This window comes from Epinephelus moara, chromosome 4 (genome assembly GCF_006386435.1).
Source record: "Epinephelus moara isolate mb chromosome 4, YSFRI_EMoa_1.0, whole genome shotgun sequence".
Taxonomy (NCBI): Eukaryota; Metazoa; Chordata; class Actinopteri; order Perciformes; family Serranidae; genus Epinephelus; species Epinephelus moara.
In genome coordinates this window covers 37,708,935-37,781,023 of record NC_065509.1, presented here as the reverse complement: position 1 = coordinate 37,781,023, position 72,089 = coordinate 37,708,935, and the positions used below count along the sequence as shown (strand labels likewise).

The following is a 72,089-nucleotide window of genomic DNA, read 5'->3' as shown; positions in this document are numbered from 1 at the left end:
CAAAAGCTTACTTAGGGCAATAGGGAAGGGAGATGGATAGGCCCAACAAGCACAGGACTGACCCAAGAAATCGGTGTTTGTGTCCTCTGTGAAATTGAAATTTTAAGTCATCATTGAGTTTTCTTGTCACGCTAGTAGACCGGTGTGACTATTGTCAACTATGATCTTTTCGTAACCCAAACCAAGTAGCTTTGTTGACTAAACTCAGTTGCTGACTGCATCAAGATACGATGCAAAAGACTGCCCTCAGCATCATTTTAATAACACTTGGGCCGTCTGTCCAAGTGTCAATATGACAAATAGGGATGACATCATGTTGGTAGACTCATGGTTTGTTGTTTTGGAACCATTCAGATAACAATACATGGGCTTTGTGCAGACAGGTCTATTATATATAATTTATTATCATGCTGAATGTTTCTGACCTATTTGGTATTGAGTATTGAATCAATGTCGTTTCAGTTCCAAGTATCGTTTATCATGATACTAAGCTTGGTATTGGTATCGAAGTCAATTTTGGTGTTGTGACAGCACTATGCTAAAGGCACACCATCTCACACACACCCAGCGCACTTAAGAAAACTGCCATTTCTTGTCTGACGTCTTGATTGAAAGCTCCGTAATTTCTATCATGTTAAACACTGAGTGGCAGGATTGCTGAATTCCTGAGGCGAGAAAGCGATTCCCCCCCAGGCCAGGGTTCTTGGTGTGTGGGAGAGTGCAGCTAATTCTGTAGTGGCCGTTGTCCAGACATAACACAGTGGCTCTTGAAATGCTCTGGGGGATTAGCCGATGGGCAGCTGAGCCTCCAAAATCATCCCGCCAGTTTAACTTTCTGGCCTCTGGAAGCTTCAACTGCCCCCATCCCCTCTCCACTTCTACACAACAACTGTTCCCTCTCTACAACCTCTTCACACCCCTCACTTCCTGGACACACCTTCTCCCAATTGCTCTCATTACCAGCGTTTGATGTCTGGTGCAGCTTGCGCTTCCAGATGCCCCTGAGGAGCGAGGAAGCGGGCGTGGATGTCTGTTTTTTCTTTACTAAATGCAGGTGACTGGTCATTAGATTGGCTTGTCAGATCTGTTGCCAGTACCACAGTTCTCACCTCTCGCGGCCCAGCATGTAGCTGCACCTTCTTGCGTAACAGGCTTGACATGAGAACCAGCTAACTCGAGTTGTGCTGATCTGAAGTAACTTTATCTTGCAGCTGGTGTCTTTTGATTGATGGGTTTGGAGAAGTTGATGCCTTCAAGCACACGTCACAGTCGTAAAGTATATACCACTTCACTCAGGCTTATCCCAAAAGGGTGTGAGTCATTGTTTTAGCGACTGATTGACATGTGTTTCAGCAGGTGCCTATCTATTTAGTGCTTATTTACTTTTCCTGTGAGGATGTTGCCTTCTAACTATGACTCAAGACCCGTTGTGCATGATGTCCTCCTTTACTTACACATACAAGTAACAGGATTAAAGTCACAGTCCCCAGTGACCTGACTTTTTCCCAGACACGGGCCTCAAAGCTCTCATTCCTACAAAATGACAATTACCATCCCCGGACAGACCCGATGAGCAAAGGTGTCACACCATGTGTTTGCACCGGATTGAAGACAAGACACTGCATCAAATGATAGTGTGCTTGTGATTAAGTTCCATGTCTTGTGGCATCTGTAATCAGTGTCTGGCCCAGATGAAAAAGCTTGCTGGCGTAGTGTGTTTATCAGCTGTTTCAGGTCCGCAGCTGTCCCTTGGAAGTAGAGAGCTTCCCATAAATAATAAATACGTAGTACATTTGTCTGGCCAGGAGCCAGCAGCATATGTGCTCTTTTTTTTGTAGTGTGGTATGTGTGCGTCAAGGTTTTCTTCATTTTATACCTTTTGATCTGCGCTATAAAGTGCAGATCTCTTGGGGACAGGGACAGATGATTGCATTTTTCAAACGAGAGAGAGTATTTATTTTCTCCATATTGTTCCACCTGTTTTTAACCGTTTCAAGTCTTACCCTGGAACCTTTCAAAGCCTGAAGTTGCTAAAGGTGATTAAAGTATGAAGTAGTGATATTTGTCGATTGCTTTTGATCTAAAAGTTTAGATTAGTAGAAGTGGGAGATTGTTAAGAAAGCAGCTTTGGCATTTCACTCATCTATTCCTGACTGCAAAATTTTGATCCACTGCACTTCCGCCTCCATCTTACTTTTAAAACAAATTGTTTTTTATGGCAGCCTGAATCTACCAGACATAAACTGTTTTGTCATTTGTTTCTGTCTCAGTTTTTGGAACTAGTGTGTAGAAATTGGAATAAAAATTTCTAAAAATTGACCCAAAAAAATTACATCAAAACCTGCTTATTAGGGATGATATTGGTTAATTGTTAATCAGTTAGCTTTTCAGAATGTTTATGAATGGTTACACATGTTAGTTTATAGGTTAATTTTGCCACTCTTCAGTTTACTGCACTGCACACCAACCAGGTCTGGTGAGAGCTGGCTAGCAACGCCACTCATTCGGCGATTACCACTAGTAATGCCGTCCCGACCCAACAGAGTTGCTGTGGAAACTTTGTGCCCACCCTTCGGTGTCCCGTTAAGCATTGTTGACTGTGTTATCATTGTTAGCTGTGTTAGCACCGGTAGCAGTGTCAGCACAGGTAGTGATGCTAACATAGTTAAAAAAATTTTTTTTAAATATATGAAAATAAAATAATATAAATATTTGAATTACTCAAAATTAAAAGGGGTTTTGTGGCTCAAATTGAAGCCGCTTACTCACTGGGGCTACCTGGGGGAAACTGAAGTGTGGCTGCCATGTTTCCACAGCAACAGGACTACCAGAGGTAATCACCAAATAAGCGGTGTCACTAGCTAACTCGCACCAGACCCAGGTGACTCGCAGTGCAATGCAGCCAAAGCTAGCTAACCAGTGCAGACCAGATGGTGCGCAGTGGGCACCATCTTTCCACACGTTTATGTCACTAGCTGACTGTTGATCAGCAAGCCAACAGAAAATCAAATAATAGACAAGACTTTCACAACACAAAACAATCAAATGTCACCACCTCTAAATGGATGGCGCTTTGGAGTCAATGGAGTGCTGGACTGAAAGTAAAGGCATCTTGTACTTCACGTCATTGTAGCAAGTTACTAGTTAACAGGTTTCGGGCTGTGTGAAGCAAAATTAACCGAAACTCACATCCCTACTACTCACACTCCCTGCTATTTCCAGTAGGAATAGACACCTTTACCCTAAAATTATCTGCACCATGCTCCACCCTTTGAGCTGCTTAACAGCAGTGTAGAATAATATAGTGTTTTGAAGTTGAAACAATCAGCCACCAAAAAGAAAATCAATTACAAGACATTTTGCTGTTTTTTGGCTCGCAGGCTAAAGAGTTGCATTGTACATGGCTCCTTTCTTCTTTCAAATGTGTCTCTGGCTATCAATGAAACCCTGCAATTTCACTGGATTCCACAGTGGCTTTACATGTAGGGACAAGCTCTGTGGCTTGTGTAACATGCAGTCATGGCGTATGGCGTGTGTGTGTGTGTGTGTGTGTGTGTTGTTGTTGTGTCACATTCAGACACTTCCTAATTGAGGACTTCTGGGGCCTCGGCTGCCCAGGTCTGAACACACCTGCGGGCCCGCTGGTTCTGTGCTCTCCTCTTCGCAAACATAGGGGACTCTTTGTATGTCGAGACAGCACCTTTAATGTCACCAAGGATTATAAAGAAGGGTTGCGTGTGACCATATTGTTTTAGTCTTGACCATCTATAAATGTGTTAAGTGTGTAAGTGTAATCTTTTCTTGTGGAAGTCATTAATTTGATGTCAGCATAACTTTAATTGAAAAACAAGCACATTAGTTGCACTTTGACTTTTGTTCTTTAGTTCAGTCGTTAAGATTTGACATCAAGGGAAAAACACATTTGACAATCTATTACTCATTGGAGAGTCAGGGCTTGCCCTCTCCTGCTTGCAAACAATAAAAACATAATTTGTACCTGATGTATTTGTATAAAAGATGGTGTAATTAGGCTAGAATTTGTTGTCCTTTCTAGTGCTTTTATCTTCTTCCAGCTGGTTGCCCATGCCAAGTCTGTAAACACAGACCCAGACAAAATGGGTCATGATAGGGCTGTAATCCAGACTGGCCTTTTGGTCAGCAAATGGATTCATCACCAATATGTTAGCAATGTTGTGTTGAGTTCAAACAAGAGAAAGAGCTGAACAAAAAGAGAAGCATTGTGGCCTAATATGAAGTTATCTTTTTATCTACAACTCTATAAATCTCTCCTTTCGACATATCAATCAGTGTTTCTTATCTAGTTGATGTATTTTTTAAGACACCTGCCCCAGGAAAAGACAAACCCCAGGCTGGCCCGTCTAAATCTCCCTCTCTGACTGAGATTAAGAGCAAGTTGTCAACGGCAGCCAAGGAGGTAAGGCTGTCATCCTCTTTTGCAAATTACCGTTCTTAATTGAATGTCTGACGCACAGTTAAGCTGATGATTTAATGGTGTTTTTCATCAGGGAAAACCACTACCGAAGACGGAGCAGAAGTTTGAGAATTTCGTGAAGAGTTCTTTTAAAATCTCAGACAAAAAAGTAAGTAATCATGTGAGTCATTTGATATATTATGTGTATATTTATTGATTGCACGTGGTTTTGAGAGCCCTGATTAAGAGGCATCTAAGGTCGGTCTTTGTTATTTCTAAGTCTTTTACATGGTTTGCTTTACATGACGTGCAATTTCTTTCTTTTTTTTTTTTTCCTGTCATGCAATCTATGCATGTAGTGACATAAACACTAAGTCATGGGGAGTTGTTTGGTTTGTAGCCACAGGCACATCTACATCAACCTTCATTTCAAGTTTTAAGAGCTTTTGCCATGATAGATACCCAGGAATGCATTATTGTTCCACACACTGTCCTTTTACCATACACTGTCCATTACGCCTCAAACGTCTCTCCAGCACAGCGTGTTCTCTTTGAATTATATTCATTTTGTGTCAGCGGGCTCTTTCGAGATGGAATGGGAGTACACCTGCCAAGGCAAACTCTTTCTCAGTGATTTACTGGAGTGTGTGTCTTTTGTAGCCTTAATGAAGGGACTGGTGGTATGTGGATGGTACCAGTCTCTTTCACATTCAAGGCCTTTGACCAACCCAAAAGAGGGTTTTTCTAAAAGCAGCACTTAAATCTTTTCTAATGCTGCTTGTCATTTCAGGAGAAAAACAACAGCCCCTGCACATTGTTTTACAGAGCATGAATTAATCAGCCTAAACCCTTTAGATTATCACAACCCATTCTCAAGACAAAATGTTGGCATTGTACTTTACTGCAAACCCCGGATACGTTACAACTTTGCATTACATTTGCACGTTATGATGTAGCATATACATTGAAACTTTATGTTACTTTACGCACAATCTGAGCAGGAAAATCAGCGATGGCTGGTAGAATACAATCGCTTTTCGTGGCACTTTCCTCACTGGAAAAACACCAACGGGTCACTATAAAACACCCTTGTTTGAAACCTAAAAAGCTGATGAAAACACACTGACAGGTCACTGCAAAACACTCACATTTGGAGCCTAATAAGTAGAAGGGTTGCTACAAAACACCCTTGTTTGGAGCCTAAAAAGCCAATGAAAACACACTGACAGGCAGCTACAAAAAGGCCTTGTTTGGAGCTAAAAACCAATGAAAACACACCAACAAGTAGCCACAAAACACCCACATTTGGAGCCTAAAAAACTACTGGAAAAATGCAGACGGGTCGCTACAAAACACCCTCGTTTGGAGCCTAAAAAGCCGATGAAAATACAGTGACAGGTCGATACAAAACACCCATACTAGGAGCCTAAAAAGACGCTGGAAAAACACAGACAAGTCGCTACAAAACACCTGCGTTTGAGCCTAAAAAGCTGATGAAAACACAGCGCGACTCACAAAATCACAACCGGATTTGTTGTTTTTTGATCTCGAACAGTGGTCTGCAGTTTGGCAGGCGTTTTGCCAAGATGACCATTTAATGTCCACCTCCACCTCCAGATGACAAATTCAGCTTATATATTATGTCACTTGAGAAACATTGATATGATGAAACATACAAATGTAACATATATCCATGGTTCACAGAAACATACATTGCCAACATTTCTTTCTGATGATTGGGCTGATTATCAACACGACTCAAAGATACTAGGCTGTGTTAGATTGTAAAGGTGTGTTTTCTGTAGCACAGCATCTGTTAGAAGGCTAACACTTGAAAGGGGCTATTTTAACATTCATTTGTGATCACATTGCAGTGTTAAAATGTTAACTGTACAGTTATGGGAGCAGGTGAAAGCTCTTTAGTCCGGCACGAGGGCTGGGTGGACAGGGAAAAAAGTGGGGGTGGAGTTGGGTCGGGGAGAGCTTGTTGATCCCAGTGTGTAGAAACATCTGTGGAAGTGCTTTGGTTTCATCAGCCAAGGCTGAGATCTGTCAGACCTGGAGCACCTAGTCATATACTCTGGTATGTGCTGTTGCCCCCACCCAACCCCTCGTCGTTCCCCCAACAGCCCCATCTAAACTCAGTGTTCCCACAGGCGAGACGCACAAAAGCATGTTGTAGTAAAAGTGAGTCATATGTCTAATGCTGTATAGCACTTCATTTGGAAGACTTCTAATTTCTGTCTCTTTCTTTTTTCTTTTTTGTTGTTATCCCTCTCTCCCCTCTCCGGACCTTTCTCAGGTGGTCAAGGACCTTTGGAGTTTTGTACAAACACTGAAGATTGAGAAGAAGTAACAAACCTTGTATGCTTTGAAGCATTTGTATGTTTTGCATCATGAAAGACATTTAAAGGCACAGTCAGCGAGATTTCCTACTTGGCCTTATTATGTCATCATTGCTAATGACTCGTAGTGAACAGAAGGACTGAGTGCAGAAAAAAAAGGCATTAAAGCCATTAATGATTCAGGTGTCATCATTTTTTAGATGCGAAGCACCTCCTGGAACTCGCTTATTTACTTTTAGTAGATAAGCTGTCCACTTCACTGCATGCCAATCTGCACCACCTACAGGGAAGGAAAGTAATAGCACCAGCAATTAGGACATGCAGATGTCTTTGTTGCTTTTCTGCAGGAAAGAAATAGCTGGTGGAGTTTTAACACTTGCGCCACCTGCAGGCAATAAATGTTGCACCTGCGGATTTTTATAGCTGCAATAAAATAACAGATATGTAAATTGGCAACAACATAATCCAAGTATTCAGAGCCAAAGACAAGACAGACAGAACCTAGTCAAGTTAGTCATTGCTAATATTTTTATATGGTCCCTCTGTCCTACTCCTTTTTTTTTTTTTGTTATTACCACAAGAAGTTGCCAAAGACTGAAAATTTAAATCTTACTCACGAGGTTAAATATAAATCCTTGAACAGCATCTATAAAAGTGAAAGCAACTGCAGGTGGTGCAACTGTCAAATTACAGAAGCAGTTCCTTTCCTTGCCTGAAGGTGAGATCGCCCTACATCTTAATTTCTTCATGTATAGTCAACGCAATTTTGTTTTATTGGCCGAGCCTGGTTCCAGGTGCTTCTCATCTATGGCACTGTGTGTCCTCCTTACGTCAACAATGCAATAGGAAATATTGCAGAATGTGCCTTTAAATATCTCTACTGTAAACTGAGATAAATCAGAGTCTCATTTTGTGTGAATTTGAGCAGTATAAACAAGGATGGCAAAGACAAGTGAAACGGGGACAATGACAATATATTTTTCCTCCGAAGTGTTTTGTTATTTTACGTTCTGTCTGGCTTTACGAAGCGTTTTTAGCTTACGAACATGCTTATAGATTGACTTTGTCCGGCATAATTGCTCTATACATATTGTACAGGAATTTGTTAGAGTGAGTCGAGATAACCGTTTTTTTTAATTGTGTCATTCAGTTTTGGTCATAGTAACTCCTGCAGCAGAGCCTGCACCGACTTTATTTTTCTTAAAACCTTGGTCAACAACACCAAGAGAGAAAGATTCAACTGTTTATGAAACATTTCACTTAAGAAAAATAATGCAATTAAGAAACAGTGAGATCCATACATGTTCACAGATGTGTGCAGTTGTAACCTTGCTACTGTTACATATCTTCTCCCGTCAGTCTGTTGAGTAAATATGTAATGTTTCATCCCGTCTTTTTTACCAGGAACACCTCAGACATTTCTGGATGAGAGCAGTGTCATTCTTAGAGGCCATATCCACAAAAGTGTTTTTTTCCTGAGGCCAGATTATTATTAAAATCTTTGCATTGGGAGTGCCGCGTATTTATGCTATGCTACAAACACCAGCAGTGTGACGAGGCGCTAAGCATCTATTCTGCGCTGAGTGCTGCCTGGTATGAGTGCAGAGTCAAAAAAATTTCAACTTTGGGTAGAACGCTGTGCTCATTACTTTACCCAGCCGTTCAGTCACAGTGGAGGAGGGACAAATACCAGGAAAACCAACTGTCACATCTTACATGTAGCCTACGTTTGCTAACATTCATTCATCCATTCATTTTCTGTAACTGCTTATCCTGTTATGGGTCGCGATGGGGCTGGAGCCTATCCCAGCTGACATTGGGCGAGAGGCAGGGTACACCCTAAACAGGTCGCAGGGCTAACACTTAATAACAGACAACCATTCACGCTCACATTCTCCCAACAACTAACAAGAGAGGAGAAATATGTCAATATACTCTATACATATATATATATATATATACATGTTTCCTCTCATGAACCCAAGTAGACTGGTGGGTTCGTCCTCTCTCCCTGCTTGCTGAAGCCTTCCCTTCATCCAGGGCAAGTTCTCTTCCTTGCACCAGCATTTTAGCTTCTGTGAATATTTCGTGTCATAGCAACCAGACACAACCAATGTGCCTCAGCTGATAAAACGCTGTGGCTCTCAAGCACTCCCAGCTCGGCGTTTCCTGAGGAGCACTTGGTGTTTTCAGCTGGAAAAGAAACACTTTTGTGGACATGGGGCCATTATTTCAATACTTTCAATACAAATGTCTTTAAGTTTATATAAAGGTGAGCTAAACTTATTGCAAACCTGCCAACTGGACTGAATTCACATGGCATTTTTCTTGGAGTGTGAATTCATATCAAGCTTGTTAACATCAGTCATAACCTGAGAGGGCTTTCATTACAGCGATTACAACCAAAAATCATCTGTAACAAAAGTGATCATAACAGCAGTATGCAAAACATTCTCAAGAGTATTATGAGCCTTGTAAAACCAACACAGCTGCCCCGACTAAAATGTTTTTCTTTAAAGAAATATACATACAAAAAGTAAAAATAAAAACCATGATAAATACATCGTTAACTTGCTCCAGGGGTGTATTTACAATGTGGCATTAAGACTGTGCATTTCAATACACTCTGATGCACTAAAAAACAGTTACAAGCCTATGAACATAGATTATCTTATTTATTACAACATAATCATAAGGTATATATCAGAAAATGACATCAGAGTCGCATCACGTCACCTTTACAGAAACCCAATAAAGAACTCAACCCCATAATTGTTTGCACTCTTGTATATCAGTGCTCAGATGGCAATAAGCATACAATCACTTGGTGCTTATGTGTTTACGATCCTGTGTGTCTTTTATGAGCCAAATGTTGGCAGTTGGACACCATCTTTAACCAATCACATTGCTTGGTTCAACCCTCCTGTTATCTGTGAAGGATATTTCAGATTCCTTAGCTGCAAACTTCTTCAACTAATTTAGGTAATTAAAGTCGCCCTGATAATTTACCTTCATATTAAATTTAGACGTCTGTATTGTCCTCTTTGTAGCGAGGTTTCAGTTGAAGCAGTTTACCATTCCTAGGATTTATTTTTTGGCTTGTGTATGAGTTCATGACAGAGTCCTTCATTCATGTTTTTTAATACTTCCCACCTATCAAACTCGATAAACTTATTTTCTGTAAATAACTCTTGCTTTTATTTCCAGATACGGCAGCTGAACAAATATATTTTTAAGTGTAGGCTTAATCCGCCCTTGCTCATAGGTGTTGCAGCCTGGATTTGTTGTCATGATCTTTATTTGAAATGTCATCTTCTAGTGTGTTGTAGAAGTGTTTTATGTTGAGTGTAGAACCCCTTTTTATAATGTTTGAAATAATGTCCTGATTTTGTTGACGCTTCATTTTGGCCCTGCTGTTTGTCATCTTTAGGTTGTTCTTGTGATTCTGTAATTTGAAGCCAGTACCTAAATATGCCCAAGCGAAAAAGAGAATGTGATCTATGTTGATGACCTGATGCGCAACTGTTCTTAACAGTGCTGCCAGCGTGAGAAAACACTGAGTGTAGAACAACAGTTTTCCAGGTTTTCTGAATCATGGCTAGAAGTATCTACCATTCTATCAGACGAAAGTAGTTCCGAGATTGATCTTTGATTTATACTGTTTCAATCCAATAACCCCCATCTGTACTTTCTTTACCCATCATATTGCCTTGTGTCTGTGACCTGACATACCTACTGTAAACCACCAGCATGTGGTGAGAGGCATCTGCAGTTTGAATCAACAAGAAACAAGGCTTGTGCATATTAACTGCATATGTCATTGCAAATTAAATTGTTAAACACTGTACTCTTGCTGCAAGTAGGTGATGGTTGGGCTGACTCAACATGTGTTGAAAGAAAGCGCATTTTGTCCATTTAGTCGAACTTAATTGATGAGTTTATGCATGACTGCTGATGGTGGATATTCATACATTCATGGTTTGTTGAGATGAACATATCCATCCATTTTTTAAATTCTACCTGTAACATTTACCTGAATAAAGTGAATCCCATTTGTTTTTGAGTCCCACATTTCGAAGTTTTGTTTTTTTACTGGGAAACTAGGGCAAAATATTGACTCAGAATAATTTGACTCCTCCACACTGATGGAAAACATTACATGAGAATTCGACATTAACAATATTTACAGAACAAAGCGATCAGTGAAACGATAAGAGATGACTAAGTATTGTTTCAGTTATGTTGTCTGACATTTAACCAAAACACTCACCAGCCACCTCATTAGCTACACCTGTTTAACTGCTCGTTAACGCTAATAGCTAATCAGCAAGTCACATGGCAGCCAACTCAATGCATTCAGACATGTAGACATGGTGAAGACGACCTGCTGAAGTTCAAACTGAGCATCAGAAAGGGGAAGAAAGTGATTTAAGTGACTTTGAACGTGGCATGGTTGTTGGTGCCAGACGGGCTGGTCTGAGTATTTACTGGGATTTTCAGCACAACCATCTCTAGGGTTTACAGAGGATGGTCCCAAAAAGAGAAAATATCCAGTGAGCCAAAATGCCTTGTTGATGCCAGAGGTCAGAGGAGAATGGCCAGACTGGTTCAAGATGATAGAAAGGCAACAGGAAGTCAAATAACCACTGGTTACAACCAAGGTCTGCAGAAGACCATCTCTGAAGCAACAATACGTCCAACCTTGAAGCAGATGGGCTACAGCAGCAGAAGACCACACCAGGTGCCACTCCTGTCAGCTAACAACAGGAAACTGAGGCTACAATTCACACAGGTTCACCAAAACTGGACAATAGAAGATTGGAAAAACGTTGCCTGGTCTGATGAGTCTGGATTTCTGCTGCCACATTCAGATGGTAGGGTCAGAATTTGGTGTAAACAACATGAAAGCATGGATCCATCCTGCCTTTTATTAGATTTGTTTGTCAAACAAGAGCTTTTATAGAAACTGTCCTCTCTGTTAGTTATAAGTCATCAGATCCGATTTGTAGGTCTAGACATCAACCTATCCGTATGTGATGCTGTGGTAATGATGTAGGCGTCAGTTGCAGTATAATACACTGGTAACACAGTTTTCCAGTGCAGAATATGAGAAATGGAGGTCCATCATTCTGCCCTCAAAAACAATTGCACTGTCAAATATAACTTCTCTGCCGCTCTCCATGTTGTCCTCAGCATGGCTTTATGAATGTATAAAGAAAAGTGGGTATAGCATTGGAAGTGGTGCCCCGTTCATTCCTATGAACGTTGCCCAGTGAGACATGAAGTAAAAAGTTTGACTTCCTGGATCAAAAAATAACCTGGATCATCCGCATCGTGTGGCCCATAGAGCAAGAGCACCGGAGACTTCCACTGGCCGAGAAGCTAACTTCCGAATTAGCCCTCCAGTAACTTAAATGAGGATCATGTGGCTCTTCTCGACTTTTGAAATGTGATGGAACTGAGTGGATCAAAGTCTGATAGTGAAACGAGTCATTTTGTGTGAGTTGTGATGCTCAAAAAAATATATATACTGATTTATCGATGTGTCTTACAATGCACTGTAAGTCTATGGGAAAATGATGGACCGGAAGTTGGTTTGGCTGCTGTGTAGAATTGGCTTCATGGATTCTGCTTAGCACTTTGGTCACCCTGGATTTGATGTTGTTGCATGTCGCATTGTGAGCAGGGTTGGAAATTAGCACCAGCCACCAGCTAAATGCTTGTAAAATATGCAAGTGGCTGCTAGATTCATTCATTCACCAGCCAAAAAACTATGGTAAGCAATTGAGTGGCTGGTAGGTTTTGGAATCCAGCAGCCACAGTGGTAGGTTGACTACAAGATTAATTTCCAACCCTGGTTGTGAGTAACAGAAAAGACTCTTTGAAATCCGAATTGAGCATCCAGAGCGTCCAGACTAACAGGCATCTGTAGATATCTGATTGGAATCGCATTTCACACCACCTTCAAATGTGGTTTGGATCCGATTTTTGCTGTCCAGACTTTCTAAAATCAACCTGGATGCAATCTGGAAATGCCAAACATGGATTCATCCCGGCAGTGTGAACATGGCTTTAGTTTCCTGAGTTGATTACTGGTGTTTAGCAGTTTGTCAGCTGACTGAATCTTTCTTGTGGTTAAACTCTCCAGGTTTAAACTTGATGAGGACGGGGTGACTAAGGCATAAGGCTAGGAAGCATCCTGAGCCACATTGCTTTCTGATATTGCCCAAAGTTGCCGGAACATTGTCGGATAAGTTGTGAGAAAAATCTTGGACATGGCCATTTAACTTCAACACATCTGCAACAGAGAATACTGTTTTCATTATGTCCCACAGCATTATCAGCTGACATCTGGTTATTGAAGAAGACATAAAAAAAAACAGGATGCTGGATCTTTTTTTTCTCTTTATTAAAACCCCAAAACATCCTTTTCCTCCTGAAAGGATTAGTTCAGTATTTTCAAGCTTGTCGTAAAACAAATACTTGCAAAACCAAATGCCAATTGGAAACATTAATGTTCCTTTTTAAAGCAAGTTCAGTGTAGGTGATGGGGGACGTCATCCACCTTTAAAGGTCAGCTAAAGATATGAAGGCAGACAAATCATGTGGGTGTCTTCCAAAGTGTTAAACCAAATTCCCTTCTACAGACTGCTTGCTTGATGAGCTGTGACAGAGGTAACACAAAATTTTTATCGTACACAAAAAGACAAACTTTAGAAAGTACCTACTTGATTTGACTGACTCAAACTGCTGAAACCTCATATTAGCTTCAGCTGAATGTAGCTTTTGCACTGAAATAGTACCGTGGATTTTGCGTGTCCATTGTCACTAACATTGCCATTGCTTTAAGGAGAATCTTTTCGCAGCTGTAATGGACCTGAGGAACAATTAAAGCAACCAGCAGTGCTTTCAGGGCACATATGGGCTTGTGACTGTTGTCTTTAGACATTCCAAAAATGTGAACCTTCTAATTGCAATAACCGCCCATCTTTGATGTCACCACTGGATGGCACTGACGTTCAGGTGTTAACTTCAAAGCCAGACTTTATAATGATATATATTGATTAAGCTTTTACCTGAAGTGTGAGTCAGGCATTACTTCACTGCCAGCTGAACAGTTTTTGCCCCGTAGCCACGAGGAAGTGAGGCGGATGCAGCCGCGGGATGACGCACGATTTTATGTTCCAAACAAGACGACTGAGAGGCACGTGGAAATCCCCCCTTTGTGGTTGACTTGAATTCCAGTCCAGGGTTTGACTGAACCAGCCTGGAGGTATTGACACACACACACACACACACACCAAAATCTCAAAGTGCATTCACATATATATGGAGAATGGTAGGCCTACAAGCTGCTCTGTGTACCTCGGAACAGAAATTGAATAGTAGCATTGACACTTGCGGTGTTTAATTCCAATTGGGGAATTAAACTGTCTGCATGGCTACAACCACCTGAGGTGTGTGAGAATATATGTTTCTTTTTTAACTTGGGTGCACTGACCTTTTAAAGAAACACTTCAACCCCCAAACTGTAATTTGTACAGTTTGGGGATTACATTGAATTTGGGGGGAAAAATGTTATTCTCGCATGCCTCCAAGGTGAAAGACAAATCCGAAAAAGGCAGGAATAATAAATTGAAGTCAAAGGGGTCCATGTTTAACAACAGCAAAACTACATCAAAGCATCTGGTTACAAACTCTAGCACAACTCGTTCGGTGTAAACCAGTGGTGTGTCTCAAATCACATACCTCCGTTAGTACACTTCTATGTAGTACACTATGTGCACTATGTACTCATTGGCGTAGTGTGCAAATTTCGACAGGGTAGTGTTGTCTCAAACCAAACACGGCCGTTGTGCACTCACCAGAAATGACAACCGCAAATTAGCTAGTTAGCAAGCTAGCATTAACATTCGCGTTATCGTTCGCGGTACCAAATCATTACAGACTGCTAAATTAACCCAATAAATATGCTGCTGGCTTATACCCGACAACAGTATAGTGGTGCTTAGTGCAAAAAACAGCGACATTCACGGTCACACAATCCTCGGCCGCTATTTTCAGTTTGAAAAGTGGCCCCTCCCCTTCCGCTACGTAGCCAAGATGGCGACCATTGAGGGTGAGAAGTGTCCATAGTTCCACACTCAACTTCTTGACCGTTTTGAGTGCACCATCCGGGTACTCATAGTGCACTGCATTTTTCCATACTTCTCAGTGTGAACGCACTTATGCACTCAAAATATTAAGAGTAAGTACAGAAGTACGCGATTTGAGACACAGCTCAGGTCTCATTTATCCAGTTTTACGCTCAGTTATTCCCAAACTCATGTTTCATACATGCATGAGACTGTTAACGTGAAAGTTTTTTAATAGTTTTAGTGAAAATGCCTGTGTTTGTTAAGTGCTGAGCATACGACTGGATAAATGAGACTTGGATAATAGTGCACAAGTTGTGTGAGTTTTTTAACCAGATGTTTTGATGTAGTGTTGCTGTTGTTCAAGGCCCTGTGACTTCCAATGCAGCGCAACCTGGAGTGAGTAATAGACATACAAATGACCATTTGGGGGGTAAAGTATTCCTTTAATGGTGCTCATTTTCTGTTAGTGCCTTACTGTAAAAGTAAAACCACACAGGGACAAGGCAGGTGTGCTGTACATGTGACACCGCGGGTATCATTACCCCTACGTGTGGCAGCCAAACACGACATTAGGCCATTAGGGAAATATCGCCCTTTTCTCTAATCCAGCGGTCACACGATATGGGACAGGACAGTCACGACAGTCTGTTCTCAGTCATAGATACCTCTAACTGTGTGTGTGTGTGTGTGTGTGTGTGTGTGTGCTCTTACGAGAACAGGTGTGTTTTGTTTGTGAATGTGTTTATGCCCCCTATGAAGAATGTGCAAGTGGAGAACAAGACGGGCAGTTTGTGCTTTATAAAACCACCTTGTTCAGCCATCTGCCTTATTAAAAGCCTGGAGCCTGTGTGTGTGTGTGTGTGTGTGTGTGTGTGTGTGTGTGCGCGCAGGGGGTGGATTAAATAGTCTTTCATCCATAGTGAATCATCTGTACTGTTCAGGGGCATTTTAGCACAAACAAACCATAATTTGCCAGCAATTTCTTTTCTCACCAAAACATAAAAACTTCCAGGGATGCTGTGGTCACTGCAACGTATAAGAGACAAACAACTAAACACACAAATAGTCATTTTCACAGCATAAAGTTAAATGCAAGCTGGGGAGAAGAGGTATGTTAATGACATGTAAACGTTGTTTTTGTACATTAAAACAATTCCTTGTAAAAGCAGCAAAAACCACCCAAAGAACCTTTCTGTTGTTCTTAAAACACTTGCTATCACTTTCCAAGGAATTTAAAGCTCATGTTATGCAAACCAGCACGTCATGTTTTACAAGTGACTGATTGTGGAGGCTCATCTGAAAAATATCTAGTTAGACTGAAATACAAAATGAGAACAAAACCTGACAACCAGCCTTTAGGGAAATCATACTTAAAATGTTATCCGGAGATGTTTGCGATGCAGAATGGATTAGAGAGCATGTTTTTAAACAGTCCTTCCCTCTTCATCACAAGCTTTTTTCTTCCCTTCCCTTCCCTTGCCAGCTAAACTCCGCTTGCAGCCTGTCTTACACTGTCTGTTTCTCCTGGCGCACACTCTTCCTCTCTGCTCAGTCTCCTCTGTGTGACTGTTGTAGTGGATTTAATTGATGAAAGTAATAACGTGTTCCAGCCTTCACCTGGATTTACCTGTTCAATGAGCCGTGACAGAATTCCTAAAACACTGAGACATATGCATACATACTGCAAATACCAGCTTTAGGCAGATGAAATGCAAATATATGTGCCACGGTGTTTTTGGGTCTTGCATGACGTGTCCGATTAATCAGCGATAGCTTTAGAAATGTTATGAAATCCTAATAGATGTTTAGTTTTCTTTTCAATCACATACTTTAAGTCTTGAACTAATCATCACCTTTACGCAGTATCTGGCCCAAGAATTACAAAAAAGTTCTTGAGGTATTCTTTGTGGTATTTTAAAGTTTGTCCTTTCCTGGATCGATATAAAATGTTGACAACTTAACTTGCACTGTGGGGCATATAGTAATTTTGTGTCCTATGAAACACTCTTGAAATGTTTTGTCCCTCCCCCATGGCTAGAAATTCTGCCAGTAACTGACCGACATACGGACTTGGGAGCTATAGCTTGCAGTTCTGGGCCGTCACTGTTTCTTGTTTTGCTAACTCCCAGGATTACTCCTAATAACACCCCCTACAAGTCACTACTGTTAGCTCTGTCAGCACTGTTGCCGTGTTTGCATCATTAGCATGGCTAGCACTAGCTCCTGCCATTGTGGTTTTGCTACCTTTATGTAACATCAGATTGGCTACTACATTTTTGTTGGCTATGGCGACAAGTTCCTCCGTAGCTTCCTGTTTTGACAGGTCACATAAATATGCAGAATCATATACACTATGTGGCCGTTTCATGGGGACTTTTCACACAGAGTCATGAGAGGGAAGTCAAATGCAAAGCACTAGCTGTGGCATTTATTGTCTTCCATACAGGCACAATGAGACACACAAGCCCTTTTTAGATAGGAATTCTGCAAATTTGCAGGAAAGCCCAATCAGTCTTTTTTCAGCATTGGCAGTATAAAAACAAAATCGGGGAGTGCAGCAAAATGCCGCCTGCCTACTTTTGTTTATACAGAATGCTCCTTTTTCGGGGCAATGAAGGGCGTGAGCAAGTAACAAAACGTGTAGCTCAGCGTTGGACGTAAACAGTGACGTACTCCGAGGGAAGCCACGGCTGGTCAGTCCTTCGGCAAGTCTCTCAAAAGTTGGCCTGTTCTTCACCGTCCCTGTCATCTGACGGTTAATGGCCTCTTCGTTTGTGAGGACAAGGAGGGCGCACAATTCCTTGTCTCCCAAGTTGCTCATCTTTACAGTGTCTGTTGCGTTTCCCTCTTGCTACTAGTTGCTCATTCCTGCTATCAGCTGTTTCCTGTTTATCCACCGCCAGTGGGTCGCAGGTACGGTGTCATCAACAGCTCCTCCCACAAGTCATCAACAGCCCCTCCCGTGGCGGAAGGCCACCTCGGTCTTTTTAAACCAAAAAGGTTCCGCCAATATGTCTACCCTACGAGGCGGAAAATTGGGCACCTCGGATCAACTCGCCAATCTGGCTCTGTGTGTCTAAACGCTCGCAGCTTGCCGGCAAAACGGCCCAACATTCACTGAAAATCTAGCAGTGTAAAAGGAGCTACTGACAACAGCTTGCACTAAAAGCTACTAGCTGGCTCATATTCCCTCCCTGCTGCAGGTAATTAGGTGGACAAGACCACACACACATCGGCGGGACCACCACCATTTTAAATAAATATGTACGTGATAAATATTTACATAAAATAAAACAACGTACAAAAAGGGAATGCAAAGAATGAATTTTTACATAAATACAAATTCTTGTCACATAAGTCAGCAATAGTTTTAATCGTGCATCTTTTACATTCACGTTTGCTGGTCTGTCTTTGTTGTCATATTGCTACATTGGCAGCTGCAGCCACCAACTGTTGATTAAAAGAATAGTGTGAAACCAATGACAACAAAATGCAGATCCACTCATAAAAACATTGCCATAGCATGTGGTCTCTTCATACCTTGCGGCTCATTTAAGGATTGAATCCTAACATGTTGACATTTATTAAAGAATGTGTTTGCATCAAAGTCAAAGGCCAATGTGTTTAGTCATATATTGGGAAATCTTGAAAATCTGTTCACATGTGCTTGAAGAAACAAACTCTCAGATTCACATTAAAACTCAGACGCATGTCACCACTTCATCCCCTCCTTTTGTTAGAACGGCTTGTAGCAACTAGTATCAATTAAGCTACAAATTTCTATTTGATACAATCACCTGCATTGCTGCCAAGAGTATTACTCCACATGCTTCTCTCCAGACGTCTTGGAAGTGTCAGTATATCTTTCTCAAAGGCCAGGCACTCTTTTCCATGAATCTGAGGCACAGATTATGCAACCTCATCCTACACTGTTCTTTAAACTGCCTTCAGGGAATGCTAACACTACTGTCAGACTGACTATATCGCTCCACTCACTACGCCTCAGCCTGCATTCTTACAACTCCAGTTTTGATAGCTGAAAGCAGTGGTGGATGACAGCTAAATGCACTCTTCTTATTGTAGCATTAATGTAATGTCACTTAATGTATTTCTCTGTTGTTATAAATCTCTTCTAGTGTGGCCTCTTTTTGTTAGGTGCTGTTTTACTACACAAGGAGTTCTGCAAAAGCTCAGCGAAATCATGTATCATCAGTCAAATTGTCTTTCTAGGGTTTACCTGCAGGACATCTAATCGAAGACAATATTTTCATACTCATCCCTGGTGGAAAGAAATGTAAGGTCATGTCTCTGCAGGCATGTACATTTCCGCCCTCTTTTTTCTCACGACCCAAAGGGATGTGTGATTTTAAAGACATCTGTGCGTCTAGTTTGAAAAAAATCCGCTTCACGACAACAGGTGTTGTTAACACGTGCTAATACTATATAATAATTCTGTGGCTGAGACATGTGGTCAGTACTGTAACTGGTGATGAGTTGTTATTAAGAAAGAGTGAAGTTGGAAAGCAGCTCAGGATTTGTCCTCCAAAATGGGACATGCAGATGTGTTGAGAAGGAGGCATTCTTTTTTTAAAGCTGCACTGTCAGATTTGCACTTTGGCGGCCTCAAGTGGCAGTGAAAGATAACTCGGTTCTTTGGACTTGATTACCCTTTATCAGCCTGTAGTGTGACATAATGTGATTTGTACAGATGGACGAAGTTAAAGTCAAACAAACCAGATGAATATGATTTAATACACAGCAAAAAAGGAATCAAATTATTTTTGGTGCAGCCGCAGTTTGTGATTTAAACTGGTAGTTTACTATTTTCATTCAAAAATCATGGATCTCTCAAAACCTCCGATAGAGGCGCGTTCAAATGAGCATATTGTTAACAATGTCTGTTTCCTCGGGTAGTTTGTTACACGTCAGACTAAAACTACTGAGTGTGATCTATCAACCCCCCCCACCACCACCACCACCACCACCACCCAACCCCGCTACACTCACACACACACGCCCATCCCTCCCATGACAATTGTTTTGACCTTTGCTCTGAGGAAATAAGGCCGTCTGTGCTTGATGTGACAGGTTGGCACATCACCTGGATACAAGCAAATAAACGAGCAGAGGGAAAAAATATCAAGGGAACATTTCAAGCATTCACAGAGAGCTTTCAAAATGGAACAATGACTTTGCCCTGGGGGGAAAAAGTGATCATGCTGGTATGTTTATATTAGACGGAAAGGAAGCCATCATTGTCATCACCAGTGATTTTCTCTTTCAGGGCAAGATTTTGACAGTTGACTGTATCTTAATAACAATTCCTTCTATGTATAAGTCAATTGTCACGGATGATGCGCTTATGTAAACATTTTTCTTCACAAAAAAAAAAAAAAAGAGCAGGCAACTCTTTTCCTGTCAGGATTTGTGAACTCTGTGGCATTATCTTGAATAGTGTGAATACTAAGCAGGGCTATTTTTAACTATTTCAGTCGTAAATGAAGCCCTTGAGCTCTATTGTTTCATTTTTATGGCGTATTCACATTTTTTTTAGCTGCTCTTGGCATTGGGGAATGACAGGGTGGGGATGTTCATTCAGGGATTGGGAACACTTCAGCGAAACAGACATCGGGGGAAGTAATTGTGTAAATTAGAGGAAGAGGTGGGGGAGTTCATCATCTATCTTCCCGTAAGCAAAAACCCTGGCCCAGTAAAACACAGCCCAGTTGGTACAGCAATAGGACATGCGGTTATTAATACAGAAGAGGGAGGTGCGCTCACCTCGACAAGCGCCAACATGCGAGCGCATTACCTCTACGGCTGCTATGGCAAAGATGTGAGCTGCATTCCTCTGCCCACAAACTCAGAGCTTTTTTCCCCTAACAGAGGAGAGGCTCCTGAGAGTTAGGCTCAGATCTGGGAGAGAGTTTGAGGGCTCAGGCTTTGCTATGGAGAGCCCACCTTCACTTTGTTCTTTGGCCTCAATTCCAACATTTTCTTCCCTTTGAGATTAAACTTGCATTATTTTAGAAAAGTACCTTTGTTTCCATTTTACTAGTGGCTAAGACGACAACTGTCTTTATATATATGTCCAGAAAAAATATGTTGGATTTCCTGTTATTTGTTCAGCAAAGATTGAACAAGATATAAAGGTATCATACAGATAAGACTTCTCAGAAGATAATCTGGGATTCCTGAAATTTCCAGAGAGATGCCAAATTCTATATGACTCAGTGTTCTGTTTGGTTTGGTAACCATCACAATGACTTGGTGCGCTGTCTTAATGTCCCATGCTCTGTTGATCTACAGCGTACTGAACAAACCTATTGGAGAAATAATTCAATTCAAACCCTCAAACAAGACTTTAGAAAGGTAAATGGAAATCTTTTAACGTCTAGTCTGATTGCTTGAAGCTAAAAGAACTCACGTTCAAAAAGTTTAAGATATGAGAGCCTCTCTGGATTCTGAGGATATTACTGCTAATTGGTTCTTATAAATCCAGCCCCAACCCCATAGAAGACTGCAATATTTTTGGGGCTGTGGCTCAGCCTTTTGAGGCTTTGGAGAGCCTGGCTACATTTGGCCCAAAGAAACAACAAGGAGCTGCTGCTCTGTAGGCTCACTAACTACAGGGTCAGGTGTTGGTGTCGGATGGGTCACAAATCTGGTAGCAGGCACAACTGGAGACATTGGTGTGCCACTGTGACAATTGGCTCTTGAGCTGTCGTGTGCCATTTTTCTGTTGTGAAAGGTTGAGCAACAACACCAGTTCTGTAACCGAAGTCCTGATTACTTCAAGAAGGACTTTTGGTTGGCTTCATTTGAGTTCTTGCAAACATGACTGCTGATATCCTTGGAGTACTGAGATAGGGTTCCCTGCACATCATCCAATGACGTGGCCAAATCAGGTGCCTCTCAGGTCAAGGACAGAGACTTTGATTGTTGTGCACAGGTGTGGTATTAACAATGGCAACTCCCACTTGTGGATTCCTATTCAATGAATTTGAAAACCTGTTCAACCAATTATCCAATGAGAACTGTTGCACACACCTGTTGCAGGTTGAATAAATATGTGTGTGCCTGTGTCTTTGCTCTCTTTGACTCTGATGAAGACACAGTGGTCTGTTTGCTCTAGTTGTTCAGTGTGCTCCAGTCCTTCCTTCTGCGTGGTCTTCTACTGGTCTTCTACATGGAGGGGCAGAGCCAGAAGACTTGTCTATCTCTTAGACAGAGGTCACTGAAGCAGTCAAAAAAGCTCTGCAGTGACAAGCTGGTAGTGGGGTGGATGAGAATCTCCCTGAGTTGGTGAAGACTCTCTGGATATGATTAGGCCATCTTGGTTGACGCACTCTTCCAGTGTTGTGTTGAGGTCAGGACAGAGCTTGTGGCCTATGTCATTTTGAGCATTTATACTTGTGTGCTGGTATGACTGCTTCACTCTGCAACTACACCTCCACGAGGCTAGTTGGCGCTGTGGTTTCTTTGACATTGCATTGAGTTTCCTCATGCATTTCAAACAATGGCAACTGAAACTGATCATGTTAGAGTTGGAGCAAATAAATGTTGACCATCTCTTTGTACATGCTGTGATGTCCACACTGATGTGTCTTTTCATTAATTTGCTGCCATCTGGAGTCTCTGTAATGTGAAGATGAGGAGTCATACAAATGTACATATTTATGGACTTCCTCAGGTAACCTCTCATTGATTTGGTCCATGTTTACAGAGAAGGAGCAGCAGTAGTAACACTGTGTAGTAACACTTCTGGAAGAGGCTACAGCATTGGGTTTGCATCAACGGCATACCTACGGCATGGATTCAACACAGACGTATAAATCGACCTCAAGGTGGTGATTCTTATTTTTCTTCAAGGACCACATGCTCCATTTATTGGGCTGTCAGATTGCTCAGCCTCCCAAGGAAAGCTTATAGCAGGGCGTATCCAAATTTACCTTTTGCCAGTGATGAAGTTCTGCTGGCTTTATCACACTTGACCATGGTAGATTGCCTCTCAAGACTGACATGCAGGTAGTGACTGGGCTACCCTGCTGAGCCTGCTACCACTATGACTTTGACAAAGATAAGCAGTTGCAAGCAGATGAATAGATGGACGCTCTGTTCAGTTTCTCCCAAAATAACATTATCAGTTTTAGGTAAGTAACATTTCACATGAATTATGAATCACTGATGTGTAACAGACATTGTTGATGTGCAGGGTTTATCAATCGTCAACCGCTCCTGTTGCTGCCATCCATTAAACTCCATTAAAACAGATGTCACCACATCCCCAGCTGCCTGCAATTAAGTGGTGAGTAACGTGATCTGCTTGGTAGAAATGAGCTCCAAAACTATGACGATAAAGCTCCAAATAAATGTATTTACCTATAAAGGAGACATTGTGGTGATTACAGGTAGGAGTTAAAATGTATCTCAGTTTTTTGCTACAACACAAGTTTACTCCACTGAACGCACGTTTGGCTGCTTCACACTTATCTGCTCACGATCAGCAGCAGCCTTAGGCGCCACTTTTATCATATATTTGACAGACATGCCTCACTCAAACCAGTGTGGTTCAACAAGGTAATTTGTCAGTCCCCAAACTTCAAAAAGCTGATATCTTGTAATGACTTTAGCCCCCGAGCTCTGAGTGAGGCTGCTATGCACCTTGCATCCCGTCTCACTTGAGAACTTTTCCAGCTTGTCTTATTCTCTACAAGGTTTTACCAAGGTGAAGGCTTGCATTTTAACTAAGCTTAACTACATTGATTGGGTTTCTCTTTCTGCAAATGCACACAGGACACAGAATAGAAAGTGAGTGTTTAGTCAGGTGACAGACATCTTCACTGTGTCCTCACCCACAAAGGTAGGAGGAAATCCAGGAATAGGATACAACCACAATAAAAGTGTTTGAATCTATAGAAGTTTTAAGTGCCCCTCTAAACCTTGAAAACACAAACACACATTAACTCAACCATTGTTTTCCTCCCCTGCACAGGAAGGCAATGCTGCAGGCGTATAGACAATTATTATTTACATTTAAAGATGGACTTCACAAGAGGAGTATAGAGGAGGGAATGCAAAACATGGCACACTTCATTTGGGTTGAGCTGATGCATTTCTTGACCTACAGCACACTAGCCAACACTGCGCCGGGCTTTAACCTGATTTACAGGTTTAGCTGCTTTTATTTATGCTCCACTGCTCCTTTTTATTTTCTGAATGTATTTATTTATCCCTCCAGTCAAGACACAGAGAAACTAATTGCATTTGCTTTCTTGCTCTTTGACAGCTCAGTACATCAACACTATCAGGGCTGAGAGTTTGTTCGCAGTAGTCTGACTCACAGGATGTTGACTGAGTGTATGAGCCTACCATTGATTGCCTATTTCAGATGGAATTCACCTCTGCTATCTGCATGTTACCATTTTTTAAATCCCTGTCGCTACATGAAACTCACATAGCCAGACCTATCTCAACACTTGAAGCATTAACTGTTAAATAACAACCTCCAAGCTAGAAACCTACACGCTTAAACGTCTTTTAATGTTTTCTGTAGTGTTTTCTTATGTGAGGATTTTGCAGTTTTAATGCCAGGGCTCACCGCTCCGTGTGCAAATGTTCCACCAAAACAGGTTCTTTCTCTACATTATTTTGCAAGGGCACCGTTGCTGCATCCTGGATGTACTGCTGCCCAAGACGACTGTGATTGTTCTAAAGAAATACAAACAACCCAGACTGATTTTTTCACTTGAAGCGGAATTATGATGGGTTCAGCCAGACCTTTTTCTAGCACTGGCAAAGTGCTAAAACAAAGTGTGGAAATCTGGCTATGTGAAATTGAATTGATTTTGTCAGTTTAAGCGTTGCTTCAGTCTGAGACAGAGGTCATCCAGTAACTAGTAAGATAGATGTAAACTGTCATCTGTCCAGCACAGAAGTACCACAAAACTGTCAGATAACTAACAATGAGTCTGAGCACCCAGCACTAAATCACACTAGTTGAAATGATAGTATTGTGATTAAAATAAAAACCTGTTTGTTTGCAGACGACAGCACCCTATTACCTAACAGGTTACCAAACCGCTGTACAATAAACATCCTACATGAGTGACCCATGTGGCCTCTGGCTTGTGTATTGTTGTGCAGGGTGAAACTAATTGAACCAAATACACAAATACAATGAAGCAAGACCTGGCTTTCTTCTTTGTCTAGGTGTTGCATCGTAATCCATACTTGAAGCTTGTTCTACTGTTGCACTTGAAGGGACAGTTTACCCCAAAATCCAAAATACACATTTTTCCTCTTACCTGCAGTGCTACTTGTCAATCTAGATTGTTTTGTTGTGAGTTGCTGAGTGTTGGCGGTATCGGCCATAGAGATGTTTGCCTTCTCCTCAATATAATGGAGCTAGATGGCACTTGGCTTGTGGTGCTCGAAGCACCAAAAAATACATTTGAAACACTCAACAGCAATGTCTCTTTGCAGAAATCATGACAAGATAATCCACAGGTGTTGTTGTGAGCAGTTTCATGTAGGAGCTATTTTCTTTTGACTGAGCTACAGCCGTCAATTAACAGCAATCTAGGTCCATCTCTACGGCCATTATCTCCAACACTCAGCAACTCACACCAAAACAATTTAGATTGATAAAAAGCACCACAGGCAATAAGATAAATGTGCTTTTTTTTTTTTTTTTTTTAAATGTTGGGGTAAACTGTCACTTTAATTTCAGTAGCTTTAGATGAGAGCAGCAGCTCAAGGCTTTAGACAAAGCGCACATAAACAATATACAGGAAGTCTATATGTGTTCGTAAGACCTCTGATCCAAATAGGAAGCAATATTTATAAACTAAAAGACATCACCCTGAATTTAAAAAAAAAAAAACCTTTTTAAACTGTCCTTTATTTTTCAGATACCCACAATAAACCCATTCAGAAGAATAATTATATCCTTTATTTACCTGAATAAATGATCCAGAAACATTCCAAGGTGAAGTTCAGAGTCCAGTAAGATCTCAGCATGCTTTGACAGTGAGACTGCATCAATCATATTTTATTTTATCTCTCATGCTGTCTAAATTTAGTGTGAGGTGACGCAATGCATCACATATTTCTTTGAAGGAAATGGCGTAGGCAAGAGCAAAAACATCAGCCATATCAAAAGCTGGGTGGGTGTGGAAGGGTCCAGCCTTTTTCTCGGTGGGTGGAGGTACCAGCCTGCCTTCCCTTTGTACATCTTACATCTGGAACGGGCACATTTTTTCCCCTCTTTCCCAAATAACATCTGCAGCTAAAAAGCCAGACAGGTAGTTAGAGTTGATTGGTCATGGATGGATTTTCTCTCTCCCTCTTCTCTTTCTATGTTGCTCCCTCTTTCTCTCTCCCTCCCTTTTTTTTCTATGCTACAAAGCCCAGAGGCTAGTATTTCACTGATTACAGAGTCCCTCCATTTGAATGGTCGTTTGTGTATTGTCAGAACAAAGGGGCGAGCGGCCTCTGAAGAGGTGCTAGACAGGGGAATGGATTGGGCTCAGCGATTAGGATGAGTGGAACTGCAGGTTCAGGCTAGCTTACCAGAGCAGAGACAGCTCAAGGAGGGACTCCACTCCAACTGCTGAGGGACCTTTCGTGACTGGGGAAAGAGGACTTGTGTGCAGCAGCTGCACTCCAGTGCGACTTATTGTTGAACTTTAAATTGTAAGAGGACTAACTGACCCCTTGTAGAGCTCTGGATTGGGGTTGTCACTCTGTCCAGATGCTGAAAAACTGAATTTGACTGAACTCAATTCCATGTAAAATGTTTGTTATAACCTAAAAGCAACCGTAAGGTATCAGTTAGCCTTAAACACAAAGTGGTAGCACTAAAGTAAAACACCTTACTCTTCCTAAGTGAGATGCCTTATGTTTGTTCTATAAATGAGGCTCTGTTCTCAGCTTTGGGCACTTTTTGGCAAACAGGAAGTGATTAATTGAGAGCAAAATCAAACTGTCTCTTTACTTGCCTCACGCAGCACAGCTTTAGCCTGAAATATGGGTACAAGCAGAATTAATTTCAAAATTAAGACGAAAAATGGTTATCATGGACCTTTTTCCATAACTAAGACAAGACGCTGACAAGCTAAATACATCTTTGATGATAACTTGTTGACGAGATGAGACTAGACTAAAATGTTAGCGGTGGGCTATCTGACATTCAAAATGAGAGGAGAGGACAGTAGAACAATTAACTAGGGTGTGATAACAGCAGTGCAATTATTTTTTTATGCTGTAAAAGTGATATGAGATCAGTGTGGCAGCAGGTGGTAAAAGCCAGGATGTTTCACTAGCCTGCAAAACAGTCACACCCGGGCCTGGTCAGCTTTTAGCACGAGTTTTGGTTATAATTTGGCAGTAAATAATCAGCTGTGTGTGTCTGACTGTGGATGGTGGAGCTGAATGGAAATGTGGAGTTTGTTTGTAGCAGTGGTGGTTTAAAGCAACTAGCTCTGCTTGTTAGCTGCTGAACCGCAGCAGAGCCAACAGCCTCTGGACTTGGCAGGTAGAAGGCTCAGTTATCTGTGAGTGTAGCTGTGCTCTTAAGTAAACAGTCTGAGTTTTCTCTGTAGGAGCTGAAAGTGCAGTTTTGATCAACAACTCTGAGAGGACACGAGTTTAAACCTCTAGACTAAACGTAAAAGTTGACCGTGAGATCAATAAGTCAGACTTTACAGTAAACCTGGGTACAAGTCATATCCTGTATAAAATAATGGACATAGCTAGGCTACCTTGACGTCACCCATTGGTACGTTTTGAGAACTTGAGTTTAGCATTTTGGCCGTTGCCATCACCATTTTTTGTACCAGGCTGTTTATCAGTGTTGTAAAGTTGTGCATTTTAACATGGAGGTCAATGGGGATTGACTCACTTCTGCAGCCAGCCTCAAGTTGCCATTCAAGGAACTGCAGTTTTTGGCACTTCCATGTTGGCATCATTTTTTGAGCCCTGAAGGTTACCAACTTGGTACAAATAAGTTGCCTAGCCTAGTTCAGTGGTTCTCAACCTTTTTCCTGTCAAGGACTTGTAAATTGATACAGATGAGGTAACGGATCCCTATTTGAAAATATTTCGCTTCAGGGACCTCCGTCTGAGAAGATGTTGGTTGTGTGATATGGTTAGAACCAGAAGTTTGTAGTTGTCAACTCCAATTGAAGAGATGGTGGAAACCTTTGATCAGAATAATCACTCTTACGACTCCTATTCACTTCTTTAGTGAATTTAATAGTACGAGTAAACTATTCCCAATTTTTCTAAGGACAAGGTGGAACTCCCTCAAGGCCCCCTGGGGGTTCCCGGACCCCTGCGTGAGAACTACCTGGTCTAGTTGCCTCAAAATAGTTATTTATGGTCTGAAAGTTGGAGATTTTTAGCTTTTCAAATGATCGTAAATCATCCTTAAAACCTGTCATAAGCTGTGCTGGATAAATGCCAGTTTGTAAATGTGTAGGAATTATTTGTAGTTGTAGAAAAACATGTCTAAATGAAACTTCAACACTTGATATAACCCATCACCTTGATTCCAGTTATACCTGTATCAGCCTTTTGAATTAGTTAAATTTAAAGTAATGACTAAAAGTTGAGTAAAACGTTGTGACTTTTCAGTGACTAAAACCAGACTAAAACTATGAAGAAAAATGTGACTAAAACTAATGAGCATTTTCCTCTAGGCTTAGACTAACTCTAAAACAGTTGCCAAATTTTAACACTGGGTACAATAAAGTTTATTTTTCCGAATGCAAAGCAAGTTTTTACAAACAAAAAGTGAGATTTATGGGATTTATTCCAAAAAGTTGTAATTAATAGGAAGAATGGTGTTTTTGGCTTCCCACCGTTTTTGAAGTTACATTGTTATCATTAAAATGTTCCTGAATTTGAGTTACACAAGACTAGACCAATCTGGTGTGTTGCCACAACAAGCGCACAACAGACCAGTTGCACCTGAGGAAGTGCTTTTCAGACAGCACAGTAATCAGATAAACATTAGCCTGACAGGTTTCGGCTTTGAACACTCACTTAGTACTTCTCACCCCTAACATGAAGGTAATGACTTGGAATCAAAGTTGTCCTCATCAAATTATGTAGGTGAGTCTCGGTCACACTCTTGGTGGGCTTCGACATCCTTTTGATTCTAAAGCATCACCTTTTCAAAGCTGTTTCAAAGCTGATTTTTAATTTACCGTTGGCCCTTTGTGCCATTAATGAGATCTATAAACTGCCATTCATTAAGGGGTTGAGGATGCTTTTAAAACACAGCAGGGCAGCGAGGTGTTTGCAATAATTGTCAAATGATCACACATTTTGTGTGAATGAGTCAAAGCGTCTGGCCAGTTTGTGAGTCTCATAGCAATTTAATGCCACATTACAAACAAGCAGAGCCTTAATTTGGTAATTATGGCAATCCAAGAAAACAATTATGGGGTCGTTCAATTCAGGGAGGAAAAAAAAATTAAAGACCTGACAAAAAACACTTACATCATTTTACTTCCCAAACTTTCACCACCAGTCCACCCAGCTCTGAAGGCCTATTATGTCATTAAGGCACTCATATTGTAAAACAAAAGTCTGAGAAACGAGACTCTTTGATTACCTCTGCTCGTCCAAGGGACTTGACATTTATCTGTCAAGCCGGGGCCAAAAACTTAGAACACATGGGGTCTGTCGGCACACTGTTATTCAATTGTAGCACTGTGACACATTTTGGCAGTATCTCTGCACTGAGCAACAGCCAAAGAATTCGTCCAGGCAAGAATAGTTTAGTGATGTCTTCAAAATGCATGTAGTCACATAAAGTTATTTCACGTGTTAGCAACTAGCAACAAGAGAGCAACAACTCTCGACTCCCCGCCGGACGAGATGGAGCAAATCATCATTAACGTCAAACAGGCGACTGAAGTCAATGGAAACATTAATATGTTCTGCGTGTACTGGGGTGCTTAGAGATGATTTGTTGAAGAGCGACGCTTTAATTTTCACCCTTCACTCCCACGGCCTCTCCCCCAAAGAGCGCCCGCACCCAAATTCTCTGGCCTCTTCCCTTCAAGGCAAAACCTAAATGGCCCTTAATGACTCCATGCAAACAACGTGTGACGGGGGACAAATTACTAAAACACTTCCCGCTTTTTTTCCCCCCCTCCTCCCTCTCCTTCAGGTGATAACTTGAAAGGTCTCTGAGGTAGCTGGCTTTAGCTGCGCCCTCCCTCCTCTGGCTCCTCTCTCTGTCACCCTCCGCAATGTCAAGGTGTCGCGACCCCGTTACGACCTGAACCCGCGCTGGCCGTCGGACTTCAGTAGCCTGCAGAAGGGCATGGCCCACAGTGTGAAAAGGGATGTGAGTGTGTGTTTGGAGGGGCGGGGGTGGGGTCAGCATATACTAATGGGGTGAGGCTGATTTCAGTGAGATGAGAGGAAGAGGGCCGTCCCGTTTAGGTCTCACACGCTTGTCGGCCTGTGACTTCTAGTTTTTTAAAAAAAAGGGCTTCTGGGTGGCTTATATGAGTCAGTGGTCACCCCTCTGCATCAATCGCCTCACCTTGAGAATTGAATGGGGCTCATACACCCCCCCGAACTACCCACCCCTCCTTGGCGGCCCTGGCACCCCTCCTTTCCTTAAAGTCAATATGTCCGTGTCAGAGATGAAAGTGCAAAGTGGGAGGGACGCGGAGGGGGTCCTGACACTAATGTAGTACATTGGGCTTCACTTACTGATCTGCCAAGTTCTTTTGTCAAGCCCTAAATGCCTGCTAGGGCCCTTTGAACCGCTGAGCGCTCGCCCGCCTTCAGATGCCTCCTCCTTTTCCTTCAATGAGATATCCTCAGTGACATTCCCACAGTCCCGTCGCTGCGGACAGACACGCATAACTGCACGAGGTTCAAATTCAAAGGCTTGAAAGGAGTCTGGGAGTCGTCTAAATAACATCATTCGCCACTTTGCACCTCTCGACTTAAAAGTTGAAATTTGTTTTCATCAGAATTGAAATAGAATTGGCAAATGTGGCTGCAGAGGATCCTTTCAGGCAGCGTTTGAATCTGTGGTTTGAAAGCACTTTCAATGGCTGCCAAGCACAGCAAGCCAGGTAAACTAAGACCTTTAACTTGCTTGCTTGTTTTTCTCACTCCCTCGCTCTTGTCAGCTAATCTCTGTGGGTAACCTTATCCCAACTCTTGAGTGGCTGCCCCCCCTCTCCCTCGCTCCCTCCTCCGAGCCTCAGAAACTGGACTGTGAAACAGCTCTCCCCATTCATAAAGCTCACTCTTGTTATGCTCGACCAGCAGCATACTGCATTTGATTGATTCTTGCTGTTTTATCTTTTTTATTTTTTCACTTTTTCATATAGTGTCAGCAGGCAATTTGTCAGAGCACCAACTCTTTTGACTGATAGTGTGAAAATGTAGTTTTTCAATCCACATTGAAAGGCCTTCTCTTTAAAGGGTGAGTTCACCCAAATTTAACAATCAGATATTTTCTCAGATACTTCCAACAGTATCTTCACATGAGGATAGTTTTGATTTTAGATGCTCAGGTTTTGAGATTCTTGCCACCACACCATCACAGTGGAGGTGAATGGAATTTACTTTGTGGTCAAAGCATCAACAGATTACATTTAAAATAAAATCAACAGCAAAAACAGAGTCACACTTAATCTGGATAATCCACTGTCAACAAGTAAAACAGGCGAGAAAGCTAGCGTACTTGTATTTGTTTTATAAATGGTGTGAGCCAACCTTTCAAGCCTGTAATGAGTCCTACAAATGAGACATTTTGTTTTTATACACAGCACCCTGTATTAGTATGAGGGATCTCAACTGTTAATCAATCCTTAATTGGTTAACCATTGAGAATATTTTGACTGCGTATGTATGTTTGTCTAAAGGTCAATTTTGCTGCTCTTTTACAGTTTACTGCACTGGCACCATTCGGGTCTTGTGAGAGCTAGCTAGCGGCGCCACTTACTTGGCGATTGGCACTGATAACGCCGTCCCGACCCAACAGCGTAGTTGTGGAAACAGTGTGTCCATGCTTCGGCCTACCCCCAGGTCGCCCTGGTGTGTAAGTAGCTCGGTTTTGAGCCGCAAACCCTGTTTAGCATTGTTAACTCTGTTAGCACTGTTAGCTCTGTTAGCATGGCTAGCAGTGTCAGCACAGCTAGTGGTGCTAATGTAACAGACTGTATATTGTGAGTCCCCTTTTCAGTTGCCGTAGGGCGGAGAAAGTTTTAGGGGGATCATGCATGTGTGAGACTTTATGGTGTGAAGAAAACTATATGGGCAGCGGTTGCCGTCGGAGCATCCCTTTTATTGTTTTATGAATTATTCAATTAGGCGAACCCAGGACGCTCTGCTACGCTAACGTAGTTAACAATGCTAAAGGGGTTTTGAGGCCAGAAGTTGGCCACTATCTTTCTGCAACCAGCAGTAATTGTGAATGAGCAGTGCCGCTAGCTACCTCCAACTAGGGTCAGGAGGTGCACAGGGCAGAACGGCTGAGGCTAACCAGTGGAGACTGTATGGTGGGCAGTAAGCACCATGGTCCCGCACATTAATGTAGTGAGCCAGCTGTCTGCCAGCAAACAGAAAATAAAAGGCAACATATTTACATCACAAAACATAAAATTTCACCATCTCTAAATTTGTCTTTTTTTTTTTTTTTTGTTAGAAATTAACCAATTAGTAACCAGTTGATGCATGTCAGGCTATCAAAAGCAAAATTAACCAAATCTGACATCCCTAATTAGTATCACTTTATGCTCCACATGCAACAGCTGCACAGGTTGTTTCCTCTCGTGGATTTGGTGCAGAAACTTAAACAGCTTCAAAATTTCAACAGAGACAGATATGGATAAACACTGTAAAATGACAAGTGGGTCCTAAAAGGGGACCGAGCAAGACGTAGCCAATAAAGTCCTTTAATTTAGGTCATTATAAATCCCTTTAGTCAGTCAGATTATGTGTAAGTGGAGCATAAAAGTGCTTTTTAAGTCCACTTTGAATTATTTTGTGCCACATATTAGTTTATATTTCTAGAATAAATCTGTCCCTCTGACTCTTGATTGGCCAGTTTCCAAAGTGAGTGGCTGTCCAGACAAGTGCATGGCACAACCATCCTAGACTTGGCTTGCAGCCATTACTTATTTCTCCTGCTCTTAAGACTGATAAAATGATAAAAGTCCTCATGAAAAAAAAAATCTGGGATCTTCCCTTTTGCCACGAGCAGAGATACATTTCCTCCTGCCTGTGACTCACAGGTGGCCACATCAAGCCTGCTGCTGCACTCTCCTTCCTCAGTTGTGGATTTACAGTCATGCTCCGAGAAGTTTGTCACAAACATGTGCTTAAGAGGCGATGAGTGACTCCACAATGCTGGCTCTATCACAGTCGCTGTGGTAATTGCTGTTTATCAGCCTGCCTTCTCTAAATCAGTTGTCAGGTGCTTTTATTTTGAACTTTCAGAGAAATCTTGATCGGTGGCGAGCAGCAGCTAATGTAAGCCTTACCTGATCAAACAGAACCAAAGCCTTGTATTTGTAAAGAAATCATCAAATTATCTTCCTGGGTAATTACTATTTGCCCTTTTTTTTGCTGTGATTTCCCTCCCTGAGGCAGACAAGGCTAAATTAGTCATGCTTTAAATGACATTATACATCAGTTGTGTTACAGGGATGATTAAAGTGCACTGTGGTTGACAGGATCAAGCCTTCTTGTTAGACAGACAGCCATGAATCACTGAGTAAACCCACATCAACCCACTTTATCCACATTTGTACTTGCACACAACACAAATGATTTAACTTGTCATTGTAAATCACTACATAAAGTCTTTTAAAGAAAAGCCACAAATTAATATTTTTTCCAGAGAAATCATTTATTTTTGTTTATTTTCAGGTCTGTTTGCTTGTGTTGATCAGCAGCTGCAACTCTTACTCAAACACTCCCCACACAACTCACCACAGGAGGCCCTTTGTAATCCCCAACATGGGAAGTTTTGTATGTAATCATTTAGATTCATTTTGAATATCAATGGCACCGGAATGCCGAGGATCCAGTTTTAATGGGACAATAAAGACGAACCACAAAGGTTTCCTTTTTCTTTTTTTTTTTACTTCTTTTTTTTCCTCTTCTTTTTTTAATGGCAGCAGGGATGTGGGTTCGCTTTACTGCTGCCAGCTCGTAAACACATTCACACCTCTCTTTCATTTAAATGCGGGATAAGTTATAGCACATTATTGAAAAAAATCGAGGTCGACAACAACCTGCATTTGAATGCTGTCTGGGAGAGCCGAGGCCAATCCACAAACCTGCAGCACTTTAAAAGGCACGACTAATCAGTGAGGAAGAAGAAGCAGTTTCTGTCACTGTTCACTAATGCAATAATAACAATACTAATGACAATACTTGCTGATATTTATTATCATTATATAGGCCTTAAGGTGATAAAAACTGAAACTAAAAATATGATTTGACGCAAAACTTAAGATACATGTAAACTTGGTCCAATAAAACTCATATAAATAAACAAAAAAATACTTTATATCATCCCATGCTTCAAATTAGAAGTTAAAATCAGTTTGCTTTGTCTTTATCCAAACACAAATTCGATCATTTCCCAAATTTACTTTAGGAAAAGTATAAATATTAATTTTAATAAGCGGAAAAAAACCAAACCAAAAAGGAGTTCATCTCCTTGTCCTTGTTCTCCTCTGCGCAGCGCTTTGCCCACCGAGAGGAAAAAACCCTCTCCAAGCTGATGGTCTCTCCAAGATTACCCTATCAGGTGCAAACCGCTGACATGTTTCCACCCACCAACAACAAAAAAGCCTCTCTGTGCCCAAATCTCAAGCCGCAGACGCACAAACACCACTGACAGGCACTGCTGCGCCATCATCAGCCCCCAAAACCTCTCCAGGGATCCGCTGCTGCTGCCGCCGCTGCCGATTTCCACACTACGGTTTTTTTGAAAACATAACTTCTTTTTGTAAGCCTGGATAAGTTTGTTTGGCCACTCTTAGCGACTTGTTTTTGGTGGAAGGGCGTTTTGTTATTCGCCGCTTTTCCTTTTTCTCCAGCGCAGCACTTGGTAGAATAAAATGACCCATGCAAGGTGTAGAAATCCCCCGCAGGTACGGACGGAGCTGAGGAGGTTGTGATCGTTGGAGCAGCAGGATTGGGATTGTGGGGAAACTTGGCTATAGGTGCGCGAAGGATATTTTTTGAGCGAGGGGATTTTTGTTTTTGGAGAGGTTGAATTTTCTGAATCCTCTCCACGCCTGGCACCGATTTACGGAGACGTTGCGGGATTTCGGGGAGCGGAGGAGACTGAAAAATAATCTTCTGGATAATTCCCCCCCAACAAGGAAACACCTAATGTTGCACTCCGTGACTCTGTTGCAGCTCTCCAGTGATCTATCCTTACACTGGGATTCAATCTCCTACTTACCGCCGGAGTTGTGTGCGTAAAGGACGCGCAGGGGAGCGAAAGCAAGAGAGAGGGGGGCGATTTCGCCAACCTTTCCCGGGGCTCTAAATCTGTGCAAGCAGGTGTACTTCAGGTGTATTTCTGCGAGTCAAGATGTCTGTGCTGCCTTCGAGGTTCATATACCTGTAAGTGTTCCACATCTCCGTTTGCTCCTTTTCCACATTAAACCATGCATTCTTACCAATAGAAGTCGCCAAAAGCTTCATATTTGCGCATTGCTTTCATCCAGGTAGGCTGCGTGTATCCTTCATGTAATTGCCTGTGTGATTCACTCCCCTCCTCCCTTCTCTCTCCTTCTCTCTCCACATAGGTGTTTACATTTTCTGGTACTCTATTTCCAGCTACAGGTATGTTTACTCCCTCATTCAACTCATTTTTGTGTGCATGTGTTTGCATGTTACTGTGCAGCTTTTTAATGTGAATAATGCTGATGGTGGGTATAGATTATTCCCAGGGTGCTCCCTAGTATATGTAAAAGCAGGATTAACTTGCTTCTAGCCAGAAATATTTTTTGGGGTCCTGAAAAGAAAAAAACGGCCTATTATTTTAGAAGGAAAGCATGCGTCATGCGTAAAAGCGTAAAATGTTATAAAATCAAAAAGGATATTGCGAACAATGGGGAAAATAAGTGAGGTTATACCTATATTTTATTGATACACAATGATTAAAGCGTCTCAGAAATGTATGAACAAGTGACGTGACTCAATATTGAACACTTAAGACACCCTGAATTAATATTACAGCAGCGCTATAGGAGAGAAATGCGATTTTTGCATTATAGTCCCAATAAAATGACTAATGGAGAAACACTATAACTTGCTGTAATGATAAAGAAATATAATTCACCACCATGGAAACGTTTATGTGAAGCGTATCAGCTGTTTTGCACGCGGACTAATCTAATATGTCCAAACAATCTCATCAGTCTGGCAAAGATTAATTAAAAGCAGTTGTTTTTAATCTGGACTTCAAGTAGCAGTTTCGGTGTTTTACAACAGAATTGTGTAATAAATATTTTGATCCCTGGGGTTAAAAGTTGTTCTTTGAACAGATGGGCTCGTTTGGCGCTCGTTGCCTCAGTTTTTTATTAGTCGCGTCTCACTTTGAACAGTAATGATTTGCAGGCATCCACTCACCTAATTGCGCGCTGTGATTCAGATAAGATGCAGAGAGCACGCTCCTCCACTCATAAAGCTATCTGATCACTTTATTGCCATGACGTGTGCGATCATAATTTTCCACGTGCTGTTGTTTTAAATTAATCTCAGCGTTGCTGTGATCTTAAATATTAAAACAGGAAATACTGATTTTTTTTTTTTTTAGGTTTTATCTTTCATCTATTTCTGCGATGCATTTTCTTCCACACAAGCACCACACAGTTGATTATGTCTTTAACAGACTGCAAAAAATATTATATTTTAGTGAAGCATACCAAAGTAGGGAGTTAACATTTGACCTTTTGGGATGAATAAAACACTGCTCAGGGGGAAGTTTGTTCTAAACTATATAAACTACATTTTATTGGTTGCACAGTTGTGTTTTACTACCAAGTTTTTTTCATTTCAGACCCCCTTCTCCCAGTCAGGAAGCCAGTAGCTCTCAAAGACAAAAATAACAGGTCTAGCTCCTGAAATAAATTCTCTGATCCAGAACTTTATTTAATAAAATTTCTCAGAGACAAATTCTAAAACCACACAAACTAGAAACAATGTTATATAAGTCTATGTGCTCTGATTATTCCAACAGAGCTGGCACAAACAAAGCTATAGTGTTGACTGACCATGACTTCATGCAGAATGTGATCCAACGGAAGTATGAGGTGCACTGATGAATGATATTTTATGTTTTTCTTTGCTGTGGTTTGCCTGTTTGTTTTGGTTTAGAAAAAAAAAGTCAGATTAGATAAAAGCATTTATCAAACAAAGGAAATGCATCGTGAGGATAGTGATCAAGTAAAAAAAAACAAAAAACGCAGGAATAGCCCTTTAATGCCCTCCTTTCACATTGCCTCTCCATGGGTGCATCTTAGCACTGCTGCATATGTCCAACGGCTCCAACATGTCATGTTGTGGTTGAGAAACAACAGAATCAACCACAGCTGAGAGTAAACTTTAAATGCACCACCAACATGCGAGAGTGTGTCTTTCCCAATTTGTGTGTGTGACCCCGTCTGTGTGTGTCGAGCAGATAGCAAGGTGTATCTTAGATGGATGCGACAACTAAGCTTCCTGCGCGAAGATGAGTGCCAGACTTTTGAAGTTTCAACCATATCCGTTTTCATGCTGTGTCTTTGAAGAAAGGAGACAGCGTGATAAAAAACTGTTGTCGCTGGTGTTCACCTCAGCCATGTGCTTAGGCTTGCCTTTCCCTTGACGCAAAATGCAACTGTCTACCAAACACACCTTTATGTTTGTTTAGAGATGGGGAGATTTGGGATAAATCCCTCAGCAGCGGAGTTAGGCCGCATTTTGCTATGTGTTTGTTTTTTTTTGTTTTTTTTTGTACTTCCTCGTCAGCTTTGAGGTTGATTTTGAGAGAAAGCTGACAAGAGACGATGCTGATGTTTGACTTTTTAACACGTTTTGTGTGTCGCTCTGGATGAAAACTTTTGCTTTAGAGATATATTTTTTTATTTTTAACCAGCACATATCTAGATGTAATCCAACTTTTTTCTTTTTTTAGCATCATCTGTGACTCCAAACTTTGTAACAGTAGTTTGTGAAGTGCAGAGATCACTTGTCAGTCAGTTTGAATTGTGTTTTTCCTTGGTTGAAAAGTCCTGTAGGTGATGCTTTTTTCTTTGTTTGTTCAGCCGTTGTGGCTGCTGCTGCTCATGCTAACTGCTCAGCCCTTAAATGCATCATTTTCTGGAGTTTCCCTTGGGAGCACTTATGTTGAGAGCATCAAATATGAAAGCTTGAGTAGTGCTCTTTGTTTGGAGCAAAATTTAAAAAGCCCCATCGGTCTCCATAACGTTTGCCTGATATCAGACAGAATTGTAAACTTAGATTTACACATTTTGTCATTAGTCTTAAATGTCTCACGCAGGTGTACTGGAAATGACAAATGGTTGAGTCCTGGTTGTCCTGGTCCTGGTTGAGTTTAGAGGATTAAGTAGTTGGTTTAGGGTGACTATAGAGTTGGGGTTAACATTTTAGGGATCCACAAAGTTGCAAAGATTGTGTTGATTGTAGTAAAAGTATATCAATATTAGAGGACAATCTATAACGCGATTGTCGTGGCTGAGCAGTTGTTTCGTGCAGGTTATGTTGCATTGGAGTGCACTTAGAGGAAATGTAACTTGACTAAAGAAAAAGTGGCAAAGTCAGAACCTGTAAGGGGAGAAAATGTGCCAGTAGAGCCACAGCTAATTTTGATACCTCTATTTTAAAAGAAAAATATCCATGAGAGCAATGCATGACCTGCTACTCTGAAAGAGAAAATGTTTCCCCCAATAAAAATCCTACTGCATGAAGTAAAGTCATCACAATGTTTCAGTTTTGTTTCCTTCAAGTAAATATTAACACCCCAAATGAGTTGCATCAGTAGGTGATGCATTTTGATATCCAGACTCTCATTTTTTTTTTACAAGGCCTGATGCCAAAAGTAACATTATGGGCGTGTTTCTTAAATGTCAAGATACAGAAGCTGTGTCCCAGTTAAGGGGCTGGATCCTCAGAGGGCCACATTTCTAGACCGAATACGTCATAATGAGCCAACAAGTCCGTCTTATTTCAAAAGCCCAAAGTCCAAGTGTGGCCCAGAAATGCTGCCTAACGCTGATTCTGTTGGACATTTGATGGGTTATTCCTTGTGTCGACATTAGATGTTGGCATCTAAACTTAGCATCAGTTTTGTCGCTTCTGGTGTGTGGCGTAGGTCCCAACCTGAAGGACTCATCTTCGTGGACATTGTTCTTCAAAGGATTAGGCGCCTGAATTGGGGCACAGCTTGTATGACACCTGGTTCATAAGACTATGTTTGGAGCCTCAAAAACATTGCTCTCAGATTTATTTTTTCTCTCTGGATTTGTTCTTCCGAGGCCACAATTTCCCATCATGTTTCCTATGTGTCATTAATTTACCAAAGTTAGAATAACAAGGACTCGGGGTATGTAATGTGTATATAATTAGCCACCTGAGAACAGCCACATAAAAAGCCATTACTGTGCAATTACCACACCATACAGCTGGGGAAATGGGATCTTGGCGTGAACTGAGATTCCAGGGCTTCTGAAAGTATACGTTTCCGCTCGCTCTTCCACATGTTGGGTGACACAGTTGCTTTTTTTTTTGACACGCTGTTGAAGCCTGCGATTTCCTCCGTTTTTATGTCAGGTCTAAAGGTGACTCGTAAACAGCCGGCTAGTGAATTCTTAAAAGGTGGATACGGACAATTTGATCAGAAAGTCCTCCTACAAGAGTGTTTTTGTGGTTCAGGGTGCCTCCTGCCATCTCTCAGTCTTGTCTTCCGCCCGCTGCGTTTCCTAATTTATGGACCCTACTCCGCCTGCAGGCAGATATTTGTTTGATGATAGTGCAACAGGTCTGGATGCTTCAGGTGTATAATTGCTAGTGGCTTGCTTGCTTGTGGAAATGGAGTACAGGTTTCTCAATATCGCCTGGGGCGCATAGTATACTGCTGTCTCAATATGAAGCAACAGAAGGTTGCACTATGGGCTTTGCACTTGTTCTGTGGGATTTTTACTCAAACCTGTGACTTCATTAACACATCTTGTTGCGTATTTATCAGCTTGTAAATGCAATGCATATAAAATGTGCCAGTTGAAAGCAGGAAGAGAAACACTAAAATGCTGCAGCCACAATTTCCTGGTTGGTTGCTCAGTTTTTAAACCCCTGAAGCACAATTTTTTTGACACAGGGCCCATAAAAGCAACAGCACACATTACTATCAACACCTGTGCTGTGACGATCTCTCACCGTCTGTCTTTCGCTCTCTTCATCTGCTCTCTCTCTCTGTTTCCTCCTGTCTCACACCTCTGTGCAGGAATCCCAGCAGACCTCTGCTGATTTCAGGTTTTACATCGAGAACCACACGAGGAACCCGGACGACCTGAGCCGGAAGCAGGTCCGGATCTATCAGCTCTACAGCAGAACCACGGGGAAACACGTCCAGATCTTGGGGAAGAAAGTCAACGCCAACGGAGATGATGGGGGCAAGTATGGTATGGGAGAACTCCTGTGCATCTCACCTGACACTTTAGCTAGTTTGCTATAACAGGATGAGAAATCACCACCACCTACCAGCCAGATGTTGGTGCTTCTTGAGATCCTGCCTCACTCCCTCCTGCCACTTTGGCTGTTTACTACCCATTGTGTGGAGGTTGTTTTCCATGCTCTCTGTTTGGCCTGGGCGAAGAGGACAGTGACTTTCTCAAGCCACCAACTACTGGTTGGCCGGTCGGGGTGGCTGGAAACAGAATGAAATTGCTGACCTTGCAATAGATGTTTACTGCAGCCTTTGGGTATCCAGAGCAAGTCTATTTTTACCTTGATAGATTTATAGGCCAACGCTGTGAATTTTTGCCAGAATACCTCATATGGATCAAAACTGACTTGTTGGTTTCCCACTCTGCAAAATATTCTTTACTGCTGGTTGTAAGGGTTAGGTTATGAGCTTTTATGTTATTATAGGATGCAACTCTGAGGCATTACTCAACTTTATTGTCTCATAATTTATCAGAAAATGTTGGTGTTTTAATGAGTAATTGGAATCTGACTGTCCATATTGGAAAATGCAAGTCATTACATCTATGACTGTGTTGTCCTTGAACCTGAAAGGACCAAAGAAAGAAAAACTAAATGTTTGTTTGATGACCTTAGACTCAACTTGACAAAAGATTTTCTTGGACTTAAACACCAATGACTCGTGACTTCACTTGGACTAAAGCTTTTTGACCTGAAAATACTTGATACCTTCTCCCAAGCCCAAAGATGAATAAGTATGTTATTTAAAAGTGTGCCATAAAGCAATTAATTCACCCTAACTTCCTGTCTTAACAAATGTTAACGCTTTATTCCCAGCAAGTCGACACTTAATTCCTCATTCGATCCTCTTTCTTCAGACCAGTCCAGCAACATCCAATCAAGTTGCAGAAGAGAACCGTGAATAGCTGAAGTTACGTTACTGAGCGCCAGATGGAAAAAATTATGTTGAAGTAATGCGTGGTCAACAAAAAACAAAGTGCAATATCCAAAATGTCCAACTTGCAACAACCTCGTTTTAATGAATAACATCCACATTTTTAGAAGCAGTAATGATTTTGTAAATTTAAAATATTGCTCTGTTTTAAAATGGCATTACATTTGGTGAAGAGTTCTGAGTTATGACTTGTTTAGGACTCGAAACTCAAAGTTTGGGACTTGGGACTTGGGACTTGGGACTTGCCAGTCTTGACGTGGGATTTGTCAGTCTTGAATTAGGACTTGAGTGCAAAGATTTGACATTGTTTTTGTGACTTGCAACACAATGACTTGGTCCCACCTCTGGTCATTGTCACAGTTATTGCTGAATATGGGCAACCAGTTTGATTTGTCGAGCAGTGTAAAAGTACCTCACTCCAACTTGTTACGCACAACAGTGACTAAAGCCATTTGACAGATTTTGTTTTACACCTAAAGGTATGCTTCTATCAACCTTAAGGACATCTGTCTTTGTTTTCTGTGTGGACTTGTTCACAATTTCAAATCAAAACAAATGCGGCGGATGGGTAAATTGCCGGTCAGTGCAGCGCTCTTTGATGCAGCGGCAACAAACACAAGGCAACAGGACTTGTTTTGTGCTTTCCTGCAGATATTTTGCTCATAACAGCTGACTCACAGCTCGAAAATTGCTGGTCTTGAATGCCTCTGAGTGAGTGTGTTCAGTCGCAGATGCGCCGAGGCGAAGTTTCCTCACTGCTTGTTAGAGCTTGAGTGGAAGCAGATCCAATTTTTCCCATGAGGCCTTGCCAATTCTACCCTCCGCCCCTCCTTCTCCTCCTCCTCCTCCAGTCCCCCGCCCTCCTCCTCTTCCTCCTCCTCCCCATCCAGCTGCAGTACCTGGCACCTGTGAACTCCTTTGCACTCACTAATAAGAAGATACTGTGCTTGCTCTGATCCACTCTCAGTCACTGCAGCTTCACTTATATCAGTGCAGCCAGAGTGTGGCTGTTATCATTCTTCTTAGTATTAGTGTAGCATATTCATTACTTTAAAAAGACTAGAGCCATTTTTTTTACAGAACAATCTGTCATAAATGACACCTGTTGTCCTCTCAGAGCAGATGGAGGGTAACTGCAACGGCTTTTAAACTGAGAGCACTGTGGAATTAAAGCAGGAGAATCAGCTTTTTTGGAAGGTGACCCCAAGTTGAGGTCAATAAATGCCGGCTGCACCGAAGTAGAAAACATTGCACAAGTTATGAAATAACTAAAAATGGGATTATATTTAAAACTGATCAGATATTCTAAAATATCTGTCAGAATTCTTTCAGTTTCGCCCTTTTATCCGCCAGCTACGGCTGCCAGTGGAGTCTTGAGCGTGAGAATTGTTTAAAGAAATACCCGGAGTTAATATACAAAACATCACATTGACCACTCACTGACTCAAAGAGATTTGCTTGTGGATGCTGTTCAGATAAAAAGACATGACTCCACTTTTGGTGCTTTGCCATCAGGGGTCACAGACAGAGGATAACTCAGAGAGGGGAGGAAAATATTGTTTTATCTGATGTTCTGGGTCGAGGCCTCATAGCTGAGGTTGAATTTTGGGTCTCCGTGCAAAACCAGCAAAGAGCGAGAAGGCCAAAGTGTTGTCAAATGACTCCTGATTTGACTTGCAGAGCTGAAATATCTCTTGAAACATCGTTCACTTCGTTACATACCAGGATTTTTTTTCCCTTCTCACGGACCTCAAAAAGGTCCAGACTGATCTTCTCCAGTGATCAAAAAATAAAGCCACAAATATTGTTCTAGCAACCAAATAAGACATAACAGAAATCTCTCAAAACAAGAAGAGGAATCACTTCTAAAGTTTCACCTATTAGACAGGTTTCCTTCTTCCAACCTTCCTCCCAAGGTTGGATGTTAGGGTGAGGGGGGGAGTTACTTCTGCCCCCGAGCCCGTCCCATCCCCTTCGCCTATTCTTCCTCTGCTCCCTTGAGCGCTACTGAATGGCCCTGTGTGTTAAACAAATGGATCATCTTAACTTTTTGATTGAGTGAGCACAGACTAAAGGGAACTTGAAACCTAATCCTGAGGGGCACATAACCGCTCCACAAATGTTTGGCAGATCTCTTTGCTGGTTGAGGGGCGAGCAGAGACAAAGGTGACCTCGCGGGGGTTAACATTTGAGGGGTGGGAGGGGGTGAATAAAAGAGCCGCCGGGATGCGTCTCGAGAGTGGATTACTGCTGTGTCAGGCTCAAGTGGCGGTGGTATTGTTGTTCTGGTGCATATATGGTTTTGTGTAAAGAAAGATATACACTCAGTATACCTTTAGAATAATTATTCGCTCTGTAGACCATTACGTGGTCCTTATTTTCTAATTAAAAACAGGCTACAACATAATATTTTTCCACATGTACAGAAAAATGATGCTCGTGCAGTGTTTTGCAGTTTTCTTTATGAGGCTCTGATGAGGCTCAAATGTAGAGTGCTTTGGTTCCTTTACAGGACTGGAAATTAAATACGATTAAATATGTGGGCTCTCAAAAAAATAGTATTGAAAAAAGTACGGGAGCCCAGACACTGTCGACCATAAGTGAGATAAACATACCAGATATGTTTAAATGTATGGGAACTCTTAAATGTTTTGTTTATATGAGCAGAGAGACTTATACATGCTCTTAACAGAGTCTACTTCTTCTTTTCTTTTCCAGCTCTCCTTGTTGTCGAGACAGAAACCTTCGGGAGCCACATTCGAATAAAAGGAAAAGAGAGCGAACACTACATTTGCATGAACGAGAAGGGCAAAATAGTCGGAAGGGTGAGTATCTTTTGCTTTATATTTTTGGAATATCATAAAAAATGACTTCAATAGAAGCTCAATATTTTAACTGACGAGATCAAATCACCACTTTCTGATATCAAAATGAATATTTTAACTGGAGCTCTTAATCCAGGCTGAATTGAGCCTCAGATCTGCTTTCTCCTGCTGTTTTTGTACACCCTAACAAAACCCCTTTGATAACTCACAGCCCTTCTTCCATTACGTAATCGGCCTACTCCTTTGACACTCGATCAGTCAATTACGGACTGCAATCACCACAATGCATTGAGAGACTAATGGTCACTTAGGAGGAATGCCATTGCAATTATATCACTTAGTCACACCAGGTGGCCACAAGCGCGGGATGACTGCATGTGACTCTGCGGACGACCGCTTCGATATGGAAAAGAAGTTAATATTTGAAAACGTACACTGCGGAGGCACACGTGTGATTTTGTTGCATTAATAACTCATGCTGTCAGCGTCGCAGGGGCTGCAGTAATTCACACACGTTTTCACTCTCTCATCGTGGTCATCTGTTAGAAACATGCATTTTTTAGATTTAGTTGCAGGGGCCTCATTTGTTTAAAAAATGTGCTGCAACTTCCTCCTGTAAACCACCGTAGGATTATTTTAACAATCGGATAAAATGACATTTAAATTGTTGACTGCTGTTGGCTTTCAGCTTGTTTAATGATAAGAATAAGTTGTTCTGTATGTCACAGAAATTCTGGACACATTCAGTAAACTCCCCAATGTTGGCATCACGGTTTTAAAAAGGTCTTTTCACCTAAATTAAAGAAAAAAGAGAAGCAAAAAATATTTCCTGACTTATCATTTCTGCTATGAAGACATGCAGATAATCATATTTTTATGGGCCCAGCTTTGAGATATGTCTCAGATATTTACTACCACCCTGTTTTTAGAAGTCCAGCAGCACTGTGCTGTTACCTCGGATAATCCGCAGACCTCTCTGTGAATAGATTTCAGTGGAACTTCTTTCTACTTCCAAAGAAAAAGTCTGTTGTAGAGTCGCATAACATCGAAGGTATCTAATTTGTAAAAGGTGTGAGCCGTGAGCATAGTACAGGACAGTGCATCAGTTAAAAAAAAAATCATAGAAATAGGCCTATAGTTCAGTATCTTAAAGCAATAGTTTGACTTTTGGTCAAAGTTCGATGAGAAGGTTGATAGCACTCTGTCACCTCTGGTAATTATAAAGCTACACTGCCAGTTTTAATGCTAAGCTAAGCTAACCGTCTCCTGGCTCTCACTATATATTTGGCTTTCAGACATGGAATTACCCTTTCCCAATGCTGTGTTCATACGATGGGCGACAACGTAACAGTGTGACCAGCTACATTATCGCTAAACCGTCGTTGAACTGTTGCTTAAGTGCCTGTTAGCATAGTTATGTCGCCACAGGCTTGTGTGTGTCTGCTACTTGCAACTATGCACTTTGAGTGGACATCATCTAAAGTTGGTATTTAATCAATCAATTTAGTCAATCAGTTGTTTCCAGAGCCCCATTTTAACGTCACCATTTTGCATCCCCATGTGCACCATCATGCACAGTAAGCTAGCATAGCATTAGCTAACTAAGCTAACTAACACAGCACCACAGCTAGAAACAAACAATATGACTGGTTGACGCTTAACGGCATCATTGGAGCGCTGAAAAGAAGTTGAGGCCAGCTCAATTAGGATTGGTCAATCGACCCTTTGCTAAGTCCTGCCTCTTTGTGATGGTTGTCAAGCTGTTGGAGCTAGCATGGAGCCCACACTACAAAAATGGCACGACCTTAAGAAATATTATCAATTTTTTTGGGAAAAATTAAAAATCGAATTCACAGAGAAGCAGACAGAGGGGTCTACAACATGTGTTAAAGGATATATCGAGGATGTCAAACTGACTCAGCAGCAACAACAGGTTAAAAAGACAAAGATAGACAGAAGCTAAAGCCGAACTATAGGCTACAGATGACCACTACAACACATTCAGTAGGCTATACCTTAGTTAGCTAGCTAACCCTACACTTTTTGGGATTTGATTTTGGTACTGGAACGGGGAAGAAATGTGTATCTCCTTCCAACCTCTCCAGGTGATGAAAATCATTGATACACGACAACAACTCCTAACTCTTAGGAAGATCTTTTCTATAATGGCGTTTCACTTCACTAAGGAAAATTCATGTTCTTAACAAATAGCCAGCATTTTAGACTTAAAACTGTTTTACACTAAAATGAAAAATACAAACCTCCAGCAGAGAAGCAAACCAATCTGAGCCTGAACACACTGATGCAACAGAAATAAGCCAGAATGTTAAACAGAAGTCACGCTATCATGTTCATAATGAGTTAATGCTCTATTTTCTTTCCTTCTTTCAGCCCGATGGAAGGAAGCAGGAGTGCGTCTTTGTCGAGGAATTCCTGGAGAACAACTACACAGCTCTTGTGTCGGCCAAGTACAAAGGATGGTACCTGGGCTTCAACAGGAAGGGGCGGCCCAAGAAAGGCTCGCGGACCACGCAGAGGCAACAGGAAGTCCACTTCATGAAGCGCCAGCCGAAGGGCAGGCCGGACCCGCTGGAGGAGTTTCGTTTCACCACAGTGACTAAGCGGACACGAAGGGCTCGGCGATTAAAACCCAACCCCAAGAGGAACTGATGGGACCAATGGGACAGCACTAATTTTCCTCGGGGAAAAAAAAAAAAAAAAAGAAATACTGTAACTGAAAATCTCAAGCTTCTTGTCTTAAAAGAATCACCTTAAAGACTTCACTTCTGTAAAAGAGACAGACAAAAAGAACAAAAAAAAAAAAAGTCAAAGATGTTTTATTTTTGTATTTCAGGATGACTGAATATTTCCTAACTCTTGGATTCTTCTGGGTTGATGTCATTGTGCTAACGTGTCTGTCATGTTATTTATACTGGATAAACTAAAGGACCTCTGAGAGAATTCCTGTCGCCGTCGTCCTCAGCTACGTTTGAACTGCAAGCTGAAGGCCCACTTTCTTTTTGACAATGGGGGCTGAAGCAGGAGCTGACGCAATGTTATAAAAATCAGCCAACTAGAGATTTATTGGAATACCTGTCGGTTTTTGTTTGTGTTGCCCCTGACAACGCGGATCCCATACTTTCCACTGGAATCAGACACCATGGAGATGAAACGGAGAGAGGTGGCAGTCACAGGTGACACTGCCGGGATAACTGTGTAGCTTTGAGTGCAATATTTTACAGGTCTCTCTCTTTCTCTTCCTCTTTTTTTTTTTTTTTTTTTTCCATACGTCTCTCAACCTCAGCTCCACTCGTGGCTCCTGGAATGCGCTGAACCCTCCGAGTACTGTGTGTGATTTCCTTGACATTTCCATGCAGCCTGTGATTCAGCTAAAACACGACATGCTTTGACTAGTCGGGCACCAGCCGTGGCTTTAGTCTTGTTTAAACACCTAAAAAGAAAACAATACAAACAAAAAAAATTACCCCTGATGTGATTCATAATTCCACAATGTCTTCCAACTTCATCACGTTTGGGAGACGGATGTTAATCCCTCTCGTCTCTCCCCCTTGGATTTTTAACAGCTCTTTCTCACATGTGTTAAAGTTGTTCCAGAAAAGGATGCCTTGATTCTTTGAGTGTGAGCTAGCTAATATTTTGGGGCTGGTGATGAAGACTTCCTCTACCTCCTTGTTCTTTTTTGTTTATCTTCACCTAGTCTGACTGTCTGTGTTCAGTTAATCTCAAGAACCTTTCAGTTGACGCTGAGCTGAACTGAGCTCCTCTTCTTTTTTTTCTCCTCCCTTCCAAAATCATCTTTCGACTGTGAGCTCATCTTCGCTCCTTTCACTCTCACTGGATGAAAGTTTCAAAGATGCTTTTGGGAAAGCTTATCCCTGTGCTTGTTTTGTCAGATCAGTGATCCACACACAGGAATACCGGAGCTCTGAACACCCCTGATCACTTCACAAATCCACATTTGACAATTAAGACTTCTCCCGAGAAACCCAGATGACCCAACATGTCCGGGATTATGGTGACATTTCCGGCGACTTGTGGTCGAGTCTGACTCGCAAAGGGGAAAGTCTGTGCTTCTATCATTCCTTCTCTCACTGACGACAAGCCTCTTTTCACCAGTAGTATGTATTCACCTGTCTGCTGGCAGGTTTTTGTATGAGTCGCTACTAACAACATGACACATTTATGATTTTTTTTTTTTTAAACAAATGTAAGCAAAAATAATTTTATGACTATTATTAAGATATTTATTGCCTCCCTTTGTAAATAAAATGTGATGAGTTTTATTTGGCCTCTGTTAATAAAATGAGGACTATATTTTAAAAAAGACCCACTTTATGTCTTTATTGCACAGTGTGGAGAACGGCAAAAGTGCCTTTATGTCCCGGTTTAGTCTGGAGTTTGAAGATGTGCACGTTGAATATCATACTGCCTAAAAGAGAAATGCTGCAGGTAGCGTTTGGTTGGACATAGAGTACATTCCCTTCTCTGCATACTGCCAAGGTATGCATTTTTATATACAAACCCAAAGTGTGAGCACTGCTTTTAAGGTCAGCAGTTTTTAAAATTGAGAAAAAAAAGGCACATTGCAACATCTCTGAAGGCTTTTTATATCAACATGAAGGGCAATGAGTGTTCACAGTTGGTGCTTTTTTTAAACATCGACATCATTACATAATTAAAAACTATTTTTGGCAAAGAAGGTAACGTTTTATCTCTTATGTGTTCTTTTTTTCAGTCTCAAGAAATGGGATTAAATATTGCATCACAGATAAGTGTCACAGAAGTCCCATCCCCAAAAACTAAATTCAGTATTTGTCGAAAGACAATCAGCCTTTGCTAACCTAAGGAGCACTTAAAACACGACTTACTTTGATGTGAACGCTCCGTTCTTCAGAGCAGTAAACATACAATATTTTAGACATTTTTCCGTCTTTTAAAAGCGCAGGAGGAATGTGGAGTAGCATGTCTTATAATGCTGTGTGCTGGAATGATGTTTACAGTAACCGTCAGACTGAAAGATGGCGGCTTTGAGGGAGAAAAAAAATACTTTTGTTTAAATTCCTAGCGATACGATCAGCCCCCCCTCCTCCCTCCATTCCGGTAGTTACCTCCAACAGTCCCAGAAGTCCCCCCGTTCTGTCATGGGATTTTGGACGTCTGGCCTGCTTTTAAAGGTGGAAACATGGTGCTTGATGTGTGACCCAGTAATTTGCCATTAACATAATGGATCATTGCTGAAGATCCTGCTTGTCTGGGGAGGGGGGAGGGGGGAGGGGGGAGGGAGGAGGGAGCGGTGAGATGACTGCAGGATTTCAAGGAGTGTTTTATGTCCCTTCATCTTGTCATCATCTGCTTCTTATCTCCTCTGTGTACCGATGATGATTTTGTTGAGAGAAAAGATTCCCTGCAACAAACAGCAATCACAGACTGTGTATTAAATGTGTCCTGGCAACAAGGTGACCCTTTAAAAAGATTAGAGGAACTATAAATAAATACTTTTAGGACACTGTTTCTCATAAATTTTAAAAGTTTTATCCTGTCTGCAGATATTTACTGGGAGTTAAAATCAGCCTTGGCCGAGGAATTTAATCAATGCAACTTTCGAAATCCTCCAAATTCTATTTATGCGAGCAAGAAGCTTTCCTTTTTTTTCCATCCACATACTTCAAACTTGACCAAGCACAGCCAAACTGCATCTGGGTATATTGACATTTAAACGAGCGCCGGTGGTTTCCAACGTGTCGGCCGATTCGCAATAAGGGGACGACATTTTGCATAAGCCTCCCGCTAGGCCTTTCTCTGACTCAACCTTTGATCATTGGAGGCTAGATGGTCTTGGAACTGGACCAATAACTTCAAAATGAAACATAGAATTCCCTTTTGCAAAGCCCAGCCCCTTTTTCAAAGGAGGTGGAATCTTTAAATGCAGTCCTGCCTGCCAAGTAGTTGATATTCTATTATTAGAAAATCTCAGCACACTGAAACTGTGCACAATGGATACAGTATGACCAGAGAGCGGCGTCAATGTAGAGAAAAAGACTTTGTGGTCGCGCGTAAGTTATACAAATTTCAGTGGAACGACCAAAAGTGGTTCTTTGGCCTCGAGATCAGCAACCACACACTTAGCAATTAGCCCTGTCAACAGAAATTTGTTCTGTTTGAGACATGAAACAAGTTTTGTCTCTCTGAATGTGACTGAAATTGTCCCTCAAGGTCAGTGAAAAACAAAACTCCCAACGCCAAACAAAACAGAAAACAGAGTTCATGCTGTAATATACCTCGTGTCATTAAGTGTAGTTTCACGTCATGTCATTTACTGTCAAAACAGGACTGCTGCTGCCGCCCTTCTAACTCCTGTGAAACCACAGTCGACTGGTCGCCTTTTATGACTGAGAATCGCACTGTTTCCCCCTGTGGATCTCACAAAGTATTTTTGAACACATGGCTGAGTTGTGTTTTTACAGGATTACAAATGTGCTTACTGTACATACAGTTTCTGGAAAGCCAGACCTCTTCTGTGTTCTCCCCATAACAACATGTGGCCGGCGTGTTATGAATAAGGGTCGAAATAAAGGTCAGTAGGTTTAGTGTGTCAGCCTCTTTCCATCTTGTTCTAACTCAGAGTGAAGTATTGATGGCTGAAGCCTCAAATGATGTTTGAGAAATGATGTCACTCATGTTAAGACTTTCTTCTCACACAGGTTTTCTTTAGGGGGACTTTAATTCCCTGACCTGCCTGATCCTTAAAGAAGACAAAGTGCACTTCCCCTTTAAAATGTTTCTTGTATTATTTTTTTGATTCTGCCTCTTAAGAGGGTACATTTGATTCAAACTTTTGTCAAAGTACAAATGAGTAACACTGAGCTCCAAATGAAGGTAAATTGATGCCACCTGGGTCAAAGTGGCACTAATTCCAGAGGTCTTCCCCGATTGGCCGCAGACAGCAGGTGACAGGGTATAAAAGGTTTTGGAAGACAGCGAACAGGTTGCAGCCTGTTCTTTGCTGTCCAGGAGAATGAGGGCCAGTGTTTTGTGTACTGCCGAAGTTTGCAGAGGGGCTGAAATGATAAACCTAATTATTTACTTTTTTGTTTTCTTCTTTTGCAGCCGCTCTGAGTGCATTTTTTTTTAATCTTAAAGATCAATAATGCTGGTCCATCCTTCCCACTCATACTACCAACCATCCTCGAGCACAACACTACCAGTCATAATTACACACATGCATGACAGCTGATGAAGAGCAGCAGCAGTTGTTGCACTGAGCGAACAGCAGTGACAGCAAAGGGAAATTTGCAAACAGCTTAAGTGACACAAGATGAAAACTTCTCATGACCAAGAAGTGACGTGCATATAGAAAGAAAAAGGTATATTTTGGTCACATGCAAAAATCTCCGACACAAAGACTGAATATTCATACTCCAGCATTTTCAGCTGCACAGGCAGTAGTGTGCTTTTCATTTCAAATAACACTGACAAGTGTTTGTTTGGAAGGGGCAGTCAGAGTCACTATGGCTCCACAGACAGAGAAAAGATATCCAGAAATATTAAGAAGACTTCCTTCCAGTGCTTAAATACAAGGATCACGTGGCAACAAAGATGGAGACAAAAAAAAAATGTCCTTATCATTTTCATTCACACATTTGAGTTTCTTACTTTCACCTGCAGCGTTGTCCTATCTGTGACGTTTCTGTCAGAAACAGATTTCACAGTTAAGGTTAAGAAAAAAATACTGGTTTGGGTTAAATAAATAGATTTCTGCCAGAAAGCTCTGAAGACAAACATTCTCCCGTGTGCTAATGTTGCAGGAAGAAAGGGACACAGTGCAACTCAAATGCCAGAATAAAGGTCGGCATTGTATGTTTCTGCAACCGTGGAACATTTGTTTATTAACATGTAGCAGACATGTTGAACCTTTGTTTCTTTACACTTCAACAATGCTGTGGTTAATGTGTGTTTATGTTTAGGCACAAAAACCACTTGGTTATGGTGAGGAAATGATCATGTTTTGACTTAAAATATAAAATTAAAATAAAATAAAATTATGGCTAGAAATGCCATTGATGTCTCATTGAAAAACGCTCATTATTGTTCTGCAGTCATTGCTGGAAATGCTGTTTTATCCATTAAAACACACCCAGTGTTGGTGACACAATCTCTGCTGGAAATGCAGTGGTGTTATGCTAAATAGCACCGAATTCTTGTTGCACAGTTGCTGCTGAAAATGCCTAGATATCTTGCTAAAAAACACCCAGTACTGGTGGCACAATCAGCGATAGAAATGCAATGCTGTCTTGCTAAAAAACACAATTTTGGTGGCACAATCATTGCTGGAAATGCAGCAATGTCTTGCAAAAAACATCAAGTTTTGGTTCCACAGTCATCACTGGAAATGCCGTCATAACCACTAAAACACACCCGGTTTTGGTGGCACAATCTCTGCTGGAAATGCAGTGGTGTTAGGCTAAGTAGCACCAAATTCTGGTTGTACAATTGCTGCTGAAAATGCCTAGATACCTTGTTAAAAAAACACCCAGTTTTGGTGGCACAATCTCTGCTGGAAATGCAGTGGTGTTATGCTAAGTAACACCAAATTCTGGTTGTACGATTGCGGCTGAAAATGCCTAGATATCTTGCTAAAAAACACAATTTTGGTGGCACAATCATCGCTGTAAATGCAGTGACGTCTTGCAAAAAAACACCAAGTTTTGGTGACACAAATGCTGCTGGAAATGCAGTGGTGTTATGCTAAGTAGCACCAAAATCTGGTTGCACAGTTGCTGCTGAAAATGCCTAGATATCTTGCTAAAAAGCACCCAGTATTGGTGATACAATCAGCGAAAGAAAAGCAATGTCGTCTTGCTAAAAAAACCCAGTTTTGGTGGCACAATCATTGCTGGAAATGCAGCAATGTCTTGCAAAAAACATAAAGTTTTGGTTCCACAATCATCACTGGAATTGCCGTCATAGCCACTAAAACACACACAGTTTTGGTGGCACAGTCATCACTGGAAATGCATTGACGTCTTGCAAAAAACACCTAGTTTTGGTGGCACAATTGAAGCTGGAAATGCAGTTGTGTTTTGCTATATAACGCCCAATTCTGGTGGCACAATAGCCACTGAAATGCTGAGATATCTTGCTAAAAAAAACACCCAGTATTGGTGGTACAATGAGCGATAGAAATGCAATATTGTCTTGCTAAAAAACACAATTTTGATGGCCCAATCATTGCTGGAAATGCAGTGACATCTTGTAAAAAAAACACCCAGTTTTGGTGGCACAATCTCTGCTGGAAATGCAGTGGTGTTAGGCTAAGTAGCACCAAATTCTGGTTGCAAAGTTGCTGCTGAAAATGCCTAGATATCTTGCTAAAAAAAAAAACAGTTTTGGTGGTACAATCAGCGATAGAAATGCAATGTTGTCTTGCTAAAAAACCCAATTTGGTGGCCCAATCATTGCTGGAAATGCAGTGGTGTTCTTCTGGCACAATAGCCACTGAAATGCTGAGATATCTAGCTAAAAAAACTCCCAGTTTTGGTGGCACAATCATCACTGGAAATGCTGCAATGTCTTGCTCAAAAACAATTTTGTCGTTTGTTGGTCTTGAACAGTAGTCGACAAGTTGGCAGCCGTCTCGCCTAGGCTTCACTCCATCCACCACCTCCTCCGCCTCTCGATGACAAAGTCAGCTCATATTCATGTAATCAGAACTACGTCACTTTAAAAAACGTTGATATGATACATACAAAACTTACAAATGTAACATATCCACGGTTTGCAGAAAAGTATGCCAACTTCTGGCGACAAGGCTGCCCAGTGATGACGTGATGTAAACATACATAAAAACTTCATCCTTCTCTCTCATGTACACAAACACACACAGACACGCCAGTCAGGCCTCGTCCCAGCATCAACAGATGCCAGGTGACACAGCTCATTAACTTCTCCTTTCTCCTATTCTTTTGGCTCCTCATTGTCTTGAGATATGAGATGGGCCTTTGTTGAGAGTTTTGCCCCCTTTTCTCTCAGCCAGGCAGGGCCCATAATTAGTGCTTTGCGCTGGGCGTACTTTCTCACAGGGCTACGACACAATTAATCAGCACTTTCCCACCAATGGGCAGGAGCCGCTCAATTCTATGAAGGCCAAATTTTTAAGTTGTGACGCCTTTTTCCGGTAATGGAAATATCAGGATGAGACAGGATGCTACAACTGTCGGATGGCAAATTAAAGGATGAATAACACAACTTTATTCTTTTAGGTAAAGTCAGTTATTATTTGAAAGCACTTTTTATGGTTTAAGTCTGCATAAGTGCCAGATTTTGAAGTTTGTTACATAAACAAAGCAATAAGTGCCAAGTGGTTTGGACTATCACTGGAGAGTTTTTGAAAATCACAAAAGTTCATGAAGCTGAAACTTACCTGACGTTTGAGTACCTGATCTTAAGCTTCATCTGTCTGGAGCTCCACGTACGTTTGAACAATGCTAAGAGGTGCTTTCAAATGCTGTTTGGCTCAGATGTATCAGTGATATATGGAGAGCTTAGTTTGATTTGTCTTCCTGTTTAGGATTTCTGGTTGACATCAAACTGAAGGCACTCTGTGGCTTTGAGCTATGATAAGGTGAAAAATAGTTTTACGTTCTCTGCTTTCTCATTATCTTTCCCTTCAACACATGCTGCATCATCCTCTTTAATCAGCAGTTTATTTTCCGAAATTTGTGATGTAGCTGGTTATTATCAGAAGAGTTATAACTCTTTCAGACAGAACTTTTAATGATTTTGTTTGCAAAATAGAACCAAACACATTAAGAGTGACAACATGATTGTACGTGTGTGTGTGTGTGTGTGTGTGTGTGTGTGTGTGTGTGTGTGTGTGTGTGTGTAAGACTCAAAAAGACAAAGGAGGCAATGGATCAGGTGGAATCAATCAAACAATCAGTCCCTTGATTGTGCTTTTGATTTCACCTGGATTAAACTGACCACAACGAGAGAATTAAAACAAAGGACCAGAACATAAAACTGCTCAAACACAAAACAAAATAAAGACAAAAAAAATGAAAGAACAAATTGCATGAAAGGGCAAGTAAAATGTACAAAATTTATATTCACAACCTGGAACCACAAGAAATCAGAAGGAGCCAGAAGAAAGTAAAAGTACTTGTCACATCGGTGTGCGGCTGCTGTATCAGACAAAGGGTGAACACAAGTAGCAAGAAGTTCAAAAAAATACAAATGACTAACCTGCTGAAAATACAATCTTTGAACATACTTCATATTTCAATTCAAGTTATTGTTGTCGTTCTCTACATACAGCAGCATACAGGGAACGAAATGTCATTACTCACGAATCCAGGTGCAGTAAAGAACACATAGCAAACATGATATTCAACATGGACAGGCCAACATGAAAGTGCAATAAAGTGCACTGCAAATATTCAGAACAACAAACATAGGTAAGGGCATGGAGCGGTTCAACTGAACTCACTTCTAGTACCAGGTCCTTCTCTCTATTTTGTTTTCCACTGTGGAGATGACCCCTCGGTGTGGGCAGGATTCTCAGGTGATTGCTGTCGTGACACTGTGTGAAACTGCCATGACATCATCTTCAGTGCAGTGTAGCCTACATAGTGTATGGCACAGTTTTGCTGGCTGACATTTTTTTCAAAATCTGGGTTGCAGCCACCACCGACTAGCTTGGCTACTTAAAAATGGTAGGTTTGTGCAGGATGTACCGTGTCATTCTAGTGACTATTCTCTCTAAACAATCAGTGGTCTGCAGTGTTTTAATTTCACCCTCTGGTGTCAGCTCAGCGGGCTTGGAACCTCAACCAAGGTGTTACCAAAAAAGTATCAGGTACAATCCACAACTTTTGCTGATGGAAAACCAAAATAGAGTGAGCCGAGATGTGTATAGTTGTGTCGTACCATGCTACGAAAATGTGGCATTAGTTATCTTATCGCAGTGAGGAAACATTTTCTTCCCCTCTCTGTGCATGGAATTTGGATTTCCATTTCAGACACTGTGCTAATTTTGTAACATTTCAAGAGACCAGGCTCACTATACTGATGACCACACCAAACACAAAATACTTCCTTCCTATTTACATATTTTTATCCGTACGCATACATACTATTGCATGCTGCATATTGTACTCAGTGGGCACTTGGACAGAGCAGGGGATGTACACAGTGGGGCGGTTGGCAGAGATCTACAGCTGATTTTTGCCCTGACTCTGTACAAAAGTCTGTACAAAAGCCATAGATATAGCCTGCCCACAGCACGATGGCAAAGAAGAGACAACTGTATCATCCTACAGGCTGAACTCAAACCATTAAGTCCTCCAGTTGGGTCAAAACTAATGCAAAGAATTATTTGGCAATATTATATAACATTGGTGTACTGGTGGGAGAGAGGAGGAGGAACAGTAGGAAACAAAAGCAGAAAAAAAAGCACTCATGCAGACCTTTCACCTGAGGTCGAAACACAGGTCCTCTGCCGCTAATCTGACATATGTTTTCATGAGCCAAGACAAGCAACCCTGCCATGGTGGCCGCTCTCCAAAACTAATGATGTCAAGTGATTCCCTCTCACAGAATCCCTTTTAAAACAGAATGAAAGAGGCAGAGAGGGAGGGAAGTGCGGGGGCTCTGGGGGTCCAGCGAGGGGATGGAGCTGGAGAGCAGGGAGGGGGGGACAGGTTGGAGAAGACAAGAAGACTGAGACGAACCCCCACATTGTCAAAAAAAACTCAACATGGTGCTGCTCAAAGACCCTACCGGCTACTTCCTGTGCCAAATCTTACCCCTCGCCACTATCATATCATTGTACAAAGAGAAAAGGGCTCACTTTTTATTTACGCCGTTGTTATTGCCAGAATATTGCTTTTAATTGCTGTCCTGGATTCCCCGCTGCGGTATAGGACGAGTCTGAGACGATTACTCAAAGTAATGGAGCATAATGATGTCTCGGAACGGCCCCTGAAGCTCAGGTCAGGGGTTGGACAATGTGAACATTCAGCTACTTAGCTTCCTTTGCAACTTTGTGACAAAATCTGTTTGCCCAACACCAATTAAGATGCCTCTCTGTGCGCTCTGGTCAATGGGTTTGACGGAGGGGGTCGTCCAACGAGTTGACATGTCCCTGAGCACGAACAAGCTGGCCTGTGTCCTCGCCTCAATAATTGGTGTCCCTTGCAACGTGCCGCTTCCCAGGGCTGTCCTTTGTGTCCCCATGGCAGTCCTAAATGAGGGGAGTCAGGGCTTTAATGGGACTCCTGTTAGTTTTAAACAAACACAGGGCGACCCCCTACTGTTCAGCATGTTGCATAGAACAGCTGGGAGTCCACAGGGCTCTCACTCGGGAGCCGGCAACCCCCACGGGGGCCCAAGGGCTTGCTGCCTACTCCCCATTGTGCCTCTGATGACGTCCTCTCAGGAGCTCGACACTAATTCTTTTCAGACACTTTTCAGTGGCCTGATTGCAAGGTGTAGTGCCAGCAGAGTCACAGAGAGAGGCGAGAACGTCATGCAGGACTGGTGTGTGATTGGCTGCAAGAGGGGAATGTCTACCAAAAGTTTCCTGTCAGACAAGGAAAAGGATGAATGTAGTGAGCATGAGCTGTGGCGCCAACTGCAATAATGGGATGAATCTCTGCTGGCAAGACACGAGGGTGAAGTAACAGGGACAAGGTTCTTCCTCTGCTACCACATGGGCAAATATGGAGGCACGAACTTGAACTTAAGGTCCAAAATCTGTGGCTGTCCATGGCTGTATTTTGCATTATTTAAATTTGCAGCACAATTAATTCTCACCTTGTGAAAATATATTCTGACCTGAGCGCGACTGTAGACACTGAAACTCATCAGTCACCCCATGTTCTATGATAGTGCACCAGCTATTGAACCTTTCAGCAAGTGCAGACCAGATTTTAATTTGCATATGTTGTACCCCAATGGTATGACTGTGTCCCAGCCTTCATTTAATACCTTTGCCTTTTAGACAGGTGGTTTGTTAACTCTGCCTCAGTCAAGTTCATGCACTTGTCAGCCACACTGATGACCATCTTGCCTCAGGCTGAGGAAACGTGCAACTGCGAGGCCAGCAGAGGTAGCAGACGGACAGCAAACATGACAACATAAAACAAAGAACCCTCTCAAACAAGCCTCATCTCCTGAAAGTTCACTGTACTTTTGTGTTTTGTTCTTATGTCCCGCTCTTATATCATCGAAATGAGCTCAATGGTAGGATGAGTCATTATGTCAAAAACACTCACTGATTGCTGGTATAAACATCTCATTCAGATATTGTTTGTTTAATGTGGAAAAAGCGTTAACTATTCATCACAGCATCCTGAATTTCAACATTTGAGCTCCTTGATTTGCTGGGAAAGGAACATCGTGGCTCCTCGCCTGAATTTCATTGAGGAAGCAGGGAGGATTTGTCAATGGGGCTCTTGAGTGCAGTGTTGATGTTGTGTGGCTAATGTGTTTGCGCTGGCTGTGATAGAGGGGATTAGCTCCTTTGTGGTGGTCTGCTGGGACCGCAGACTACTGGACTTTGAAAGCATACTTGCCAACTTACTCACAGGCAAATCAAAGCCTGTGAAAAATTGTTCCCTCAGCACCTAGTTGACTGGTTGACCTCTGTGTCGGAAAAGGTACGAGCGTAAACACACACACACACACATACACACACACACAGAGCCTCATCAGCCTGTACCTCACAGTGTTTGTAGAACGGCTGAGGGTCAGGGTGACAAACGGCAAACATCAAATAAATCTTTGAGGTGATCACCGGCTAACTAGTCAGCCAACAATTAACCTGCTTCCTCTGACAGGTCACTGCTGGAGTCGACAGTAAAATGAATAGCAACAGGAGAAAAACTAAGACTCATTTCAAACTAACACAACAGTTTGAAGTGCTGCATCATGACAACATTTCCAAATACCAAAAGGAAAGTGGTGAAAAGAAAAAAAACAACAGAATTATATAACTGTATGTGTTAAATAGATTGAAATAAATAATTTATGATGAAAAAGCCTCATCTCAGGCTGCTTTCAGACCTAGAGTTGTCTTGCTTTGGTCTGAATCAGGGACTAATTTTGTTCCAAAGTTGTATAATTGCCTAGAGTTGGTTCATGTTCTCACGACAGCATTGACAAGCGGACCAGATCAAATGCAGATCAAATACCTTGTGCGAGAAAGCTGCTCTTGATTGGTCAGAATTTCCATGTGGGAAAAATCCAGGAAGTAAACCAAACGTTGAAGAAGAGTACACTTGCAAGATAAATGTGACACTTTCTAATGTCACAATGGAGGGACAACTACGCAGGTTGATTTTAGCGCTGCTCATCGTGGACTATATTGCTGTCATTGTTCATTTTAGTCAAACCATACAGTTTGAAAACGAGGCGCGGCTCCAACTAGAAAACAATGTTTTGATGCATTGGATGTGCTGAATGTGCATATTAAGGCAGTACAGGAGGAGGTGCACATTAATAATCCTCCAGGACTGTAACATGCTCATGTTTAACCCAAACAATGTGTCATGTGACTGCAGTTGGTTCAGATCCAGGTCGGAACACCTCACCACAACGAACCGCACCAGAGTTCATTCGTAACCAGACCGAGACCACCTCTTCATGAAGGTCTCGGTCTCGTTGTTTTGGTGTGTTCACACCTGAGTGTGATTGCTGTGGAAAAAACTATTTGTTTTTCAAAATGTGGAATTTCCCAAATGATCCCAAAAATATATTTATATATTTTTTTTATTTATCAAAATAATAATAAGAAAATATATATTTGTCATCATTTGAAAAATAGAAAACCTCCACCAGACAAACTCACTCACTACATCAAACATACTGCAGAATCTAAATTCTTCTCTACTCCTTCCCCAGTTTTCTAAAGAGAACTCTTCTTCTCCCCATCTTTTCATCCTCCATCACCAACTGCAACCTAACTCTATGAAAGCACCGTGACAAAAGCCTCCACACCCACACACAAACACTCATACGTGACCTCTGCCGTGCCCCTGCCAGTGTGTTTACAGTAAACTGAACCAGTCCTAAGTGTACCCCACAAAGGACCCTGCAGCCTTTGTTTTCCAGCACACTCCCAGGAGACTCTGTGAGGATGAAACAGCGATATGAGCAGCTAGAGTTACCTCTTAATGAAACGTATCAACACCGCCAATCACAGCAACACAGACTGCCAATAGCACTTCGCCACGACTGGACGAACTCTGGGAGGGTGCGAATGAGGGAAGTCGGCAACAGAACAGAGGTTTTCATTTACAGCGATCAGTCCTGAGTGAAAAGGTGTTTGAGAATTAAATGGATGTTTTATGCTGTGTTGTCCAAATGTGCACACTGTGCCAATACCAGCTACAAGTACAGTTACTGCATGCACACTTGCTGCTGTAATTTGGTGGATAAGCCTACATACTGATAGAGGGGATTTTATTTCAGCCCAGTCACCAGAAGAAAATGTTGCATTGTAGACTTCTGCAAATCACAGATTCGCTACATTTGCACATTTCATACATATCGTAAATGTTTCTAGGTTTCTGAGGTAGTATATGAGCTGACATCAGTAGATGAAGGGGAGGGTGGATGGTGTGTCATCCAGACAGGCGGCTGCCGAGTTGTAGACCATTGTTAAAGACCTACAAACAACAAAAGCAATTGTTTTTGAGTGAGTCATTGCTGCATTTCCACTGGCGTTTTAGTCATGAAAAACATTTGTTTTTCTCACCAAGACATTGCTGCATTTCCACCGGGGAATGTGCCAGCAAAACATGATCTTTTCCTAACCACACCCAAGTGATTTTTGCGCCTAAACCTAACCATGTTAACCACAGCTTTGTTTGATTCGTCATAACGTACAAATGTGACCTATCAGTGGTTGGCATAAATGTACATTGCCAACATTTATTCTGGCGACTGGGTTGTTTATTTGGTTAAACTATCATCATCTATAGCATCTTAGTTTGTGGAGAGGTAAGTCTTCTTTGTTGCAGCAGTGTTTCAAGCTTTTTATTTTGTATTTGAGCCAGTGTAGTGGCTAAAGAACCAAATGCTTCCTTCGGGAGTTGGGTAGTGACCAAAAATGAGCTACAAGGAGAATGTCTGCTGAAGCTATACAACCTAGTCTCACTCCAAAGCCATCGAAAACCGGGGCTTAATCAATGACTTCTAGCATTAGACGCTGACAAAAAAAGCCATCCTTTCATGTCGGCGTGGTATGAGGCTGGTGGCTGTTATTGTTCAACGTCGCCCAGTGGTGTCAGGGGGAAATGCAGCGGGACAATATCAAAAGTTAAGGCGACGAAAGTCCATGTAGGGTGGGCAGGAGGGGATGATGATTCAACAACCACCAACTTTCACCTGGGAGACCGGTGTTTGCTGCCCATGTGATTGTTAAGCCAAACCTTTTTCTTTTTTCCTAAACCCAACCACGTGTTTTTGTTGCCTAGACCCAAGCATGTCCATGCGTAGGCAAAACATAACCACAGAGACTGTATGTAAAGTGTTCATTTCCTGTGAAGACGGACGTGTATTTTGAAAACAGACAATGCATGTAAAGGCCCTGACACACCAAGCCGACGGTCGGCCATCGACCAAAGTCGGGCTGTCGTGAGCGTCTGTCGGCCTAGTTTTTTCGTTCGGAGCGGAGCGTTAGCCACAGCATGACCGGAGGGAAGCACAGCCAGTTAGCCTCTGCTAGCTTCCCAGCTAGCAGAGCGTTAGCCGCAGCATGACGGAGGGACTCACAGCCAGTTAGCCTCCGCTGGTCTCTGAGCTAGCCCCGGCTCTCCATTTGGATCCAACCGGAGCATCGAGCCCTGGTTTGTTATTCAGGTTAAAGTGGGAAGAAGCAGCGGGTTTATCAGGCAGCTGAGTGAAGTGGAGCCTGCGGAGGAAACACCGGGACTGTCTGAATGTAACAGTCCGTGGAGGTGCTGCGGTGCTCGGCTGCACAGATAGGAAACACCTCGGCTGACAGGATGTACCACTCTGTCACTCCGCTCTCTCTCACGCAGGCGCAGAACGTACGTGCCACTTGGCCGTTGGATGTAGTCCGTGTAGTGTGTTCAAATGCAACCGACACAGGGCGACATGAGGCGACGTAGACGACGCAACAGTACCTTGCATGTCATATCTTGACGTGAAAAGTCCATGACCAAATGTCTATGTGACGAGATCGGAGTGAGAAAGGGTTGATTTGTAAGAAGCCAACTCCTTGCTAACAACTTTATGGGGTGATAATATGTCAGTGTTGTGTTTACAACTTGTTCTGCTTCCCCAAAGTGGACAAAAAATAACTTTTATTTTATCAGTGTTGTATTTAAAAATCAGGATATCTTTACTAATAATATTAACGATGGCTCTGTGTGCTTCTCCAGGTCAAAATATCATCCGTTAAAAAAGGCCAAGACCCTGTGGCCCACTTAACAGCTGAGTCGACTTACTGGAAAGGATGTACATTAAAGCGAGTGTCGGCTTTTATCTACATATCCTTCCTGAGACCCATTTTAACGTTGGATCAGTGATGTCCTCACATGGAAGCCTCTTCTGCATTTAACGAGATTCATCCCAATCACCTGTGTTAGTCCTCGTTAGTGCGTCTGTGCTCACGGCACAGCTTGAGGCTGCTCATCAAAGCTGCAACACATCACTGAAATCCTCTCATTAGGTGGATTTGGTTAACCAAATGGTTTTAGTTGACCTACCTCCATCATACCTTCACTGTGCTTTAGTTTCCATGAGCAAGAGTGAAAAATAAAGGTTTTGCAAATATATTTAATATGAGAATACTGAATATTTTGTGTGAGCATGCATGAACACGTGCAGAATCTTAACATTCTTCAGTGCGTCATTAGCAGAGGTTTACATGTGACTCCTAATAGTGAGAGCAAAGGTCAATGGCAAGATATGTAACAAATATTCTTGTGTATAATCACATCACACATAGTAAGAAAAAACACCTTGCTCATTTTGGCAGCATGTGTGAAACCCTAGATAGCGAGATAAAGAAAGGAATGTCAATGTTTATTATTGTAGCAGCTGAATCATCTGAAAAATTGTCTCTACCTTTTCCAAAGCCAAAGTCTCTTGGTGAAGTCTTGCGGCTTAATAATATTCTGCAAGATTCTTTAGGGAAATTCCCAAACAATGCTGAAATCACACAGGCTGTTGTAATCGGACAAGAGTTATTACAGCTATTTTGCAGCTGTGGGACAGAAACCACAAAGACAAGAATGAAAAGAATGCTTATTTTCTTATTGACAAGCCGGAGTTTTTGAAGTAAATACAGCAGCGTTTTAACAGGTTTCACAAAATTCCCTCAGCACATAAAAGACCTTGTGGAGTTTTGCATTGTGAAGTTATACCTCTTTCCATATGACTTGAAATAATAGATGCAATCATCCTACACACCACCCAAGCTGATGAACTCCTGCTCTAGATAGTTTATATTATTTATGTCAATCTTGTAAAGAAGCAGCACATGATAGATTTGGATTTCTTGACTGATGTGTGACTCATGTTTAATGTCTTACAGCTTCTCACTGCATAAGTATTAGATATTTATATTCATGGTTGCATCCTGCAGGTGACGTGAAGGCAGGGATTTAAAAAATCTTTAAAATATAAGTTTGGTATTGTCAGGTCATCATACAATTACTAATATGACGGACCTTGACAAGATGACTGTGTATATTTATTTCAAGGAATACTTTACCTCCCAAATGACCTTTTGTGTATCAATTAATCACCCCATGTTAGGTTGAATCCCTGAGCAAAACTTGAAAACATGCCTCCAGTGAACGAAGAATCCAAAAACAAAAAGACATCCTAATAACCTGAAGTCATAGGAGTCCCACTTTAACAAAACTATATCAAGACATCTCATTACAAACTCACCAAATCCTGCAGTATAATCAAAGTCTCAATTGTTGTTTTCTTTTAATATAGTTTTTCTGTTAATTGTGGCTGTGCCTGTAATCCTTTTTGGATTCTTCGTCCACTAGAGGCACGCGAGAAAAACAGTTGTCGTCGCAAATTCTATCCAACACTAGGTGTGGAAACGGACAATTTAGGGGCTGAAGTGTTCTTTTAAAGACAGATATCTACCCAGAGGAACATTTTACTGCTTACAGTAGTCATCAGAAATAAAGCAGCCTCTTATTTGGAGATTACTAAATGAATAAATAGGAGCATTTCAAGATCTGAAATTAGGATCGGGCTGAGACAAGAGAAAGGCTGTTTCCCAGGAGTTGAATTTAAGAAGTATAAGTCTTATTTTGATGTTACATTGAGCTCAGTTATGTCAGGGAGAAATAGGCTGGACAAAGAATGGATGTTAGTTTGAATTTTCTTTTCCTCTTGGTACAACCTACATGCACCACTATGTGTGTGTTGCCTTTCATTCCTTTTATTCCATCTACACAAATTTCATAATTTGTTTGTGTGCAATCAAAACTGTGTAACCCCAACATGTCAACATTTTTAGGAAGTAAGAAAACACCCTCATCTTAATCACTATAGCTGCATTTCTGTCAGAGGTTCATTGGGACGGTTGTTTCTGTATTGCTTTTTGTTTTGGGAGGTTTGCAAGTTCAGTTTGTTCCACCACATTACAAGATTCTTGTACTGAACTGCTGGACAGTCCTCCTGAAAAAGGGTATAAATCTGTATTTTTTTATAACAGATATTCTGACTTGTCAAAGTAAAAAAGCACTGATTTTTACGAACAACATGAACGTCGCTCTAGCAGGCTCCTCTCGATTCAAGTATCCCAATGAGCCATGAATCTGAAATCACTTAACACAGTGACGTGTCAAAATGTTTATTAAAGGCAATTTAACAATGACGTTTTTAATCTAATTTAACTCTTTGTGGTGGATTGGTGATGTTTTAACTACTGAATACAAGACTAAGTTAAACAAGATTAATTTCAGTCACCTTTCTTTTTCTTTTTCTTTTTTTTTTAGAAAAAACAAATCCGAAAAACTTTGACAGTGAGTATCTTGCAGTTAAATTTATAGTTGTTATTTACTGTTGGGTACTGTCAGGTCATCAGTCACAGTTACTGATATGTTGGATGTTTATTCATTTGGATAGTCACCACCAAGGTAGCAATCACCCTTCCTGGGATCCACACAAGCAAATATTACATCACAGTATAAAACAAATATATGATTAAAAAAAAAAAAAATCCAAGACAAAAAGGATCAAAATACAAAAAGAAAACAGGAAAACTACAAAACAATAATCAAAAACAAACAAATAAACTACACAAAATGAAAACAAACACAACCAACAGATTAACCACAACAAAACTACTAATGGCACAAATTACATGATGATAATAATAATAATAATTTTACAGCTCAAAGGTAATTGTAATACTACTAAAAACAGCATATACAGTGACTGAGAGTGGAGAAGTTTAACATTAAGGTTTGTGCAGTCAGGTATAACAAACCCTATTTGCGATGGGCTGGTGTTCTGTGCCGTCAGGTATGTCTTTAATGTCTTTTTAAAAACAGCTGCACTTGTTACATGTGTAATTTCTGATGGCAAACCATTCCATAATTTCATTCCTCTAAATATTACAGTACGTTGCAAGTCTTTCATTTGGTTGAGTTAATCATTCATCTGAACACTGGGGTATACTATATGTGACAGTACTTCCTGTTGGGAACAAAATCATACACCTCAATCTGTCCAGGTATGAAAGTAAAGTACGCGTGAACATGTTCAATCAACACCTGCGCACGTTTACGTATATGTGCAGCCCAGAGAACACAGGTGCCAGCCAACTCACACATATGACTCATCTCATCATTATTTGTCTGTGCTGTGATAGCCTCGTGTCTCCGAACCTTACAGGAAGAAAGAAAAACATCCAAGTCTTAATCGTTGCATGTTTGAGATATCAACAGGGTTTTTAGGAGCCTAGATTAGTCTTATCTGAAAAGATGAAAATCCCCAAAACTTGAAGATGAACGATTTTTAATCGGACAGTAATGTCCCACTGGGTATGATGCATGTTAAAAGAGCCCGGTGTCACTCCAAAGTCATCGGAATCTGGTGCTTAGGCAGTGATTTGCGGTGTAGTTTAACGGCCCCCTGCGGCGAAAGGGGGAAACGTGACAGGACAAGGACGAGAGTTGACGCGACAAAGTGGGGCAGATGGGAGGGTTGGGAGATGGGTCCAACAAACACCATCTTTCCCCCAAGAGAATGGTGTTTGCATCCCATAAGACACAAAGCCAAACTCTGTTCTTTTTTCCTAAACCCAACCACGTGTGTTTGTCGCTGAATGAAAAAAAAAGTCAATTCACGGTGTTTTACTGACAAAGTGCTTTTATTTTGAAAGAGACTAAACGTTAAATTCCTGTGAAAACGGAAGTGTATTTTGAAAGAAGACAATGCGTGTAGCAGGCAGAATTTTGCACGTCGTATCTGGACGTGGAAAGTCCACGACCAAACATAGATATGTAACGAGGTCTGAGTGAGAATGTGTTGGTTAAAATTGCTGTTTTAAATGATGCTCCAGTATTTATACTAAACAATGATGTCGTTTGTATCTATGTTTGTCACATTTAAGGACAGGAAATGCATATCAGCTGTTACCTAACTTCACTGTAACTCTCCAGCTGAATGCTAATCATAGTTACAACTTTCCCTGCTTTAACAGCACTAAATACACACCTGAATATTACAAAAAACACTTTAAATCCCTAAGAAAGTGTTTTTTATTTAACAATAATGCAGCCATGTATTTTCCGAGAGAGTTGTATGTTTTCCTTTGACTTCTCACCTTGTTGCTCTTTACAGGAACTAGTTCCTTGTTTTTGCTAAAGCACTTCTATTCAGTGCGTTGTGAGAATTACAGACACGGCTGGAACGCATCATTGACCAATCACTCCTGTTGCGTGTTGCATAATAAGCTGAGTGGTCTGTGTGGTCTGACTGAGCATATTAGGCTTCATAAGGGAGGAAAATGGCTCTGAAAGTATGACGGGTATGATAAACCTTTCTCTAAATGTAGTCTAGTTGGAATGCACGTCTAAATAAAACACAGACGAACATGTTGCCACAGGTGACAAATAAAATAAACCAGTGAGAGTTCAGCGAATATGAAGAGGTTGTTTCCAAACAGCTCTGTAAGAAGTCATGGTTACTATCACAGGCGCCGACAACAGAAATACCATCAACTTTTTATAGCTGAAGATGATGATTTCATATTTAACTCTTCAAGGGTAAGATATCCAGCCAGCTTTAAAACAGGTCCTCTCTGTGTGGTGAAGCTCTGAAACAATGCAGGGACCTCAAGTTTCCCGTCTCTCAGAAGGCTTCAGCACTACAACTTCCAGTAACCACTCTAAATACAGTACTGTTAATAACACTACTGCTACTACCAGTGGTACACTATAATCACTACTACTGCTACTACTGTAAAAACTACTGCTTATGCTACTACTACTATGTCTCCAACTACGACTACCTGCTACTCATGCTACAGTAAATAGCCTACCACTGAGAATGGCACTCCTCCTCCTGCTTTAAATACTGCCTTTAGAACTAATCAGTGGTAGAAGAAGCACAGATTTTTTTTACTCAAGTAATAGTAGCAATATTACAATAAAGTAATACGCTTAATTAAATGCACAGCACATCATTTTTGCCACTAGGGGTCTCAGTTCCAAAGAGGCATGTTTCGCTGCAGCCACATTCCCTTTGGCGCCGACATGACACGCCCCTACAAACTGCACCCAACAGTAAAAGATGAACCCCTCAACGTGATGTTGCAACCGGTCTCATGCCAAAGGTGTCGAAAACCGTTGCTTTGTCAATGACTTCCGGCGTCACAAACTGACGATAGAAAACTGTCCTTTCATGCTGGCATGATCCATAGCCAATCGTTGTTATTGTTTAATGGCGGCCAGCAGTGTCAGGAGGAAATGCGGCAGGAAAACGATTAAAGTTAAGGCAGCAGAAGTCAAAGCTGGGTGGGCAGAAGGGGTGGTGGATGGGTCAAACAACCACTGATGTCTTCTTTCCTAAACTCAATCACATGTGAGTGTTGCCAAAATGTAACCATGTGCATTTGTTGTTGAAGGAAAAAAAAAAGTCAGTTTGTTCGTGTTGTCCCGACATAGTGTGAAAGAGACTGTATGCAAGCTGTACGTTTCCTGTGAAAATGGAAATGTGTCTTGAAAGCAGGCAATGTAATAATAGTAATTGGCAGGACTTGACACAGCGACTCAGAGCGTCAACAACAAACGCACCCAGGGTATCTTGCATGTCATATCTGGACATGGAAAGTCCACAACCAAACAGATATGTAACGAAGTCAGAGTGAGAATGTGTTGGATGTTGTAGTGAATGAATATGACGACAACCGTGGCAATAATCCACTTTATCATTGATTATACATGAAGACATAATTCACCTTATAAGTAAAGAGATGTAACCCTTACCCTAACCCTAACTCTCGAACACTTCATGGCTTCCAAAAATGCTAACTTATAAGTATTGTTTCAGGGCTTCACTTCCGGAGAGGACAAAGGGGGTTGATGGTGGACTGACATGTAAGTATGTCAGGCAAGTCATGTAGCTGCTCTAGCCGCAGCTATACCATGGATGTATTAAGAGACCTGGATGCAGTATTGAAGGCGGGACCCTGTTAATTCCTATGAAAGTTGCTCAGTGGGGCATGAAGCCAAAAATGCTCAATTTCCACAGTAGGTAAGTACCTGAATCTTCCATATTGTGAGGCCTATACAGCAAGTGTAAAGGCCCAACAATGAGACTTATGGCTGCTCTACAAACTTGACTGAGGATAAAATATTTCATCCTGTGGCTCTTCTAGTCTTTCCAAATGTTATCAGACCGAATGGATCAAAACCTGATATTAAAACAAGACATTCTGGGGGGTTGTGATGCTCAAAAAAATCTATCCACTGATTTACAGATGTCTCTTTCCAAATGTAAGTCTATAGGAAAAAGTCTTTTTGGGCCCCCTTCACAGCTAGATGCCACTAAACCCCCCTAAATCTTACACATTGAACTTTAAAGTACAAAAGTAAAAGTACTTATTGTGCAATTAAGTGTCCCAGTAAGCAATGGTAGTGAGCTATCATGAACCATATAAGGGTCAGTATATAGATGACTAAATGAGCATTTTGTTGTTGCTATAGGAAGAGTCAAAGAAAAAACAGCAGCAAGCTTTGAATTTTAAGGTTCGCATCAGGGAAATAACCTGATTGCACGTCACCCAGCCAACCTGTGTTCAATGCCAGGACACACATGAAGAGGCTTTTCCTTACTGCTCCAGTGCTAAACAGAAATCTTCAAACCTGTCTGTGTGGGACTTTCCACCGGGACTATAGCTACACTCATTAATCAGCCCCAAAAAGCAATGTCAAACCATATTTGTCACATTTTTATGATTCATTGCTTTGTGAGAGGAGGAGAAAAACTCTCCCCTGAAGCTGGGATTTCACCCGCAACAAGCAATTCAAAGGCAATTTGTTGCTTTGTCATGTATAGGTTGCACAGATAGTGACAGATTGCCCGTCACAGGGTTTTTGTTTGCACGGAGTCGAACAAGAAGTTAGACTTCAAAACTGTTCATACAGCTGTGATGTATGATCCCACAGATTATCTATGATCAGATTACAGCAGCTCCTGCTGACATGTCAACTGTTATAGATGGCAGAGCAGACTGCCCCAGTCCAGGAAGATATGACCAGACTGTGAGGAAAATGATGAATGACTGCTGTAGAAAAACACAATCATGAATAGGATCTTTATTTTTAAAACTGGTTACTTGAATCAATTCTTAAGTGTATCTACATAACATTTTGCAGTCAGTTTTATTCTATGTTTATAACTGTGTAGGTTTAGAGAGTCATTAAAATTAAAATTATTTTGATGGCATTTTTGTTTTCAGAAAAATGAGACAGATACTATGACATTGGGTGCAGTGTAAATGTGGTGAATTCATCGTCTGCCACCGACCCAATGGCCAAAAAAATGTTGGCATTGTACGTTTCTGTAAATACTTTTACAAAATCTGCTGTGACGTGCTGCTGAAAACACCTAGTGCCACAAACATCGGTGGAAACACCACAAAGGATCGCCACAAAAACAACTGGTTTTGTTCACTGGTCACGAACAGTGGTCTGCAGCTTAACAGACATCTCACGCAGGTGTCACGCCATCCACCGTCCCCTCCACCTCCCAGTGACAAAATCAGCTCATATACTACGTCACAATAGAAACATTATATGAGACTCATAAAATGTACAAATGTAATGTATCTGTGGTTTGCAGAAATGTAAAATGCGAACGTTTTTTTTCTGCCGACTGGGTTGTTGCCATTCTGATTTTATACTACCACTAGGGGGAGACACTTGAAAATGATTCTTACTTTGATTAATGGGAGCCCTCGTGAACACACGGATTTCTCCAACGACCAATGACAACGGTACCAGTGTATTGGAGAAATAACGTAGCTGTCTACACCCTCGCGAGCTGTGCATTGTTGGCTGTTAGTAGTGACCACAATGCACCGTGGGAAATAAACACAATGCTTATAACACTAAGCAGTCCCTCCAGGATTTTGCAGGCTGTTTTGTGATTGTTGCAGCCTGAAATGTCTGATTTTACAGCAGCTTTTCCAAAAAAATGTTGCAATATTTTGAGGGTTTTTTTTTTTTGCAATGAAACTGCAGGAGCAAGTTGAATATTCCACAAATAGGTACAATGCTCGTCCCATCATTACGAGCATCCAGTGTTTCCAACAGAATTAGAATCTGTTTGTGGTGATGTGAGGGAGAGGTCGGGATCCTGACCCCCAGTAGCGTCAGCGTCAGGTGAGAGAAAGCCTGGTGTGCCTCCGACAGCTTCACAGCAGCTGTTATGCTTCATAGTTTATAAAGTAAAAAAGTTCCAACCACTACAAAAATTTATGGCGGCTGTTTTGTACGTGGTTTGTAAAATTTTGTTGTATGTTTTACATGATAAGTGTTCTTACTATGAAAGATGTTAAAACTCGCCTGCTCTGTACTGCAGGAAAAGACCCCTCTTGGTTTTAGCTGTGGGGGCCCTCACTTGTTTGTTACAGTGCTGCTCACACTGTCACCAAAATGGCACGGCTCAGTCAATTAACCCATTGATTAGCGCTGGGTCACATTAGCCATGTGCTGCTAACAGTTAGCCCTGTCACTGTGTGTGACTCTGTCCCAGGCAGAGCAGTAATCTCATTTCAGGGTCATGCAGAATTGACAGGGATTGGCTGAATTTGCGTTGATTGTTGCGATCGCAACATTGTACAGTCCTGGAGGGACTGACTAAGCATGGGTGTATTACTGCAAGGAAGCTGCAGACAGTAGCCATGTTTCTATCAGCCTGTTTAGATGCGCATCTAGAAGTATCGCATCGGAAAATTATGATGGAAATGCCAAAATTCGAATTAAAATCCCCTGATTCGCACAAACTAAAATACGCTCGCTTTAGCCGGGTTTTGGTTGATTCGAAAAAAAAGTTGATTCGCAAAACGGGGGATGGAAACAGTTATGTTAGAATTAAGTCTGACGTAGCGCACCTCTCTCCATGGTGATATCCACACTCCGGGTCGGG

The 72,089-nt window shown here is 41.5% G+C and overlaps 2 protein-coding genes across 3 annotated transcripts in view; both read left to right on the top strand.

Annotated features, from left to right (window-relative positions):
- npm1b (nucleophosmin 1b) overlaps positions 1-10,840 on the top strand; it is a 24,545-nt gene extending 13,705 nt beyond the window's left edge. Inside the window, exons 9-11 of the mRNA XM_050041838.1 lie at positions 4,340-4,435; positions 4,527-4,601; positions 6,735-10,840. Of these exons, the coding sequence (XP_049897795.1) occupies positions 4,340-4,435; positions 4,527-4,601; positions 6,735-6,788 (225 nt within the window). The 3' untranslated portion in view covers positions 6,789-10,840. The remainder of the gene's footprint in view (positions 1-4,339; positions 4,436-4,526; positions 4,602-6,734) is intronic.
- A 23,948-nt stretch (positions 10,841-34,788) lies between these two features.
- Positions 34,789-48,727, top strand: fgf24 (fibroblast growth factor 24). Of its 2 annotated transcripts, none has more exons than XM_050043172.1 (5): positions 34,789-35,546; positions 35,732-35,768; positions 40,429-40,597; positions 44,302-44,408; positions 46,800-48,727. In XM_050043172.1, exons 1-5 carry the CDS (start codon positions 35,515-35,517, stop codon positions 47,076-47,078), a joined length of 624 nt encoding a protein of 207 aa, XP_049899129.1. In that variant the 5' UTR covers positions 34,789-35,514; the 3' UTR covers positions 47,079-48,727. The 2 variants fall into 2 exon arrangements, with proteins under 2 accessions (XP_049899129.1, XP_049899128.1); XM_050043171.1 differs by having other exon boundaries at positions 40,429-40,606.
- Positions 48,728-72,089: the final 23,362 nt, after the last annotated feature.

What these genes read in the sequence shown, in the direction of transcription:
- fgf24 (XM_050043171.1), top strand. Translation starts at nt 35,515, where the DNA reads ATGTCTGTGCTGCCTTCGAGGTTCATATACCT. An exon ending in CCTTCGAGGTTCATATACCT is followed by an intron (nt 35,547 to 35,731) that starts GTAAGTGTTCCA and finishes CTCTCCACATAG; the next exon opens with GTGTTTACATTTTCTGGTAC. An exon ending in AGATGATGGGGGCAAGTATG is followed by an intron (nt 40,607 to 44,301) that starts GTATGGGAGAAC and finishes TTTCTTTTCCAG; the next exon opens with CTCTCCTTGTTGTCGAGACA.